Here is a 60,948-nt window from a genome sequence, read left to right as displayed (position 1 = left end):
CTTAATATTCCACCACACTTCCCCACCACTACAATTCCTGTGGCCAGTATCTTGGTTGAGCAGCTTGGCCTCAATAAAATCTCAATAAAGGTTGAGTAGTCCAGGTCGATAGCTAACTATCTTGGAACGCGCAACGAATTTCATCAGAAAGACTAACTAGTACATGGAATTATTCCCCCCCTCATTCGCACCACTACAACTTCTGGGTAGCCAGGATCTACAGCTTGACCGCCAATAAAAACCTAACCAGTGAAGGTCAAGTTTGTCCCGGGGGAAAGTTAAACTGTCATTGGACCTGCAACGTAATTCACTTTGACCGGACCGCAGCTTTGGCCGCAGAACGCATCCACTGTGGCAAATCCTTTAAGGTACTTTTTGTTTTGACCGACGATGGCCGTTGGGGCAGAAAAGTTCTCGAGTGGCAACCACGGGCCGGAAGACGTAGCGTGGGCAGGCCTCCTACTAGGTGGACCAATGATCTGGTGAAGGTCGCGGGAAGAACCTGGATGCGGGCAGCGCAAAACCGGTCGTTATGGAAAGCTTTGGGGGAAGCCTTTGTCCAGCAGTGGACGTCATTTGCCTGGAACGAACGAACGAACTGTTTGTTTAAATTAATATATCTGTCGTGTTACATAACAATTTAAAACTATGAGCAACAGGAGTAACGTACGTAATAAGGCAGAGGAAAATTTTTATATCAAAGTATTTCCAATTCTGTCAATTGATTTACAAAGACAATTCCAGTATCGTATTTCCATGCCAATTGAAACTCGGATTGTTATCGAAGGAATTCTGACGGCATTGAGTACAATGTCAATATTATTTGTTCTGACTGATTCATACTACAAAAGATTTCAGTATCGATATTAATATTTGTTTGCGAAGACATTTTACTTGGAAGACCTTTCAGTTATCGGTCATCATTATCTTGAAGCGTGTAAAAGTGCCCTGAAAAGGACCTACATACTTGGACGAATAAACCACTGGACACGAAACCTACAAGATTTCTAAGGAAACACGATCAACCACTTTTTGCGGGGGGAGAGGTTTGACAATTGTCAAATAATGACATTTAGTGCTGGGAAAATATCGTAAATTTTTATCGATAGTTATGTAAATGAATGAATGAATGAACCTAACGAGATAAATGAATTATGGATTGATTAAATANTTGTGTTTAGAATTGATCTACGTCACCGCTCAAGCGTCAGGGTTGTATGAGCAAAGTAAAATAAATAAAAACTTAATTTTAAGAAGCATTTATTGTATTTACGATTAGAAAACTTTAATCTAGTGGAGTTTGTATAATCGTACCATCTCTAAAGTACCTATTAATAAACTTCAGTGTTGCGATAATTCGAAATTAAACAAACAGTTTTAAAAGGTGTAGTGTCGGAAAATAGACACGGTGAAGTAAAGTTAATGTTTTTATTAGCTAAAATAATTTTTTTGCTATAGTTTTTTGTCATAAGTATTTCAAAATAATTTATTATTTAAAAAGTGTAGTTTTTTTTTATTATTTAAATCACTACAGTTAATTATTACTCCTAAATATTACAATTTTTCATTAAAGAAGAATAACAGTGCTGTTGGAATAATAAACCTTAATTGCGACGATGATCGACCGAGCGTGTATAGAAATACGCGTAAGCAAACAGGCGCGTGGCGGCCCGGACTGATTTGCAACTTGAAGTTGTCGCGCGCTGTAGGTAATTATCTCGGCCGGCATAGGCGAGTGACGGAGGCCTGTCATAACTGGTGGAAAATCCAATTGATTATCACCCACACTTAATTAGGTCAAGAAAAAAATATGGCTTATCTTATAGAGATTCGATCGACAAAAATAACATTGGCTATTTTTTTTTATAAAAACAATAATAACGTTGGCGTTGGTTAGAACCAAAAACATCCATTATGATGAATACTCTACATCTGCAGCAATGTCATAATATAATGATAATATTATTATAGTTAATACAGAGATAAAGTTTGTAAGTGTGATTTATTTTATTGCAGTAAGTAATCTTTGGTTCTACCGAATCGACTTTGATTTTTTTTGTAAAAAGCTACATTATTTCTGAGTGACATAGGCTGTATCTTTCTATGATACTCGTAGACTAAAAGTCACGAGGGCGAAGCCAGGGGCATTAATTAGTACTAAATAAATGATTTCAAGCTATAACTTTACCAGAGGCAAATGGAGGATTTACCCTACACTCTCAACTATGACCAGACGGGTTGGGGAGGCCTGTTGCTCACATATTTCTTCCATAGTCGCTTCATACAACATCTACTTGAAGATTGAGACTGTTCCTACTTGGTTAAGGTTAAGTACTACTGGTGTAATTAAATCACTGGTGTGGTCACTAAATAAATAATTTCAAGCTAATACTTTACCAGAGGTAAATGGAAGATTTACCCTACACTCTGCACCATGGTCAGACGGGTTGGGGAGGCCTGATGTTCGTATATTTCTCCCTTAGTCGCTTCTTACAACATCAAGAGTTGGACTGATCTAACGCCCGTATTCACAAACGATGCTTGCTTAAGTGAAGCAGCAAATCGAACGCACAGCGTTGAATAGAGTTCTGTGATTGGTTCGTGTGTCAGGCACTGTGAGACCTCATAGTAATGTTTGTGAATACGGACGTTATTATACTCTGCCGGAACCACTTGGCAGTGTACAAATGTAATCTTTTCGCTATTACTAAAATTGATGAGTTAGTCTATCTGCCATAAAATCTGGTTATCACTGATAAGGGAATTCCCCACCGTTTAACACAACTTCAAAACTATCAGGGCGATCAATCTCAAGTACCGTATCACGGTTAGAAGTCATTTAAATCGTTTGTGATGTGCATGATTTAAAGTAGGTACATATTAATTAACAATGGCATTACTTCAATTTAATTTGCTTGACAGTATCAGCAGCAGTAGACTGGACCTTGTAAGAAAGTAACACACACGTAAGAGGCACCTTCAAAATGAGAGGTATCCGAGCTAAACTGCAGGGGAGCCGTCTGCGTGGTACGGACACGTTATTATGAGCCTTGGAAGAGGCCTTTGTCCAGCAGTGGACGTCATTTGGCTGAAACGAACTAACGAACTGTTTGTTCACATTTAATATCTGTCGCATTACATAACATTAAATTATGAGCAACAGAACTACAGATCGGCAAGACCTGGAGCGAGATCAAGCGAGAAGCTCAAGACCGAACGAGATGGAGGACTGTTGTGGACGCCCTCTGTCCCATCTAGGGGACATAGGAACATAATTCGAGTAAGTCAACAGAAATAACGTGACATAATAAAGCAGAGGAAAATTTTTATATCAAAGTATTTCCAATTCTGTCAATTGATTTACAAAGACAATTCCAGTATCGTATTTCCATGCCAATTGAAACTCGGATTGTTATCGAAGGAATTCTGACGGCATTGAGTACAATGTCAATATTATTTGTTCTGACTGATTCATAGGTACTACAAAAGATTTCAGTATCGATATTAATAATTGTTTGCGAAGACATTTTACTTGGAAGACCTTTCAGTTATCGGTCATCATATCTTGAAGCGTGTAAAAGTGCCATGAAAAGGACCTACATACCATAGGCCTAACGCTTAACATTCAGTCAGTACCTGAAGTCAGTCGACCGTTTGGTGTAGTGGTTCAGAACGGACTATTATGCCGAGAGGTCCCGGGTTCGATTCCCGGCCGGGCAGAAACTGAAATAATGAAATTGCACCATATTCCCTTATTGTAATAAGGCGTTATACCGTATACCTATATCAAGAAAAATGCGTAGCCTGGTATGCTTGTTCTAATCTATTTGTTTAAAAAATACATAAATATACGAAACAAATAAACCCAATAGGTAATATTTATTTTTACCGATTTCACAATTAAGTTAACATGCCTCAGTTAATTTCTAATTTATAAAAACAAACATGATTATAAGAAAAAAATATTTAATTTACAATTTATTTACTATGTTACGAATACGAATATTTTTTTAGAAACTTTATTGATTAATATAATTATAATTTTAGCAATAAATTATTTTTGATTTTCGTGTTCATACAAAAACATTCGCTCTGTACTGGTCCGAATTAAAAAAAAGTGTTGTGTAGTTCATTTAACGAGGAAGGCTATACCAGGGATGTTATGGATATCCGTAACCGTAACCGAAACTTTCGGATATCCGAAATAAAAAAATATCCGAAACTGTAACCGTAACCGATTCAAAAGTTTCGGATAGTTTCAGATGTAGGCAGTTTAAATTGTTTTTTGTATAGCATTATATGTAAAGGCATAACAGCCTGATTTACCTTTATAATGCCATTTGGTATCAATTTTTATTTTTTTATTACTTTTTATTCGATGTAATGTGTGTCATGAATGAACCGTGTTGGACAACTATTGTAAATTGCATTCTAAAGAACAGATATCCGTGACCGTAACCGAAATAAAAAAATATCCGTAACCGTAACCGAAACCGATATAATATTATTCTTATATCCGTAACCGTATCCATAACCGAAACTACATATCCATAACATCCCTACGGCCAACAGGAGTAGAGCATGAATGAAAAATTATGTTGAAAAACAGGAAAAATCAGCCAAACTGTTTTCACGCGTACGAAGTCGCAGGCAGTCACTACTGGCACTTAACATCTTTTCCACCTTACAGAAAAAATCTAACACCCGTCGTATTCACAAACGATGCTTGCTTAAGTGAAGCAGCAAATCGAACGCACAGTGTTGAATATAGCTCTGTGATTGGTTCGTGTGTGATCCTGTGCGTCCACGCGCACTGTGAGACCTCATAGTAATATTTGTGAATACGGGCGTTAGTGTACTAATAATTATATAATAATCTAGTGGAATATTACCTACTGAAGCTTAATATTTACACATAGCACTTGACATTTAATAATATGTTTATTACATTATCACTTGAAGAATTTTCCTACTTGAATCTAAATCTAAGAAAGTATAATAATTATAATAATTTATTAGGTATAGTCATTCTTTGATGAGCGTGACAAACAACTGCTTTCTAAAAATGTTGTTAATTGGATTTGATTGATTCAAGAATGCATCCATCTTGTAGATATGCTGGTAATGAATCCGAGACCATTGTAAAGATGAAATAAATGTGTAAATAAATGTACATAATTACAGTCAGAACATTTGGGACTAGTAAGTAAAGCGTCGGTCCACTCACAAGGTGGACCGACGACCTCATAAAAGTAGCAGGAAGGCGCTGGATGCAGGAGGCCACCAACCGGCCATTGTGGAAATCATTGTTAGAGGCCTATGTTCAGCAGTGGACGTCCTATGACTGAATCGATGATGATGATGTAGTAAAGTAGTACAGTGGAATTTAGAGAAGAAGGAATTGGACCACCCACCCTCACTCTTTTCCGTGGATGTCGTAGAGTCTTCCTGCGACTTGGCCCACTTTTAGCTTGGTCCACGAGCCAAGTCGAACTGTTTAATGTTTTTTCTATTAGCTTGGTCCACGACCCAAGTAACCGGATTGAATTTTTAAATATTTTTTCTTCCGGCAACTGAACCGTTGACTTTAGAAGCATAGAAAGCAGAAATGCTGTGCCTATTTAGTTAAGTGTTCTGCAGAAAGAGATATATCTAAACATATATAACTCAAAGGTGACTGACTGATTGACTGACTGACTGACTGACATAGTTATATATCAACGCACAGCCCAAACCACTGGACGGATCGGGCTGAAATTTGGCATGCAGGTAAATGTTATGACGTGGGCATCCGCTAAGAAAGGATTTTACGAAACTCCAATCCTAAGGGGGTAAAACGGGATCCACGCGTACGAAGTCGCGGGCGGCTGCTAGTAGTACATATTATCATGTAAAAGCATTTTAAAAGTTCCAATTCGTTTTAATATCGGTGACTGTTGATAATTTATACTAACTTACTACTTGANAATTTCCCTAGTCTCGTAGGTTGCAATCTATTCTGCCACTCGAGCTGAAAATTCGTGTCTGAGTGTAGGATTGGTATGATACCATCATGAAAACTTGGCTAGCCTGGACCAATATTTTTACTTATGGAAGATAAACCTAACACCAACCTGGGGCAGTTGGTCGCCCTCCCGGGACTAGAGTTGGTTTCTGGGTTTGAGAGTCATGTATGATGTCTTTGTGATGAGTCTAGAATAACGGGGCTGTTGGCGGCTAGAGCCAAAAAGTTTTGGATTTGTTCTCTATGGAGGGATTTTGCCGTTATCACCATGCTTAGCAGGCTGGTTGGTAGTTCCAGTATGGTAGTATAATACCTGGAAAGATGCTGCAGCCCACCCTCCAGTATTTTGATTGCTTAGTCGGCTCTTACGACTCACATGGGAAGATCTGATGCTTTTTTAGGGTCACAACATAGGCCTGAATATTGTTTTTAATTATAAACATCTTTACTGGATAATAATACTTAATTGATTACAAATAAATAAGTAATTTGAGACAATCATCCATAACATTCCGAATTCCGCTGTATAAATAAATTTCGGTGCATTGATTCTTAATTCCGGTGGCTCAAATACAATTTCGGTGGCTCTTGATAATTTCAAATTAACATATCTCGAGAAGTATTAATAATATTTTGATCTCTACCATATCATTGAATAATACAATTTATTTACTATTATTTCTGCCACAAAAAAGTTTTGGAAAGTGGAAATTAAAATTCGCCACCGGAATTAGGCAAAAAACGAGTTTGTTGATATTCACCCACTTACTTTTGAAATGTAGCACTGGTCACTTTCTTTCGTTTTTCTGATGCATTTTAGACACCAAACCGTTTAATTAATTAAAATTCGTCGGACGTGTTTACCAATTTTTCACTTTGACAGTTCATGTGACGTTTACGGGTGAGCCGTGCCGGCTCCCTAAAAACTGCCTCACCTTTAGTGCACTGACTATCTATCTAGGTTTTATTAATCTAAGGCACTTGACATATAATAATATGTTTATTACATTATCACTTGAAGATTTTTCCTACTCGAATCTAAATCTAAGAAAGTATAGTAATTAAAATAATGTATACTCATTCTTTGATGAGCGTGACAAACAACTGCTTTCTAAAAATGTTATTAATTGGATTTGATTGATTCAAGAATGCATCCATCTTGTAGAAATGCTGGTAATGAATCCGAGACCATTGTATAGATGAAATAAATGTGTAAATAAATGTACATAATTACAGACAGAATATTTGGGACTAGTAAGTAGTAAGTAAAGTGGACCGACGACCGACCTCATAAAGGTAGCAGGAAGGCGCTGGATGCAGGAGGCCACCAACCGGCCATTGTGGAAATCATTGTTAGAGGCCTATGTTCAGCAGTGGACGTCCTATGGCTGATAGTGGTGCCTATTTAGTTAAGTCTTTTGCAGAAAGAGATACATCTAAATATATATAACTCAAAGGTGACTGACTGACTGACTGACATAGTGATCTATCAACGCACAGCCCGAAACACTGGACGGATCAGGCTGAAATTTGGCATGCAGGTAAATGTTATGACGTGGGCATCCGCTAAGAAAGGATTTTACGAAACTCCAATCCTAAGGGGGTAAAACGGGATCCACGCGTACGAAGTCGCGGGCGGCTGCTAGTAGTACATATTATCATGTAAAAGCATTTTAAAAGTTCCAATTCGTTTTAATATCGGTGACTGTTGATAATTTATACTAACTTACTACTTAATCGGTAACCTATACCAGCTATAAACTATAAATACTTACATTCACCGAGCCAACCGGTTCATTAAAAAACAAATTGATATCATAATACTAAAAATAACTTCTAGTGCTTGACCGCTACGTTTTCACTTACTTATAATAAAAAGTTTGTATCTAACTTGGTAGACTTGAATTAAGTGACTTACTTGACTTGACTTTATGTCCCCTAGATGGGGCAGAGGGCGTCCACAACTTAACAGTCCTCCATCGCGTTCGGTTTTAAGCTTCGCGTTTGGTCTTGCTAAGTCTTGCTGATTTTCTTCGCCTCGTCTGCTCATAGACCATAATCCTAGTGTTTTAAGCCAGATTAATATAATGGAGTTCCTTGAATAAATCAAAAACATTAACCTATGTGTCATGTAAACCAAAATGTAGGTATTTACTAGTTGGAGTCGGTTCAGTTTTTTATGACTAAACTCTGCAATTTACTGAGTTATTTTTATTGAGGTATTTCCCTTTAAGTTACTAACGCCCGTATTCACAAACATTACTATGAGGTCTCACAGTGCGCTTGGACGCACAGGGTGACACATGAACCAATCACAGAACCGCGAAGTTTTGCATCTTCTTTTGAATATCGGCCTAAAATGTGACTATCCAAAAATGATAAACTTTTTCATGCACATCATTGCACTACAACAACAAAAATGTAGGGACTACATTCATGTTAGTTAGTCATAGTGAATGAATGACATTTTATTACCTATTACTACTTAGTTGATAAGAGTTTTATTGATTCTAGTTGGCACCTTTTATTGCTGGTGACTAAATGCCCACTTTGTACATAAGTAACCGATTTATTATTGTACCTAATTAGCCCTTAATTTAAGTATCAATACCTCCCCCTTCTTGCCCTAAAAGTGGTATGGGAAATAAATAACTGCATACTTGATAGGATAATTAATATTTACGAGTACCTAATTTAAAAACAGGTCATTGAAAAATACTTTGAACTCTTTTGAAAATCTGTCATGCCTTTAATGCTTTCCTAAATTTATTGACATTCATTTAATTTTGTTTCAGTTCCTTTTCCAAAATGCCAAAAAAGAAAAACACGAAACAGACAGTTCCTTTTCCAAAATGCGAAAAAAAAGTAAACCACGAAACGGCCAGTTACTATCGACACCACATTATCGCACGGCATCAAAACATTCTTGCACCAATTCGAGACCGAACGGGAAACTCCGTTCATGACACGGCATTATCCAACCGTCTACCAGAGCCGAGGAGGGGGGCGACCCGACCACGCTCGCTCGCGCCGACACCGACCGAGTCGAGTTCAGTTGTCAACCGACAGCGCTACGAGAAAGACGCCTGCACCCGCCGGCGTGTTCTCCAAACTTACACGCGATTAACAGCTGCAGCTTGGATTACAAACTAAACTGAAAGTGTCTAATTGTGTACAAGTGTAGTGATGACATTTAAATGGAAACACCCTCTATATCACCTGGAGTAACCACAGGGATGGAACCGAGGGACCGACTTGTTGAGGAGATTCTCCTACTGGCACTATTCCTGGTGTCCACCGCGGCCAATTCCTTGGCTTTGCTGGTCTTCTGCAGACGGCCTGGCCTGAGGACCATATCCAATAGGTGAGTCGAAACTTTCCATAACTTTCAAAGTAAAAGTTTGCTTTGGTCCAACTACTAAATGGGCCTTTGGAATTCCAATGTTTACATTTTTATGAACGACAAATCGTACAAATTAATTCACTGTGTTTAATTTCATCTGCTTTGGTCTTAAATCATCTTTTCATGCACAGAACATAAAAATGTAAACTTTGACGGATTTTAAGTACAAAAATTTGAACACAGAAATCAATCAAAATCGGCAAAACACTCATTAATCAGTATAAATCTTTGTATAAAAAGTTATTCACACTTAGAACAATGCGAAACAAAACTCCGAGATGGCATACGAACAAACAAAACATAGAAATCCGGTCAGATGTTTAGACCATAATTTTTTGGGGTGCACCTTTCCTAGCTTGGGTTGCAGCCAATACTGGTTGTATTATTAGACGATTAGTGTCGTCCGTCTACCTGAGTTTCTGACATTTATTTTCAATGCTTGCTCTTGCAACAGTTGATTTATGAACTCATACACGTTGCTCAATAATATTGATGGTCACATAAACTTGTATTTAAGACTCAAATCTTGACATTTATCTATTTGCCAATTCCCCAAAATGTACAAGAATATAAGACTAGATCATTCTCCAGATCAAAGGTCACGAAAAGGTTTTTTTGTGCCCATTAAAAAAGCACGGTCATCTCAACGGTACTTCGATATTGGATGTTCCAACCGAACCATTATTAGCAGCAATTTTGCACGCCTCTCAAGGAAAAAGGTCTTGAACTTGCAAAATTCCACACAAAAACGACACTCGGAAATTTTATAACCAATAGATACTGTTCTAATTACCGATAACAACTTTAAAGTATGAGTAGAACGTCCCAATTCCAACTAATTAATCTAATAAAACAACTGCAAGCTTGTAAACATTAATTTATCGCCTAATAATTTGTGAATACAAACAAATAAACATCAATCTAGCATTCTAGCGGATCGTTAGATGGAAAATTACGATTTGCTTTTAATTTGGCCATTTAAAATCATTTGACCACAATCGAAACAATTATTCTTAAAACTGAATTCTTACTTACGGCAATTACAGCTGTAAATTGCTTTGGTCATTTCTTTTAACTCGTTAACGCTTCATGGACAAACGGACAGACGATGTCTTTGATTAGTAACGATCTCCAGTAACCTCAATTCAGAACAGCTATTTCTCAATCCCGCAACATTGTTTGGTGAACTTTAAAACCACGTGGTGTATACGGTAGTTTTACTTCTATCTTTGGACTCTGTAGTTATTTATTTACCTTACAACTTTCCTAGTGGAGCAATCCGTTGATAACAAGCTCCTCTCATGACTATGACTCACCATTCTGACCCTAACGATCGTAATAGAGCCAAAGTGATGACCGTCGGTTCAGAGAATTTATTGGCAGCCTCATAAATTTAAATACAGTTGCATTCACCAGTATTTGAGCACTAATAAAAGTTTTCCATGCACTCAATCTTACAACGATGATTTATGAAATTCATCAGACACTCCGAACACTAAATGAATCATGAATCAATTTGCTCAGCAATAAAAATCTGGTTCATATTCCAAACTTTTTCAAGCAAATTAAATGAGTCTCGCTAAGTTCCTTTCGGTGTTTTGAAATGTGACCGAACTCTTGTGGTTTCAACACCACGTTGTGGAATTTCGCAAAACTTTCATTGAAGGATCACGATCTGCGACTTGTGAATTGGCACAGAAAATATTAGGAGTAAGATGATTTTTACTTATGCAATTTTATTGTTATTAAATATCCGTTGTGACAAATTCAAGGAAATTTAACAGAAAAAGAGAAATATTCTGTACAGATACGTGTCAAATGTAATTGTAACGCATAATTTGTACATTTAATAAAAACATTCCGTGATGTTGCATTAGCACGGATTTCTTCATCAAGCTAAAATCACGTTATTTCGTTTCTTCTGTCTGAAAGAATTCAACGTGCAGGTTTTAAATTATATCTTATCTAGCTAGAACGAGATAGGTATGCCATTCCTTCTTTCACGAGCTATTTCTTAATTTGTATTTCAATTGTAAAGGAAACATGATGTATTCAGCTCGGTAATGTTCGAAATACAACAATTTATTTCTGTATTTGTAACCTTGTGGTTGCGAATTGCATTTGCCGTTGCAACTACAAAATTTTGTGATGAAAACATTCGTCAGCTGTCTTGTGGCGAATAGCTACACTTCACAATGACCAAGTACCTTAATGACCTGTCTGTCGGAGACAAATTGTTGGTAATCAAACGATATGTAGAACTAAAAGACACGCGGAATATTACAGAGTCCTTCAGACATCGGCCGATAACGATTGAGTGGAACAAATCAGTGAAAACGCATCAAAACATTGAAAACGGTTCATTTTACTCGATAATAGGATGTAGTAAAGATAAATGAATACATTGTAGTGTTATTCATGTGTAGTGAATCAAAACGAAGAATTTGAGGTATTTCCAAAGAGTAAACACTTACAAATGAACTTAATAAAGATATTGATAATGATGGTGTTGATCTCATTGTTAAAACACATCATGATTACGTCAGAAATATAGTGGGAAACTTCTTGGTACTACCATGGCATAGTAATCAGCAACTCCATTAAATAATATTTATCAGAACCTTATATTCTGCTATCAGTCAGCATACATTTCCATTATGCATCACGATGACAATAATGATACTGATTTTGAAAGACATTGTATGAATTTCAATATTTTGTTAACATTAATAAATTGCGTCTTTGTTCTAATGCAAGGGATAGAAAAAGACGGGTCGCTCAGATTTAACGAGCATTGACCAACTCTTTATTATGTAATGGTTAAATAGTTGTCAAGCCTATTCCTAATAAGGATTACTATTATCTATACATTATGTCACACTCGACATTGACACCTTATAAGAAAATGATGCATTCATAACAATTTACTAAACAGAAGTTTATACAAAGATTTACCGCGTTATCAAGATTTGTTTATTTGTTAAATATACACAGTGAATCAGAATTTATGAACTTTAAACCAGATAATGTTTGTATATGGAAGAAACCACTGCGGTCAGGTAGTCTCAACAAATTTATTGCCACTTAATGCATTGTAATACAGTATAATCCTACTTGACACCTGATTATAGGTTTATCTAGGAAAACTACTTACTTTGACGTCATTCTTTGGTATTTTTTAGAAAGATGCCTAATTTGGTTCAGATAGTATAAATTATACACGCCAATTTTTAACGACTAGTGTCTCAAGACAAGTTTTTTTACGTTCATTCGATTCGATTCTTAAAATAGCTTTTGCAAAATTATCTAAAATAGACTTGATAGAGCAGTTTTTATAGTTTGAACATACACAAACATAAATAAAGTATTGGTATTACTGATGCTATGAAATAGGAATTTATAATCTCAACGACTGGATACATTACAACAATAGCTAGATTCTAATACCATTGCATGCTCAGCATACATGGGAATAAATGAAGCAAAATATGTCCCTTTGTTCTACTGTATCATAAGTCTTAAAATATCTTTATTAGAATAAAAGTCACGATACTTAGAGTGATTACTGAATAATGCGTTATAAGTTTCGTTCAATTCAATCAAATAACGTCCACTTCTGAAAAAAGACCAAAGATTTCTAAAATATAAGTTTCGGAGTAGAATATTTATACTAGGATCTTAATTGAACCAATTTAGACGACAAACACATTATAAATGTTGATGGTCATCAAATCAATTAACACACTATTAGCGATACAGTAAATAAACATTTCCATCAAAGGGTAAATGCATCTTTAATGTCAGTTAATGATTGGCTAATATGTTGTTTTAGTTTCACGTTAATTAGGGAAGGAACCTAATTCAAAACGGTAGAAATAAAGTTTACGGTTTTATAACAAGGCCCTCCAACCTCCGGCTTCTAGAATTTACTTAAGCTACCGGTAAGGAAATTTATGCAGATTGTAGCAATGTTATTCACTTTACGAACTTCAAGGTATACATTTTGCCGGATTAGATCTGTCTTGATTTTGGATTAATAAATGAGTTTCTAAATGTTATTAGTCATAAGATTTGTCGATGTTGGATCAAGACACAAGCGTGCATGATTTAGAAGGTGCACAGGATGTGTCTTTTAGTATGCAAATTTCAACAGCAGCTGATCAATTTTCAACCTTATAGCTAGCAGTCTGCGTGAGCGTGTTGTCATGCGATAGACTCCATACAAACCACTCACCGAAGCCAAACTTACTTTACAGGTTTTGATTGTAGTTTCCTTGTTTTATAATATTCACAAATATCCTCTATTGAAAATTTGTAACTAAGGAAAATTTGGACTAATATTTTGAAGTCGATGATTGATTAACTCAAATTTCATTGCGTTCAAAATTTATTTTACCAAAAGAACAATAGTTTTGTTTGGTAATATTATCAAAGCAAGAATTAATAATGGATTCTGCTTCGATAGTTTTAATGTAAAACCCTTCAACGTTATCCTTGAATATTTGTAGGACATAACCGTCGTTTCAAAACGTGTTTTGTAAATACAAAATGACTTTGAAATGAATTTGGTTAACCAGCCATACTTAATTGAATTATTATCTCTAGATCTGTTTGCAGCAACTGCAAATTTTGATTTGCTATCATTATAATTAATACAATAAGTATATTGACAATGATTGTTTGATCTCCTGGGCAGAGTAATATCTGAGATGAATCATTCAACAATACCATGTTTAATATTGCAGATAGTAAATAAAATATCAACAGCTATTCTTCGTCGTGAGTTGACTAATCCCACAGACAGCACTGCATTCTTGACTAAAAAAATGAAATATTTCAAGCTGGCGATCAACTCTCCTCCAGTAATCCTTCTAATAGTTCAACCACCTTTCGCAATAATGATAATAATCATGGACCGAAAGCAGCAGTAACAAAACATTGCTCAACAACCTCTGTCGGCGGAACAAAACCAGCAATAGACTACGCACACACCAGAACTGTCGTTGCAACGAGCATGCATACGTGTTGCGAGATCGTTCTTGACCGCTTATAACATCGCATCCGAAAGTAACGTTTACTTGCAAATAATAAGGTCGGTTCTTCATTGCAAGAGTATCCAGCTAAAGTTAGAGTCAAAGATGCTTTATTTTTTAAACCTTAGAATGCTCCTTTGCCGTTGCCAACGTTTGAGAGTATGCATACCAGAATTCTTCAAACGAAAGTGCTTTCTAATACAGCAAATAATAATTCACCTTCACCTTTTATTGATAAAGTATCATTCTTTAACGCAATGGAACTTGACGAAGAAGGAAATAATCAAAAAGTAAATGTAAGTAAAGACGAATCTTCTAATGTAGGTATTCACGGTGCGTTAACCTTGTAAAAGTCAAACAAACACCCAAAACAATTTCCTGTATTTAGTTACCATCGAAACAATAGATTGGAGTCGTTGGTTATAACATTTCATCTCAAGCCCTTATGTCATCATTAATTGGTGTGTCGCAATCATATCTCCGTCGCCTTGTCAGTCTGTTCAAAGAATTAGGTCGCTGCTAACTGAAATATGTGTCTGAATTTATAGAGAGTGGTCAACACATCACTATACCTTTTCGTTGAGAGATCGCATCTATTAAAAGTGCATAAGATGTTTATTTGGATTCATCAGCGTCATCTGTACCTATATCAAGAAAAAAAATACATTGTAGGAGGGTTTTAAAAATCGAGCTGATCGAGAATCAAACTCAAGACTTCTATAGTGACGATATCGTTGCGCCACTGCGCTAAGTATTTATCAGTATCTAGTCGAATAAATTCCACAACACAAGCCAAATTAGCTATTGATAATACGTTCATTGGCACATATCGGAATATAGGTCAATAGATTACACCAATACAAATATTATTATGAAGATACGAGCGTAAACTTTTGAATTCCTTGACAAAGACATTGTGCAGGCCCAGCCAATTGATACCAGTAACTGTGTCAAGAACTATGTATCTTTACACTTTGTACTGTTTTTTATTTACAATCACCGCGTTACTGTGAAGTAATTCTTTATCAATGATTGCTTTTGACTTTATTGTTCTATGAAATACGCGGAATTTCGCACTGATAATGTTTGCATGCGAACCTAAACCTTGCAATCTTGGTAGTTCTATAAATTGATACAACAGTTAAGAATTAAACGGCGAATATAATAACTCATTTCCTTTGACCTATGTTATTTCACGGTCTTCTGACGCAACTCGTAATAGACTTTATGGTCTGATAAGACGAATTTTAAAGCATTTCACAATTTACTTAAAGGCTAAAATGAAATTCCTCATAAAGTTAACTCGACAAAATTACAAATGGCCGCAATAACGTAGACGGCCGTGTATAATTTTAAAAATTCCCATATTGTGTTATAACGATGCTCATTAAAGTTCGCCCGTAAAATATCCATTAGATTTGGAGAATTCTACAATCGTTCGCCCGTATCAATGTCACATGCAAATAAATTTTCAACAGCTAGTAAAATACGTTTTACCTTAAGTGGTTCTTGGGCAACATTAGTAAAAGTATCACTAAAGTGGTAGAAACGTTCCGTTTTACTATCTAAATGCATTGAGAATTCTCAAACGCATTTAGTTGAAATTTAAATTCCTTAAAGAACGTGGCACGTGTAAATAATACCGTGTGAAAAACTTCTGAATGGATTCAAAGACATCATCTTTTATTAGAATCAATCTTCAATAGATTATTAGCGATTGAATTGAAATATTTGCTCTTAATTGCTAATAATCAACGTCAATTTGAAATAGAAATCACACAATTTATTTCTTTGATAAAATACTCGTAAATCTTTAGAATCAGTTGTAAAACAATCTGAAAATATATCAAGAAATGCAATGCAACTTGCAACAAGTCAGTCATTTGGTTTCCAAAGATACATTGTGTGTTAAGTTCAAAAACAATCGATTACATATTAATGAGTAGCAGTATTCGAATTACTTAAACATCTTGGTTCATTGTCTCGATCAGAGGTGCCTGGTATTTATAAATTACTATGGAATGATTAACGACAGTTGGAAAATTACATGTAGGAGGTTTAATAGCAAAAACATTCATCATTATTGTTATTTTATTGACTTCCACAGCAAAGGAATAAATTCTCAAATGATTATCATCATTCTCCCAATTGTTACTTCTAGTAAGCAGATCGTATAGTTCATCAAATAGTCTGTTCTTTTCACCATTGATTTAATAGTGACTACTGCATCATTCTCCTTTGAGATGATCTTCCATCAGTGTTTCTTTATTAGCCATAGGTTTTTATTCTTTCTTGACGCTTATTCATTGAGCTACTTAAATGGATGATCCTCTTGTTTGATCTTTAAATGGTCGTAACTGGAAGTAAATAACATCCTATCAATTGTTAAATCTCTGATTATGTATACTTGTAGCCAACCAGTTATACCGGATATAGGAGACATAGACAAATGACTGATGTCAGCTTTCTTTGGACAAAACAAAATACCACTTTCAAACCGCACGTTACTACTTTTGTAGTCATGAAAGCATGATCTTTATAAATGATTGTATCACGACCATTGTTTACATTGTCGGCTTTAGTCCTGTGCCATTAAATTTCACTTTTCAATGGACGATTTTCGACCACTCGTATGTTATTGCATCTTAAATTATTTTAATGATGAATTTCAGATTCAACTCCCGTCTTGTCACCTTGGACTAAAAAATCCATTCAGAAACTCGCGCTGTTGAAATTCAAAATAGCATTATGTGTTTCAACAGTTTAACTCCGCCTTTGTTTAAATGCATTAATATGCTGCCAGCTTGTCAACAAATCACTGCTTTACAAGTTGATTGAAATTAAAATAATTGATCTAAAACTATTAAGTTATTTATTTGTCACTAGAGAACTGTAATAATGCTTTCATGACTTTGTATTCGATACAGTCCAGTTTCCTTGATTGTAATTGAAAAGGCAATTTAGTTCTTTTCTTTTAAATGTTTCCTTATTGCTCCTGTATTTTCATAGTAACAGACTTTAAAGATATTTTCTTATTTGGTAGAATTTAAATACAGTCAAGAACCATTAATCCGTATTAACTTGTATTATCGCAATACTTACATGTATCTACTATAGCAGTCAGAACCAGAGGCAATAACCGAAACTTCCTTTTAAAGTAGAAAGTAAAAAATTTCGCTCCAAAAATAGGGCAAACAATTCTGTTACAACATTCTAAGAATTCCGAAGATCAGGTCAAATTGTCTAGACTAAAACGTAATCGTAGTCCAAGTTAATGTAGGAAACTTTATCACAATAGATTATTTGCTGTAAAGAGGACAACGGTCCTCATTCCCGCAATAGTTATCATTATTAGGGCAAAGGTCTCTCCCTTCCGTGTTTATTGGCACCTTTCTATAAACCAATGAGGGCTATCTTTTAGCGCTCACCAGTTAGCGCCACTGTAGAGTAAGGTCCTGTCACTGGCTAGTAGCGAAGACAGTGGCACCAACTGGTGAGCGCGAAAGTGGTAGGAGGACTATCGTATTTGCACTCATAAAGATGGCGCCACTGTAGAGTAATGTCCTGTCAATCGCCAGGGGTGCCAACTGTTAAGTATAAAAACGATAGCCCTCATTGGTACAGACAAGACATGCTCCATTTCTCTCGAAAAATCGCTCTTATTACCACCATATAGATTCCACAATGTAGCCTTACAAGCGGTCGTTGTAAACCAACCATTGGTACAGTCAAGACATCAAGCTCCATTTCACTTGCAAAATCTCCCTTATTACATTACAAATACATAACATGCCAAAACTGTACCTTTACAAGCGGTCGTCAGTCCATTATCCTGCCGATAAAGATTTCCCCATCGCCCCAAAAATAGAACACAAAAGAGTTCCGAAATTTTCCTCGTGATTACAGCTCAAACTCTGCTCCCATTTAAATTTGTAATTTGCCTGACACCTAACCCGGACCGACAGACAATGCCTGGTCTTATTCAATCTCCAAACTATTGAAAGTGAAGATTTTATCAGTCGAATTTCGCAGCTTTGTTCTCTTTGGTTATGGTTTTTACGGCAGTCAAAATTGTCAAAACATTTCTACTTATTTATAAAGTCTGATGAACTCACGGGCTTAATGGCGCAGTTACACTATGCGGGATATTGATCGAACAAAAGCACGATCACCATACCGAAGTATGGACGACACACGGCGAAACAAAATTAACTACATGTCTCGATCAATTCCCGCAAAGTGTAACTGCGGCTTATTAAGTAACAACTAAGCACTGTCATCCACAGATAAGAATGTCTTTCATTACCATCTGATTCTGTAATCTTTGTAAGTTGAGAAGACTTTGCAAAAGGTGAATGAAACTTATTGCTCTTCAACCACAGACACTCATGCCAATTTAACTCTCAATATTTAATAACCTTGATCCGTTTTTGTAACTCTCAGTTTGAAAGAGAATTCGAACGCATTGTTCGAATCTTAATTTTGGCCATAGACTAAGGATCATCTAGACTGACAGAATGGCGCGAAAAAAAGACAATTAATATGTAGAGTAAAGTAGGTCTAAACGAGTAAAAAAATATTTACCTGTTGTAAAAGTAGGTAGGTATATTTAGTTTTAATAAATCAGTATGAAGTTACAGTAAATATTTCAGTAGGTTTCTTATTAAAAATTTCAAAGCTTTAACTGACGGAAACATTGCAAACTTACATGATTCTTTTACATAGGTACAACTCTCTAATACAAAGATAAGTCGCCGAAAAAATTGAAAACCTAACCTAACATCTCTTTGTCCCTCAAGGGTATTGATCTACTGTGAAATCTATAGAATTATCTGTCTACCTACAAGTTTAACGTGTGGTTTAAAACTATTTTAGTACAGGATGCATTTGGAAGCGGATACGCGTGATATTTCTAGCGTTCGCTGCAATGGCTGCCTTTAATGACGTTTTGTGTTTATCATTTCTGTTTCATAACTATGGCTTTCGTGTCTTTGTTATAATTATTTAGCTTTTGTTGTAATCTTTTGATCAGTTGATTCTATTTTAGTTTTTTTTTGTATGTACAAAATCACGCTGAATTAAATTTTCCCTTAAAATGTAGGTAATTCTGAATTTTACTGCAAAATGGTTAACACAGACTTTTCCTATAACTTACCCTAGAGTTGGAACGAAGGTCACATACATCGATACAGCTAGCACAAAGTGTATTACACAATCATTACAATGTACCTACAAGCCTGCAATTAAACAACATAAAGTATTTATAATGCAATAACGTTTATTAAAAGTTTCCAAAAATATTCCTTTGAATACATTGGATGGATCAACCTGTATTTACATGTTACATCATAGAAAATAACCAGCTATCATTTATCAAAATCATACGTCTAGCTCGCTAGTTGAGAATCCAAACAAAAAAGAGCTTAAAATCGGACGTCTACAAGCCTGGTTTTTTTAATAATCGCGTGGGCAATGATCTTGGACAGAGTTTAAGACCGATTTGATGAATCACTTTTATTTATAAGAAATAGGTTTAAAAATAGCTTTACAAACAATAAAAAGTAAGGATATTATTATCTAAGTACAAAAACTTTTATAAATAACTTTGGAACATAAAAAGTGAACTAAGTACTGGCCAGATACAAAAATCGCGTGACAAAAAAGACAATAAATTGCTATTAGCACAGATAAAGAAAAATCGCGTTTGACAGTTAGGTTCGCGCGTTAATTTTGCTCGTTCACGGCCAAGGCTAGCCGGTACCACGCGTATTTGGCAATAAATTGATGTCGTTCCACTGTCGTTTTTCACAGTCATGGTAGAGGGACCACAAAGTCAGTCAAAACGTGAACAATATTTTGATACATTCAAACTTAACTCCAATAGTTAATTGTAAGCAAATAACGTTATCCAATAATCCACGTCATTGTATGTGTACTCGTAATATGTTGTGTTATTTATTACCTAATTAATTAAGGTATTTTGCTTCAAAATTTTCCTCTATCGCATAATATTTAACTAGGTACCTATGTATGTATTAGTCTTGTACGTACAAAATTTTTGGTTACCCTCTTCTAAACCACGGCATGATAGCTCTATATTCATTCAGTCACGGATTTCTTTTTTTAATTTAGTTAGGTTTATCATGCGACCGGCCCGTTAGGAGGCCATCGCCAAAAATAAACCGAATAGAATACTGACATGTAAAATTTCAAATTTCGAACATGCGAAAGCCATTTTTATGTTCATTTGCTAACTTTTTTTTAAATTTTTCGTCAACAAAAGGCAAAGGCATAATTTTTGAAAGTCTTTGAATATTCATCGTCATTTTAAATGTTGACATTGAAAATAAGTGACAACAATAATCTAGTTTATTAGCACAGTGCCCTTACTTGTGCAATAAATGAGCATTAAAACTTAAACCAAATGGTTTAGTTAATGCTTCTTATTTTATGTCTTATTACGACTGTTAAATTGCTTAAACATTTGGCTAAGAAGGTCTTCGTGAAACAAAAGACTCAAATGCAATATTTCAAGCCGGAAATACTGCAATAATTTTAATGTACCTACTACTTTAGTTTAATAGTGCGTGAAAAGTTACTATGGCGACCTTACACTCAAATTGCACGCTTGTCTATGGTCAATGACCATGTGGTATATAATAAGTTTAATATACCTAGCATTTCTCAAAGGGCTCTATTCAAACGAAAGACGGCCTTGCTAATAATTGCGATAAGGTGTGACTACACTGGCTCCGTGAGGAATCAAAGTACGTGAACTGTTACTTCTGATATAAATAGTGATTACGTCACCATGAATGGTGATTGCTTAAGTAAAGCTCTTGCCCAGTTAAGTCTTTGTTCATCACAGTTTCAGTTATTAGTTTATTATTACCTAAGCAACGTATTTAATAATATAGAGTTTAAGCTCCTTTTGCTTGTCCTGGAATTAGTACAACATGGCGGATAGATTAAATAATTTTTACGCCAAGGTACGTCATTGGTTACCACACGTGGTGTGTATTCAGCTTTACCCGTATTGATACAGTTTTTAATTTTGACCTTAATGTTCAATGCAATGGGCGAGTGCAGCTACCGTATACACGTTTTGTTTGCATCGATACTGACTGACGTTAATTTAAATAAAGAAATAAAGAACGCGTCGGTTACTTTTTTATGCGATACGATTAAAACCTCTTTTGTTTTTTTTTTTTGTTTTGTGCCAGGAATTTGCGGTGTGTTTTATTTTTTTAAGATACGGCCGCGAAGCTTTAGAGAAGCTGTCGAAAAAGTTAAGCAAACCGAAACACTGAAATACCTAATAAATTCTAAAAGATAAGTCGAGGAGGCCTTTGTCCAGCAGTGGACGTCATTTGGCTGAAACGAACGAAGTCGATATTATCTCTACATTATTGTAGGTATGTGAAACATAATGTACCAAATTATGCATGAAATATTGCATAGTTGTTTATAATATTTTATTGAAAATAGTTTCAAACACTGTTTAGTTTCAACGCCTGAGAATGCGAAGCGCCTAGTTTGAACTATCTCGACTTGAGTGACGTATGATGTAATATACAGATTTTTTCTTCCTTGTCGTAACGAAGTAAAAAATAAGACGCTTCATTTACGTAAGACGAGGTCGTGAGAAGTATTGTACCTAAATGTATTGCCGATTTAGGATCTAGACAGTGCAATTAAATCAATACATTTAAATAATACCTACCTATTTGTTGAAAAACCCGACTATCTATTACTTGAGAAAAAGAAGAATCAATCGAACATTCAGAATAGTTTAAAATTACTTTTGAAGTAATTTTGTTGAACTTTTAAATGGAAAATTACAGAAAGTACGTTTAGCGTAAATAATTAAATCAGTACAAGCTATTGTTCGATATTTTTAACACGTAGAATTTTAAATAAAATACCAAGTAATTGACTTAGGTTACTGTAAAAATGCTACACAGGGTGCTTAGGGACGTACAGACATAAAATATAATAAATATGTAACAAACAAAAAAGATCTCAGCTTAATGTCACGATGCTTGTAACAATACTATAGACATTACTGTAAATATATTACATACAATGGTCACGTTTATGTAAAAAAATACAATAGAAAAAACCTATTCCACCGTTTGTTGATTTTAACTAGTACGTAGGTACGTAGAAATTAGCTGAATAGCTGATGACGTAAAATGATGTAAATTGTTAATATTGACACGAATAATAAACAAACATCTTAAAATTTTCCTTCCTTATTAATGAATCAATCCTTTTATAAATACATTCCTTATTCATTTCATTAACTTGCATGGAAATTAGATCACGACTCTACATAAGGATCTTAAATATTAATTTTATCAATAGTAAATTATTAATACTCTTTATTTTAATAATAAATTATCTACTTACTAACCAAAAAGTCTGCCTCAAAGAGGATTCGAATTCACTAAATTTCCCTTGTCTAACAACGGTTCTATAGATGACCCACGCTGAACTGTCCCACCAAACTCAATGACAGGGGGGCGCTACCATCGTTCCATGGTATGGTATGGTTTCCAATTTGGCAAAAATCGGAACAAGCGATCCGGTATTGACACTGTAATAAATAATCAATTATTTTCTTAAACAATCTTTACAAAACCAACTACATTTTCCTTTGATAATGCAGTCAATTTCATTCATTTAAACAAACGAAGGCCTAATCGAAAATTCGAAATCATATTTTACATTGGCTAAATGCTCGAGGTCTTCGTAACACGCCACCTGGACCTAGGTATTACCTTGGGGCTGCTTTTAGTACTTGCATTGACCTATTTTAGACCTGCACTGCATACAAGCATGATAAGGTTGCATTAGAATCTTTCCTTTGCCACAGTTTTTCGTTTTAAAAACATTGGCTTAATTATCTGTGTAATTATGAACACTGACACTAAAAAAATATTATCAAATAATTAAACTGTGTTATTTTTAAATTATAATTAAGGTAATTAGGTCCATTTCAGAGAAATAGTTATATTTTTTCGCAATCTGGAAATACCCTGACAATTCTGTCTTACTATTATCTTTCAATGATAAAACAATTTTAATACAAATACAAACAACGCACTATTCGCAATCAGTTCGTAAGATTTAAAATATTAAATGGCGTAGAAAAAGTGGAGATAAAATGAATTCATAGAACAGTGAATGTCTAGCACAGTATCCAACTTGGTTTTCCTGGACTAAAAATAGACTTGTCGGTCTGTGGTATACAGATTTTCTTAAGAAAGTAGGCCAGGCTTCTGGAGACAATGTCAAATCCAGCCATATTTTAAATGTCGAGTAGCGATATTTATTTAAAAGAGTTCAGAACAGAATGTTTTTTTTTATGAGTAAAAGAATTTAAATAATTAATTCAAATTCTAACTCGTTTAGAGTTTATAATTAAATTCAAATGTTTTAAATTCTCATGTCAGATAACCTGTCAAAAGATGAAAGAGTACTGGCCGAAATGAAAGCATCTGCGAGAAAAATATTCAATGCTTTTTTAGCGCGCTTCTTTTCTTTTGACAGGTAGATTTTTCAGCCAAAATTAGCTTAAAAATGGCGTATTGGTTATTAAAAATGGCGTCATCAGATTTTTCTAATGAGTTCATAGACATTCAAAAGTAGTTAATATGGCTGTTTATAGTCAAACTATTGTCTCAATTTGTATGTCATTATACGGTCAAAGTAACTTTCCTGTGATAAATTCAATCACAATGTAACATGATAATATTCAGCACAAGAGCGGATCTAGTGCGAGTATAATACCTATACCGAAAAGTATTTCGCCATTCACTTTGCTAAATTAATAAAGAGTAAAACTATACTTTTTTTTTCAGTGTTTCCTTGTTCCCCAAGGCCATTTACTTTTAATTGTGAACGTTCAGCTGAATTGAAACGGGTATCTTTTGCACCTTTGTGCTAAATGATTGTGGACAACACTTATCTAAACAACTATCTTTATTAATTTGCTACTCTGGTATAAATGGTTAAAATGACAGTAATAAAAAAAGTGTAAGAAGATTTTTTAAATGACTTTTTAAATGCACTCTAATAAAAAAAAAGTGTAAGAAGATTTTTTAAATGACTTTTTAAATGCACTCTAATAAATCCTACATAAAAATAACACTACAGAATATGCCTCTGTGTTTAAATAGCTTATACATGCTTTTGTTCATTTTAATATCAGGATAGATTTAATTAAGTAACTACAAATGAAACAATTTGAAAGCTCAAAAGCTCGTTCAAAGGTCCCTTAAGTTTCATCTATGTTTTAAAGCACCAATACCGGAACTGGCCCTACATTCCAATACCTAACAGTACAACTCGTTTTACATAAGCTGATTAAATGCTTTTAGAAGAGTTCAATGACCGATAGCTGAGAAAAAGCTCTTACAAAAGTTTCTTAAGGTGAAACCGCTGATAACGATGGCATTTAGAAAACTTGAGGAAATTCGTAAATAAGCGCTTTAAAAGCTTTATCTGTCAGCTTAATTGTGCCTAAAAGTTCTACTGAAAGCTTTTAAGTAACTTTTGTAAAGCTTTATAAAGAGTTAGGTAGATTTAGTATTCCTCAAACTCTGTTTTTTCATAAATCATTTGAATGATAAGTTTTGTATCCTGAATCGAAATATAAAACAAAAATTAGTTGCTTTTAACTAATTAAATACCTATTTATCATAATAATTGCGCGATTAAAATATGAATCAAATAATTGTTAATATCTGTAACAATTATGAAGTAACAAATTGATTAAAACGAGATTGTCTTTGACCATGGACTATAAAACTATTCTTTAACAATCTTTCATAAGAGAAACAGTCGCGACCTTCAAAAGATGTTAAATGCTCTTCAAAAGAATATTTCTTCGTTTTATTAAACAACGTAGGGTTGCCATTTTGTCTAGTAGAAAAGTCAAATATTTCAAATATGAAACGTAATTAAAAATAAATGAGCCATGAAATGAGCTGAATAAAATGAAAATACACTCAGTTTTTAGGTTCTTAAAGATAAAATTTAATGAAAAGAAAAACTTTTTTTAGGTAAGTATTCTAAATACAACATGATTATCATGACACTTTTTTGGTAGTCAGCCGATATGTGTCAATCTAATCGTAGTTTAAATTACCTTTTGTTTTAGTTAAAGTAGTACTGCCATATCATGTTTGTATGTAGTCTTATCTTTCTACGAAAGAGCATTTTAAGCTTTTTCGATTCTAACGATAATAATATCGTGGCATATTAAGTCTTTAAGAAACCCTCCCTTTTTAAGAAACATTTGGTAAACCGGAATGGTTTTTCGGCTCAAACGGCTCTTTGTAAGAAAATAATTAAAAGGTACATTTCTCTTTCACTTTTCACGATTAGTCACTTCCGTAGAACCGTTATTGGCACGGACAGCCCTGCATACTTCGTATAGTACAAGCAGTAATTAGGTCACTGCTATGTCTCTGATGATATAGCATCGGTATTAACGTTTTCAGGTGAAGGTCTTAGTCGATACGGCAGTAATCGTGAATCTGGTAATGGAAAGCAAATAACTTATGTAAATAAACAGCATTGAAAGTATTAAACGTCGAATGATGGCATTAATGCTACCGAGTATACGAGGGAAGAGTATTATAATCTCAAATACTTTAGTGTATATGAGGTAAGTCACCTCTGTCACTTCTTCTCAGCGCCAGCCGATAAGTTGATCCAAAGTCGTGGAATGACAAGCTATTTGGGATGTGTTTAGTTGCCCTAAAAAGGTCTTACATAATATTAAAGGTTTTGAATTATTTTTCCAAGGACATTAGTGCATTCTAAACTTAGAACTTTACCGAATACTTAGTGATAAAGTTGTGGGACGAAACAATAAACATATTTTTCAACTTTTCAACAACTACATTTAAAGATTAATACAGACTTAACCGACATAACATTGATGAGTAATGTTTAGGTTTGTTTAGTCACCGGGGCTGGCACGCGTCGCGCCTACTATTAGCTAATACTCTAGCCAAATAATTAAATAATAATAATAAATAATATCCTTGGACATTTTTACACTGCGCCTCTAGTCCCAAACTAAGCAAAGCTTGTACTATGGGTACTAGACGACGGGATAAACATACTTATATACTTTTTTTTTTTGTAAATACATACATATTATATATAGAAAACACCCAGACCCGTCACAGAAATTAAAATTCATCATTTCAATTTCTGCCCGGCCGGGAATCGAACCCGGGACCTCTCGGCATAGTAGTCCGTTCTGAACCACTACACCAAACGGCCGACTAAATTGCCTTGATTAATTATATCTAGAGTTCTAGACTAATTTCTACTACTGACTTACGTATTTACAAACTTGACCTTCATTGGTTGGGTTTTTATGGACTCAAGTTGTAGGTTACACAGGAGTTGCAGCGCTGGGAACGAGAGGTGGGAATAGTCCCCTTTATTTACATTTCTACTAAGGTAGATTATGTCATAAAGTTCAGCGTTTGCCGCATTATTTTTATGTAAACATGTTCATTGTATTTTGAATCAACAGTAACAAATAACGAATCACCAATAGTCATCAATAAGGAAAACGATATAAAATAAAACTTCGACACCATAATAGGGATTTTCCCCATCTGATTGGGTAAGCTATACGTGCTATGGTTTTAGATACGTACCCACCAATTTGTAGCACAATGGTTTCGTAAAATCCATGGTATCTATTGTTATTCAATGGACCTATTTAACGCACTTAAACAATTTTAATGTAACAGCTCTATCTACCTCTTTTTTCACATATAATAATAATATCACAGAATAAAGCCTGAAAACTAAAGGTATATCTGTGTATTTCCACGTAAAATATATAAGGATAAAAATCATTAACCAATCAATGTCTGGGGCTCATAAACAGAAATCAAGCATACAGTGATACTAGATAATCTATAGCTACTGTAATACAACATTAATCTAAATTGGCATTATTAGACGCTATTGTGATAAATAAATAAAGACGCCAGATAGTGTCGAACAGTCTCGAAGTAATGGGTGACATTTAACTATGACATCATTTTAAATCGTGGGTTCTGTTACCACGCAAAATTCTTTTAGATCTTTTCCTAGTAAGCTCTGAAAAAGGCCCATAACCTAATAAATAACCAATAATAAAAGTGCTTTATAAAGGGCCTATTAAGCATTTTAATCCGAATTGATACCGACGGGAGTCGAGCCCAGGACTCAAGGCAACACAACAATGAGTACCATGCGCGTGCGCAAACAATGAAAACCATTTGTAATTCTACGGTATCCGCCGACGAAGGTCGCGGCCAATAGTGGAACAATGTGCCTAAAACTTGGAGGATTGCAATACAAGGAAAGAAAGTACAGACGATGCCACGTCAAGCTTTACACGGTACTCTCTGTAGTTGTAATAGGCTTTATTTTGGAACAAAAATGTATAGTCTGATTGGCTGTCGACTGTACCTACATACCTATCTTTTGCTAACTAAAAACATTTGATTGAAAAGATAGAAAGCATGTATTTAACGCGAGCAGAAAACGTAGGGGAGACTGGCCCAAANTCTAAATTATATTGAAAATTTAAACTTTTGGTAGGTTGAATTCAATTTAAAATCAATCACAGAACTAAAACTACGACATATTGAATAGAGTTTGGACGTAATGATTTGTAAGTACGGGTCTTTTCATTCGCTTCAAACTTAGGGTTAACATTATTTTTTGAGTATAAATTCTAGTCACAACTATTATACCTACTAATATCGGAAATTAGGAGTGTGCTTTACTTCATTTACAAAAGGTGAAGGTGTAGAAACATGCAAAGCGTTTTCGAAAGTGAATTGAATTCTTTAAGAAATTGTATAGAGCGAATTAATTTATATGCTACTACCATACCCACAGTCAAGGTTTTATTCTTTGGTACGCATCAAACACCGAGTTAATGTAGCAAAGAATTAATTAATTTCAAAACTTCTATCAACCTCGAGCCATTTTATAAGCCGGCATTGTGGTAGATAAGAATCGAGGTCTTACATCTTTCTGAGTTCACAAAAACCGTGAGAATTCTCTGTGCTAATAATTAAGGTGCGAATACGTTGGTTCGTAGGGGGTTAATTGAAATTACAGATTTCATTTCTTTCTTTCAAGTGTCGACTATGTTTTGCTAGCTGTTCCCGCGACTTTGTACGCGTGAAAATAGTTTGAATAATATTTCCCATTTTTGCAACATTTTTCTTTACTGCTTAATATTTTTTATTGGTTAAATTACATATAATGTTTTGGTTGAATTCTCACACCAAATAAGGTATGATATCAATGTTCTGTAATATTCTTAGACCGAGAGCAAAAAACTTAAAGCCACCATAAGTCACATCAAGGTAACTTAAAGGTTAACTTCCCATTCAAAAGTTCAGCGACCTCTAATGTAGTTATCTTATGTAATAGTTTGTATACGACCTTATAATATACATTACCATAATAATAAATCAAGTCGTAACGTACTTTATAGCTCTTGTTGATAGATTTTTGTTTTTATAGACAAATGTTTCAAATTATTATTCTTACATAAGATAGTTTTTTGTTTTTGAAATTGTTTTTAGAAGAGCATTAACCTTTTGAGGAAGTTCGTCGTCAAATAAAGACCATAATGTATAAAGAAAGTTACAATTGTTACGGCTTCCTTACACTTTGCTGTTGGATCCAAAGTTATATCAAAATAGCTATTGAGATTAATGACTGTTATTTGTATAAAAATATACTATAACTAATTGGGTATTAGAGACATAATATCAAAGCACAATTTCTAATACATAAAATCCTCGTGTTATAGTGTATGTAACAAAAGTCCTCCGAAACGGCTTGACCGATTCTTATGAAATTTTGTGTGTGTATTCAGTAGATCTAAGAGTAAGATGTCAACTATTTTTCATACCCCTAGGTGCAAAACAACGTTTGCCTCGGTCAGCTAGCACAGTCAGCATCAAATTCGTGACACCCAAAGTAGTCAAAAAGTTCGCAACACGTCTTTGTTTTCATTGGAACCAACCAATGAAAACAAAGACGTTGTGTTATCAAAGTGGCCAAAAGCCACTTTGGGTGTCACGAACTGTTTGGCGCTGACTGTACCTTACCTTAAAACACTTCATTAATTTAGCTCGTGAAAGTTCACTAACCTGTCAACTAGCTGTCAAAGTCACATTCCAACTACTTTAGCATTGTCTTTATGTCTTTCTGCATTTCCGAATTACGTCATAAAGGTCGGAAATATTTTTTTGTAACATTTTAAGTTCCGATCGATTTTGTGTGACGTCAATGCAAATTCTTTAATGGCTAAAATTTATTTGGGTAAGTGCAATATAAAGATCTGAATTTATTGGGTTTCAGTGTTTCAGTTTTAAAAAGTTACGAAAATAAGTTTTTAATTTAAGCTTCATTGTATAAGAGCTCATGTAGAGGCATAAGTGCTTTGAAAAGGCTCATACACTAATAAAAAAAATTAATCATTTTGTAGCAATTTTCTAGAAAAAAGTTCTTTTTTACACTAAAGTTATCACCATAAACCAGTCTAGAGAGAGAGTTGAGCTATCGTAAGGATCGGAACAGGTTTGTTAGACCAGACCTTAATATTGGCTAGCTAATTCGATTTAGCCGTTTCTTATAGGTATCACGAACTTAAGTTACATCATTTAGAAAAAAAAAACTTTTGCAAATCCTAGCAAAAGAGGCTGACAATAGTGACTGAGTTTCTTGCGCTGCTTCTTCTCAGCACTGGCCTATTTATTGTCCCGAAGCAGTGATAGGGTTAAAGTAATACAGTGACGTGTAAAAGCGTTTTTTAAAAGCCTATTTGGAGAAAAAAAACTTCTATGACTTTTAAATCCTGAAACTTAACAACGAATAAAAGGTTAATAAAATTTTCCGTCATAAAAAATCTTATCGTTTGCAGACATTTACTATCAAAGATATAAAATTAACAACAACAATAATATTTAAAACTAGTATGAAACATAATACCAGACGAATAGAGGAGACGATTATTTTGTATTTCAAAATTCACAAATTAGATCTCTGAAATCTTCGTAGGTGGTATTAAATGTTACATATTGATTAGTATTTTTTATTCAAAAACTAAATATACCTGTCCCCAAATATAGCATAGTAACCGATTGGCAAAAAAGTTTCTTATTAATCACATCAACTCTATAATATCAAGGCCGTAAAAAATACGAGAGCAAAAAATCTTGTTTTGAATTTTAAAAAGGTTTCTATTATTTTGAAAATCATGTTAATTTGTGCCTGATCATTGTATTTGGCATTATAAACATTTTTTTAACTGATTAGCATAATTTATCATCTTTAAACCAAATCCAGTTTTTGTTTTGATATAGGCTGAATAGTACTTACATACAAGTTTCACGTCAAGTACTTACTAAACAGATAAATAAAGTTTATAATATACTAGCTGACCCGGCGAACTTTGTTCCGCCTTAATGGCAATAAATAAGCAGACTTTTTTTTTAATTTTGAACGGGACAAAAAGTATCCTATGTCCTTCTCCTGGCTCTAAACTACCTCCCTGACAATTTTCAGCTAAATCGGTTCAGCCCTTCTCGAGTTATAAGCGAAGTAACTAACACGACTTTCTTTTATATATATAGATTAATCGTTAACCAAAATTTTCTGTTTATACACTACATTGTATTTTCGATTAGAAATTCAATGCTATATTTTAGGTATCGAATGTTAAAAGTTCTTCTTACTATTTTACTTCATTTCTTCTTTCAAAAAACAAACTGTTAATACGAGCAGTATCTTAAGACATAACTTTCTTGACTATGTTTTCATCTTAGATTAATAAAACCTAGATAGATAGTCAGTGCACGAAAGGTGAGGCAGTTTTTAGGGAGCCGGCAAGGCTTACCTACCCGTAAACGTCACATGAACTGTCAAAGTGAAAAATTGGTAAACACGTCCGACGACTTTTAATTAATTAAGACGGTTTGTGCTGTGAAAGGGTGTCTAAATACATCAGAAAAACGAAAGAAAGTGACCAGTGTTACATTTCATAAGTAAGTACTACGATTCGACGCGTATTTTGCTTGAATTTGGCTTTCAAAAATTAAATACGGGAATACCAGTAACAAGAAAATTTATTTCCCAATCGTTCGCCGTACAAATACACTTCCTTTTTTATGAAATCGAGACTTTTAAGTCGATTTATCTTATTGTTATTAGGTAGGTACTTTGAATTCAATAAATAAGTAAGTTCATGATGCGTTTTGTTTTTGTTAATTATAAAATAATTAAAAACGTATTAAAAAATTCCCTGCTTTCGGGAAAATCGCCTTCACTGTCTACACTCCCCAACAAATTTGACACTAATGACATAAGATTTTTGCCTCACTCTTGACGAAGCGTTTGTATGAAGACTATCCATCTAGGTTTTATTAATCTAAGGTTTTCATGTTCTGTATTCGTGCTCCAGAAGGCACGTTTAGTTGTCGTTAGATCGTACCAATAAATATTCGTAAGTAACTATTTAAAAATTCAATCTGGCAACTTGGACCGTGGGCCAACTTTTAAGTGGGCCAAGTCGACGGAAGACTAGTCCCGAAATTTTCCGCGCAAATAGCTCATAGATTATCCGTCATTTAGCGATGTAAACCGCACCTGTGCGTCAATCAATAGGTACTAATTACACCATCACTCCTGATTCGTGCTTAATTACAATAATAATGGGTCGTTTTGGCCAAATTTAATGGACACGTGCATCGTCATTACAACCGCCATTTTGGGACCATCCTTGGATTGTTTATTGGTTGATTTATGAGTTAATCTCTATTAATATTATACATATAGGTAGGTACGAAAGTAACTGTCTGTCTTTCGCGTCTAAATCACTGAACCGATTTTGATGGAATTCGGTATAGAGATGGTTTAAGTACCGGTTTTTGAAACAGGTCCGCGTACGATATAGTTCTTCGGTGATAGACACACTACACGGCTAATAACATAATCATAAGTTTTTTTTAAATCAGAAATATATTTCTTGTTCTCTTCTTGAATAATTTATCATACCATTTCAGAAACAATTTCCCGTCTTATTAGAAAAATCTTATCCATATTAAATTCAAAAGACCCCGTCATTTACACATGTACATTTTTTCATAGAAAAAAACTGAATTATATGCAAAAATATGTAATGAAATGCTCCCACCGACCCTGAATACTTGTAGGGAATATTTATTTCTTCTATAAAGTTCCACGTTCTTCTTTTTAATATTAAAACAATGGTAATCCTTTAAAAGCAAGGTTAAGTATTGTTTTCCATCGACTGAGCACTTAATGGATAGATAAAAGGGGAATTCTAACGGTGTCCAAAATATACCAGACTAATATGTTTTTAATCTGCTATAAGGATGGCCATCCCTAAAAAGATATTTGAATCGATTACGATAAAATATCGAAATCACAATTGACTTTTTTCATAGAGAAGATGATCATGATAAAAACTTCAAGAAAACTGAAAGAATCCCAAAAATCAATAATTGTTTTGTAATTTACTCTTTCATTACTAAAACTAAATGCAATCAGTGCCTTGTAAAATCGATATTAAATTGTTATTTCTTACTTTGATTCGATCACAAATTGGCATCCCTACTTGTCATTATGTAGGAACTTACTCATAATATCATCTACATTCCTTGTTATATTTCCAAAGTGTTTAAAATATCTCATTGTTTTAACGATATATAACATTAACTGAACAAGCTTTTATTTTTGGACGAACTTCATTTATCAACTTCTTACATAACAGGACCAAAACAAAATTAGATCCTCCAATTTCAGCTAAAGAATCCTTAAAAATATAAACTTTGCCCTAACAAACAAATCAAAATCTAATTGTGGTTTTATATTAACTCCTAACTATTTTTAGAATAAAATTACGTGATCAAAGGAGAAAGTTTAAAAAAANTGAAACAATAACGCGCCGTGTCAAAATTAAAATGGCCGCTATAAAAAATGACAGCTGACAGATGACGTCATTGGCACGCAAAAGGAAGGTGGATTTGAGCAAGTCCTTTTGACTCCCACAAGTACGTAAGGCGGTACGCAGACTAAGATGTTTTAATTAATAAAGACAAGACATTTAACTAATTGATAGGTCATTATAGGATTGGTCTCGAACTGTGTGACTTGTCCCGTTGAATAAAATTATAAATTATTTTTCAACTTATTAACACTTACCCTCTTTGTTAGTTCTGAAAAACTGTCATTTAATAGAAATAATATTATGTATTATGGCTTTTTAGGTGTGATAGTGATTGTGATATCTGATGATATTGATTTAATGATTGTGTTCGATAAATAATAAGTCAGTGTTTGCGTTTCTGTTTGCGTAGGGCCTTATTTTCTTAACTCATTAATTAGTCTGTTAAACCTCATATCCTTTGTCTTTTAATTGATTCGTTATTGTTATTGAAGTCTTTTACTTCCTAGCTAGACGTATCTTTTGTGCCTTGTAACGCCTAGTATACCATCACTTCAATTGAATTTGTATCTTAAATTGAAGATGTAAAGTTTAAAATTGATCATAAATGTTGAAATGGTTTCGTTAGATCATCGACAATAATGTTTTTTAACAATAAACATTACCAGCAATGTCCTTACAAAACTTATCGTGCTATAATTTAAATATACTTAGAATTCTTCAATGCTCTACATATTAATTTTATAATATTAATGATCTGCTATAGCAAACAGTGGATCAATCTTCATTTCTGTGGTAAGCATACTTGCGGTTGTTACTTTGCATTCTGTTACAGCCATCTAAGTATACATAAATTTATTAAGTACCTAGTTTATGTAAATAAGGGTTCTCTTATCTCTATACAGGCTGTTGATTTCAATCCTCACCATAAGCTACTTAATCAACTCTCTAAATATGGCGAGGATTGAAATCAACACACTGTATATTAATAAATGTATCTTTATTAAGCACGTAGCCAATCTTCATTTAAGTATGATAACATTCGTTGATTCGTCATGATAATAACAATAAAAATAATTCACATTGACTTAGGATAGCTGCCATATAGCTCCAAAACTTAAACAAAACTTAGTTTGCAGTAATACGGCTAAACTAACAAGCCACATACAAACAAGGGTTCGAATTAGTCGACCTACATTACAAATTGGTCGGTTACTCCCATCGTAGCGGGTTAGGATCGCAAATATGGAGTCATTATGAGAAATGAGATTGGGAAACCCTACACGACCTATTTCGTAAGGCATTTGTGTAGAAACTTAAACGTAATGAATCATTTTCGCCTTTGGAAACTGTTTATACTTATTTATAACTCTCAGATCATAACTGGTTTCAATATAACACTTTATTTGGTTTCTCAAACTAGTTTTTAAAGTGATAGTCCAATTTTTTGGGTTTCCCCGACCTTGTCTTCTAATTTCGGATTATACTGCCTCTTTATCACTAAAACATACAGAAAACCTAAATTACAGCTTCGTTTTGCAAAATGTAAACATCTGAAAACAGAATGTAAACATGAAAGGTCTTGTTGCTTAATGTGACCTTTAAATCCCTAATAGAACGTAAAACTGGCCAAATATTTGTATTTACAGGTGATTTATCTTTGGCAATACTGATAAAGATTTGTTCATAATGGTTGTGTATTTGTGGGCATCCTTGCGATGTTACAGTCTCGATGAAAAAGTAATGTAAACGGTTTCAAAATTCAACCTTTAACGCGAAGACTATTGATAATAACTGAGTTAAATAAATTACCTGCTGCAGGCATCTTACGATAACATTTATATTTCAAGAACAACTTTCGATAGTGAAGAAACAAGACTATGAATCTTGAAAAAGAAATCTCCGACATTTAAATAAAAAACTGCGATCAATTTATCATTCCGTATCATCTCAATTATTAATCCAAGGCGTTTGGCACGGTACTTTTCCGAAGATTTGTAGTCTTATTAAATTTTAAAAGGTTAGTGATGACACTTTTTATTAATTTCATGATGAAGCTTCCTGGCAACGATGAGAGATAACAGCAATGCTTTATTTTAACGCATTCTAAAGACTGAGTTCATACAGTACTAAATAAGAAAATGGGTCACGTATTTTCTTAGAACTTCGTGTGAATTCAAATTGAGAAACTCTTTTTTCTTCAAAAAGATTTTTTTGTCAATTCATTTGTTTTTCAAACCAGTACTTCACTCTGTGTCCAGTATAGTCACTGCTTATAGAGATTATAAATTCAAAGGCGTGCGAATGTAACAAAAATGCACCAAAACACAACATTGTGGGCAGATCTCATGGTATAATTGGCCTCGACACAGTTTCGAAAACTGCCGGTTTGTTGTTGTACAAAATGGAAGGTTTTTGACCATTATTGCCTCCTTCTTTGTGGGGACTTTGCAAAATTAGGCTTAGAAAACAAATTAGCGACGTAAATGGTTGCTGGGGACGGTTATTGTTATAAAACTTTCAAGAAACATACGGTAACAACAATTTAATGTTAGGAAGTTTGGACAGCAAAACTTTCTTTTTTAACAGTAAAATATTATGGCCACTAAAAACTGTAATTAATTGTATTGTTTCAAACTATGTTTACATGTGAAAACATATTACAATGCCAGCCAAGGAAAGCGCTCCTTGACAATAAAAAAATACATTACATTCATAAATGCACGTCGATTGCAAAAACAATTCCGCCTGCAGATGAAAAAATGCATGTAAATAACGAATATGTGCAGTTTTAACTAACTATTTGATTTTCAAATGGCAATCTATGATGCACCAAGGTCGGGCGCAATGTCACCTTATGCACAAGGGTACTGTATCACTTATACATGTACGTGTAGAACATTCTGGATGATCTATATAAGAGGGATGGCCATGACATACTGTTGCTATGGAGATCATGGAGACCCGGCCAAGAAGTATCGATCGAGAAAAAAATAATTTGGCTTTTAAATGTATTTTTTGTGGCCGGTATTAAAAATAATCGAAAAGCTTAAGCCGTTTCATTGGAATTGGTAATCATCTTGAATTATGCAAAAGATTCTATGAAATTTTGATGAAGCTGTTTCAATCCATTCAATAAATATAATGTGACGTTTAATTCGGCCTGTATTATACCCATTCACCAAAATTAAGATCATTTAGAATTCCTGAAATTCCTATTTTATGTTTACGATAACAATATAAAATCTCAGAGGTAATGTTTATTTATCCAGTTTTTATGTAGGTACAGCCTTCCCTTGGCAGTGATATATAAAGTGTGTAAAAATGTATGTTTACAGTTGGACAATCAAATCGATTATAAAATTTCGTGAATGAAATTATAATGTAAATATCGACCACTCTCACAAATAATTTTGCACAAATTATCTTAATGACGCCAACGGAAGTGTCAAATTTTAATTCACCCCAAGGCCAAGAATGTTGTCAATGCAAATTCGTTGACAAGTTTACGGATTAAGGAAGTTTTAAAGTCGAAATTGGCGATGAGTTGAACACATTTCTATATGGATCTTTTGCTCTAATGGTTCACCCTAGTTCCCCGTTGTCTACTGATTGTCAAGATAGTTTTTCGCGGGAACTTGTTGAAGTGCCAAGTTGAAATTCATGTCATACTAAGTAGGTAATTTGACGCTATAAAAAAACAAGGATATTAAGAAAAATAATAATTTATTAATATTAAAACCAATTGCTCTACCAAAGCTATTAAATATTGATTGTGCTGAATAACAATACAACAGACATTGGTATAATATTATCGCCTCCATCTTACGACTGTACGGTTATTGCTATATTATACGGTTGTTACTAAACTATGAGTTCAAAACAAATACGCACGCAACGGCTAGGTGGGGTTCCGGGGTGTTCACCCCAAAGATTGTTATCTTTCATTCACAACCATTGGCGAATGAATCGGGAACATTCGAACTAGAACGTGTTTGACACTACCAGGGCGGTAAACCACGAGTGTGTTTGTAAACAACTTTCCAAAACACGTCAACCGTCGCTTTCCATCATATACAAAATTAATACCCGTTAAATCGAATCAAACGGACCATTCAACACATGTGTCAACTCACGAAATTACGGTGTTTGCAAGGAGTAACCTTGCGAAACTACGCACTACTTACTACCTAACACACCTGAGGACGAGTCAACAGACTTGCCCCGTAAACACGCGTATCCGATGACTAACGATATGTCTCTGTTGTTGCAGGTTCGTCATTAATCTACTGGCGACGAATTTGCTGACGACCTCCCTGCTCGCGCCCGCTCTGTTCGGCGAGCACTCAGCCAGGGAGGACGTGGCCTCGTGGGTGGAAGCCGGCGACGCGGCCGCTTCGGGCTGCAGTCTGGCCGCTCTGCTCGCCGTCATGCTGATAGCGTTGGACCAGCACCACGCCGTCACCGACCCTCTCCGCTGCCACACGCGCCTCTTACAACGTCGGCCCGCTGCTCTCTGCGCCGCTACCTGGCTCGCCGCCGGCACCGCCGCGGCCGTCCGCGCCGCCATCGCCGTCGTCCGCCACTTCTACCCGCTCGAGCCCGTCGTTCAGGGAGTCGAGCTGGCCTACTACATCGTGTACTTAATCCTCGGAGTCCTGACTCCAGCAGCCATCGTCTGCTTTATGTACGCCCGGATCTACCGCGCGGCCCGCTCCTCCGGCCTTCGCGCCCGAGCGCATGGGGCCAGCGCCCTCCAGCTGCATGAACCTCCGATGAACCTGCCTGAGCTAGTCGAGGAAGCCGAGGGACTCACCCTCAGGATTGATGTGCCCGACGCACCTGATTCTAACGCGCCGGGAGACAACGACCGCAAGTTTGGCCCTTTCCTTCTACCGCCCGAGCGTCCGCTCCGTTGCCCCTCTGTCGCCAGTCTACGGAACACGCGAAAAGATGGAAAATCGAATGAGGACCTCAGGAAGGGCCTGCCAGCTGTTAGCTCGGCGCCGTCGCTGGCCGCTCCTCTTCTAGCCGTGCAGCCGCGCCCGCCAGCTTCAAACAGTGCCTCAAGGATTACATCGATTCGCTGCCGCATTTCAAACGCTTCATTGTTTAGATATAGAGAAGAATCTCGGGCAGCTCGTGTTGGACTATTGACGGGTGCGCTAGTGATGTTGCATATCCCGCACGCGGCTACCGCAGTGGTGTCAGCCGCCGTGCCAGGGCTGGCTGATTGCGTGAGAACGCCCGCACTGGCCTTGTTGCTGTTGGCAGCCGCCGCGTCTCCATTTCTGTTCGCGCTGCGCTCGCGGCGCGTGCAGAGAGAGGCGCGGAGACTGTTGTTGCCGGAGAAGAACGCTTGGGAGCGAGCGTCGGGCGCGGCGTCGGCGGCGGCGGCGGACGGCCAGCGCGCGCGTGCCGCCTTGGAGCTCCTCCGAACCCTGTCTCCTGGGAGCGGGGCGGAGCCGCCGGCGCCGGGAAACGGCTCCGAGGGGGCCGCTTGCAGGGGCTCGTTCAGCTCCGGAGGCAGCACCCAGCTGTCCTCAGCATCGGACGAGTGACCGCCGCCCCCTCCCCGCGTGCCCCCCCACGCCCTGCGGGTGCATTTCGCCCCGCGCCCCACCGCTCTACTCATCTGTGATACTAGGATAAGCAGCTCCGCACTGGGAGCGACCGTTAGACTGATTTAGTATTAAGTTAATTTATTAATGTGTCCATGTACCTTTCTGCTGAGCAGACGATTTTATTACCTGACATAAATGTATGAAAATTAAACTCGTATCGAAGTGTATTATTGTCGTTTGTATTTTCTATTGACCTACTGACATGAATATCTTAGTTATAAAAATCACACACTCAACCAGAAATTGTGAAGGTTAGCAAAATAGAGCAAGTTTTTATTGATTGAGTCACATTACAGCAATACTCATTTTGAAATTAATTAATTTGTGCTAGCAAATGCAATAAATAATAATAACTCAAGGACAAGGAAATTAAAAAAGTAGCAGTTGATTTAAAAGATACACAACAAGGGAAACAGAATTATAGGTACATATTTCTATTGATGCTACTTCACATTCACACAAACACCAAACACGCAAAACCTGTTATTTATGGAAACAGTTTACTCCAAAGTTTTTGACGTCACACAGATCAGTTCAGATAACAATTATACTATAAACAAACTTATTATGTTTCCGATTAAGTATATTAAAAGTAAATACTTACATAAGAGGCTACTACTACTACGTCATGTAAGATTTTGGATCTAACTGTCATTCAGAATACTGCAAGTGGGAGATAAGAGAGGGACACAAAAAAATATTTGAGCAAGGGCTCTCACGAAACGGTAGAAAAATGTAATATTTGATGGAAAAGTGAATACTAGTATCTTAAAAACTTAATGCCTCTCAATAAGCTCACTTTTCCAATGTCAATCGAAGAAAATATTCAGTAGATTAGCAGTGGCACTGAAACTACACTTCAGTGTACATACCATGAGTTTACGTTAGGTGTGCTCGCTAGCGAGTACGTCAAAGATCTCTATGAAGATTTTGTTTCTTGAAAGTAGCCGCTAGGGGCGCTGCACAATATGTCATACAATTAAATGTCATTTTTTTACGCAGTCGCTAGCGAGCACACCTAACGTAAACTCATGGTAAGCACACAGGAGTGGAGAGATACTTGAAACGCAAACTTCACTCTGGACTTTGAAGATGACAATATGGAGATTTGGAAACCGCAGCGAAATGGATTTAAGTTTAATATGGATTGAGAATAAGTATATAGATCAACTATCACAATATCCATAAAATAAGTCTGGCACAAAATTTGTGTCTTATTTAATAAGAGAAACATACCTACTTACAAAATTTAGGAAATAATCTCTGAAACTACTGAAATGATTTTGAAAGTTCTTTCGCCAAGAAAGCTACATTATTCTTGAGTAACCAGGTTATCTTTTTGTGACTGTCCTAAACTCACGCGGGTAGATCCGCGGGCAAGAGCTTGTTTTCTATAAATTCTCTTATTTAGGCAAAAAATAGCTTTTTGAATGTAAAGTGAAGTAGGTACTCGTAGAGAAGTAGGAGTCTACTAAAATCATTATAAAGAAAAGAAAGAAACATCTTTTCCTTCAAGAACGTTTAACTTAGTGGTTACGGTACTAATCTACGCCACCAACAATGCATTGCGGTTGCGGGTTCGAATCCCGCTATAATAAATGGGAAAGTAGCTTCGTCTGTCTGTTACACACTTACACAACTTCTAGTACCTATAATAAAACACAAAATTCTAACCTTTATAGACCAACCAGCTCTCAAATTATCTGTTATAAGAGTTTTATTAGCCTGAAAAATAATAAAAGTTATTAAATTGAGTTATTTTGTCATAAAAGCCTATGAAAGTTTCATTTTGACTTTTTGACAGCTCATAAAAAGTAAGTTTTATTAAAGGTGTTAAACTTGACCTTCATTGGTTGGATTTTATTGTAGGTCAGGCTGGCTGGCATCACAGAAATTGCAGCATAGGGAACTAGTGGTGAAAATCGTCACGTTTTAGTGCTTTATGTTCTCTATCCTATTGTGACATAGTAAATACAACAGATCAAAACCAGTCGCAGTGATACTAGTCATAGTATTCTATCCTTCTAATATTATAAATGCGATTATCTAATAAAGAAGAATAGTCATATAAAAAAATAGTCTGAATTACGGATTTATAAAATAATCGTGGCAATCTCAATATACGAGTACTTCCTAGCAATCAAAGGTTTACACACCACCCTAACAAATATGGCGACACTTCCGGAAACGTTTGTAATGTCAGTGAGCATGACAGAATTTTCGTAATCTGTGATAATGAAGGAACTCGTGGGCAGATTGCATTAATACATTGAGAGGATAATTACGATTGCAAAGAGGCTTTGTTAGGCTCATTCATTATACTTACCTGCTTATCAAGACGGTTCCTGAATACTTAATTCTTGCTTTTCGCACCGTCGTCACCACTACCGGGGGACAGGATGTGTGTGGGACTCCCGGCACCCTGAAAAAGACGCTGCTCAATCCTGAAAAATTGAGCTTGTTCCAACAGCTGCAACTCCTGTAACCTGGATATAACTTCGCCAAAGAAAAGTAAGTAAATGAAAATAAATTATATTAATATCCTTAAACATTTGGATCCAACATAATAAGCAAAACAGCAGCTAGCAGATGTAAGCATCTGTGCACAGTTATGAAAGATCATATTAGACTACGATGGCGTCGATCGAAGAGTATTGTATACTTCGAAAAAAGTAGGTACGAAATAGTTTTTGTATTGTAACATTCTTACCATAGGTACTAAAACATACATTTAATTGTGTACCTATGAAGATATTAGTCAATATTATGAAATAGGTACATTGTGACGAAACATCCCAAATATTTACAAAAAGCTGTCAAGGTCAAGCAATTACAATTTAAAATGTCATGCTTACCGCGAAACATAGTAAATTAGTGATAAAACAAAAAAGTAGTTAGTTCCAGTTTTGATGATAGGTACTACAATTATTTAATTTACATGAGATTAGATCTAATTTTAATCCGACTACGTTAGATGGGGTTTTGTTTTTCTAGAGTTACAGTTAAAAAGAGTTTTGTTTTAACCAAAAAAACTAAGGATAATAAGTATGTTTGAACCGAACAATTGAATTAATTATTTTCTTCATTAAAGTTATCATTTCTTGTTTTTTGTAAGTGTCATAGCTTGCAAATTTTAATATAACTAGGAAATAGGTTTACATCTGTAATCATATCAAATCATGTTATACTATACACTGTACAATCTTCTTACTTGATTAGAAGATGAGGACGCAAACTGTTACTTGCCTGAAAGATGACGATAGTTTTATTCTGCTTGATTACTTTATAATTATGGCCTAGTCCCTTTATTTGAAATAAGTGAAAGATTTATTAATTTAACTCATAATTTATAACAAAGGCACTTGTTTATAGAACGTTTCATCCAGGAAGACGCGCCCACCAAATTATGGAGTTTGATCCGAGCAATCCGAGTGTCATTATTGTAGTGTACGTGTGCATGTGCACTTGTGCAGTCATCGATAATTTAGCGTGTACCGATAGCACTAAAACATTAGCGGAAGAATGGTGGTCTTCTTGGATGACACGATCTATACTCGTTACAACGGAGACTCATTAATCCTATTGATCCATGTAAGACGTACAGACAAAACCACACTGTGTCATCTTAAGACGGGATCATAGGTAGTATTTTGGACAGAAATGTAGAGTCTGATGTGCTGTAATAGCGGTTAATAAAGAGTATACCTTCAGGGCAGGTGACTTTAATTTATCTACTCCTTTGTTTTCTTTTATAGATTTCTAGTAATTTGTGACATTAGTACCTTTAAAATATTTATCATTATACACTTAAGCTCGGTTCTTGAATTGAGATTTTTGGCTGTTCGGTGATCAATATGAGATGATGATACAGTTTGAGCGTATTATCTTCTCCTGTAGGTTGAATTTAATATGAAAAGTTCAAATCAAATCATTTATTTGTAAAAACATAGGTAAATGTGGAATTCAGGTGGTACATATAATGGGTAGAGCTCTATGTTTGGCCTATGAGTGGCATACAAATTATATTAGTCCCATATAAAGATACAAACAAAAATTAATAGTTACATAATAATAATTCAATGTCAATTTTAAGAGTTTAAAATTAATGCTTACAAAACTATCATGTCAAAATTATATTACAAAGTATCAGTTAAATATTCAGTTAATGTATAGTATGATTTTCTTATTAAAAGGGTCAATATTTCTTTGCGAAAAGTGTTCAAGCTGGCGTCTCTTAACTTTTTTGGCAATTTATTATAAACTTTAGGAGCCATACAGTAAAAGCTTTTCCTTTTTAACGCGGTTTGACAAGTTGGTGCGCTTAAAGTGTGCATAAGACGTCTACTGGATAGTAATTTTTTTTTATTCATACTTAATAATGAGCACTCTCACGCCAAAAATCTCGATTCAGAAGCCAGGCCGTATTCCTTTATCCATGTTACTTTCCTAAAAGATGACAAAAGCTTTTATTATGCCTCATTAGTTTCTAAATGTTCCTATAATAGTCAGTCCCTTTTGATCTAAAATTAGTATTTTTAACTCTTACTTTATAACAATGGCACCTACCGATAGTTTGCTGATTCAAGCGGACACCCAGCCCTCCTAGCAACACCATTTGCATGGAGACTAGATGAGCAATAATTGACAATCACGTCCAATCGACCGGTCACGATTACGTTGTGCAATCGCCTCGGTGATAACAGGGAGCTTTAATATTTATTAAACATGGCTTGGCTGTATAAAACCATGTTCATTTATTACTATGAAGTCTCACAGGATGACACACGAACCAATCACAGAACTCTATTCATCGCGGTGCGTTCGATTTGCTGCTTCACTTAAGCAAGCACCGTTTGTGAATACGGGCGACAATCTAGGGCCAGTAATTATTCTCAAAAAATCATAAAACTCATTTAGTTTTTGCAAGTAGGCTTTTAAAAATCGTTTTCACACGCCCAAATAAGCTTCAGCTTTCAGAAAGCTGCAACATCAGCGTACACATATACTGCCATTATATATTTATATGCATACTAGCTTTCCGCCCGCGGCTTCGCCCGCGTGGAATTTTGTCTGTCACAGAAAAACTTTATCGCGCGCGTCCCTGTTTCAAAAACCGGGATAAAAACTATCCTATGTTCTTTCCCGGGACTCAAACTATCTCTATGCCAAATTTCATCAAAATCGGTTGCGAGGTTTAAGCGGGAAAGCGTAACAGACAGACAGACAGACAGACAGACAGACAGACAGACAGACAGAGTTACTTTCGCATTTATAATATTAGTTGGGATTAAAGTGCTTAATTTATTTACATTAAAAATGATTATAAAAGTTTATATACCGTACCTACCCTATATCAAGACTGCTTCTTCAACTGTGTGGCAGTTGGAGCAAAAACTTACTTTTCCTTTTTATCTTATCAAGCCAGCATCATTCAAGTAAAAATACCGCTTAAATGTCAAAGAAGGAATCATATATCAGTGCATGCCAGTGCCAGAGATTTATGTACAGACTGCATATTAGCCTATTCATTTTTAAAGTAAACTCGTCCCTATTACAACTGCATAAAATTCAAACCTATACATAGACATTTTATTTATCTGCGCATACGCTAGATTTAGTGACACGTCGATGCGCTAGAGTTATTTAGTCTAAAACTGCATTCACTGCTTTCGACATATTTTACTGATGATATTTCTGGTATTCCGTGAAAGTAAATAAATATGTATGTTAATAAACTGTTAGCATTTTTAAATATCGACAGCATAAATAAGTACTTATGTAGTGACTAGTCTTTATTGAGCTGGTATGACGTTGCGGGTTCGATTTTCGACAATACAAACTTTTGTGTGCATGAACGAATATGCTTGGTTTGGGTGTAATCTTTGTATTATATTCAAATTAATGATTCATATTAAGGCCCTTTTCATAGTACTGAATTTTAAACGTGTAAATAATGCAGTAGAAACACTGAAACCTTCAGTTTAGTGAAGAAGGTACCTTCTATCTAACTAAGACGAAGAGCTACCAGTAATTTCCTTGTTTTCCAAGAAAACCATTGCCTTATTACAATTTCATTACACAAAACTGCAGCATACCTAGTTTAAAAATATCCATAGACAATCAATTACGCATAGAGCCACTTAATAGCTTGTCTATGGTATAACAGCATAGATTCCAAGTCATCGAACCGCGCTCATGTGCCATCGTCACGCCGCCCCTACGTGTTCATGATTGCAGCACTCCCTGTACCCACTCCGGATTCGATGCCAATTGTTTAAGTATCCCCCGCTTCATCGCAATCAAGAACGTTTTCGCGCTGAAATTACCTTTTTCCTATGGCTCATTCGAATAGTAGGTAATATGTACGACTGTACACATGAAACACATAGACACAAAAACAGACGTCTTACCTCTATAATTTTTATTTAGCTATTACAAAATTTTGCGACTCATAACACCTGGGTATTTTGGTTTACATTATAACTCGTACTAGTGATCGTGTAATCATCACGAATCGTGTTTTATCTCGAAACATTACATCTTTCTGAGCTAAAATTGTATCTATCATAAGCTTATCATTATCTACTCTACACTGTTATAAAAAACTGAAAATTAATGGTTATAATACGTATAATTTTGACGTTGAGAGTAGATAACCACTATAATACTAGTACAATCCCTGATTTTCATGAAAAACTATTTTTGGTAGGTAAGAAGAAATACAGACAATAGCTATACATTTTGATTGCAAATTTGTTCCTATTATGTTTAGCTTGATATGCCGTCGTCACTATCTAATAGCCTAGTATACACCACATACTTCTTGAATTGCTCATACATTTACAGTTATATTGTTTTAAAAAAAACACAAAAATATGATGTAGGTACCTAGATTATTTATACGCCAAAAACATATTTTGTGCTGACTACTAGTTAACTTTCAAATCAAGTAAAAACCGGTTCATAAAGACGACTTACCTACCGTATAAATTTACTTATCACGTATAATTTAACTTATCAATAGCGTCTAATTCAGCGTCATTACCGCGAACATAATCGTCTCATTGACACCTCGAACAATGTGCATTGTTCTGTTTGTTTGTCCTACAACTGGCACGGTTTACATAATACCTCGAAAGTGAGGAGGCACTCTCACCCTCTATTGTTGGAGGGCTATAAAGTTAGTGGAGATGAGAGGTACTAGTTGGATTCAGGTTGACGTATGATGATCGATCCCTATACTATACAAACATACCAATATTATGTGTGCATGAACTTAATACACTGGACTGCAAAGAAAAAGGGTCGCTTAGAAAATCTTGAATGTCTTCAAAAGTTCCTGACCTAGCTTTATGAGTCAAAAAATACTGGAAAAAGTCACTTACGCATTTTCATTTTCCATTTATTTAAAAAAAATTGAATTAATTTAGTCATCAGGTAACATCATAAAGGTCAGGAACTTTTTAAGATATTGAATATTTTATATTTGAATTAATCGTCGTCGTCGTTTCAGCCAAATGACGTCCACTGCTGGACAAAGGCCTCCCCCAAGGTTTTCCACAATGAACGGTCCTGCGCTGCCCGCATCCAGGCTCTTCCCGCGACCTTTACCAGATCGTCGGTCCACCTAGTAGGAGGCCTGCCCACGCTACGTCTTCCAGCCCGTGGTCGCCACTCGAGAACTTTCCTGCCCCAACGGCCATCGTCTCTGCGAGCTATGTGTCCTTGATGTCCCATTAATTAGTAGGTCCACACGACGAATTTAATGCCATGACATTCTCTGCCAGTCAAAGTTTGGTCTAAGCACGAAAAATCTTTTGGCAATACTTGCCGTAGCCTGTATATTGCGTTAAAGCATACTATGACTAGGTATGACACAGTCAAGTCCATGCGGGTGAAACCACGGGAAAACCTAGTTTAGTATTAAATACTGATTTCAAAAACCGATGGGGAAAAGAAGCTCTTTCACATATTGCGAAATAATAACAATTGAGGAAAACAACCCGGTATTAGATATGTATGACAGTGTCACGTGTGTACGGATTACATAATTTTATCTTTTGCCTATCTCACTTTAAATAATAATGTAGGTATATAAACATGACATAAATTCACGCCAGTCGTGCCCCTCAGCTACGTTCGTGATCGGAGTGTGATCTAAGAATATGAGGCCTGACAGGCTACAAACAATAGTTGATAGTACTTAAATAATACTTATTATAAGTACGTCACTCAACATCTTTTACATCAATAGAAAGATTATACAATAAAGTCTTTACAAAAGATACTAAAATAAGCCCACTCTTTCGTTTGAGTGGCACAAAATACATTAATACCTTTAAACCCTTCTTATAATAGAAATTAAAAAAAGGTGCCTGCCACTTAATATAGATGAAATGTCCACCCACACATATTTTAGGACCCCGATATTATAAATAGATTGTTAATCTCAAATTAAACCAATCAGCTTAAAACAATTGCCAATCGCTTTAGTTTTAAATTGATGTTCTAAAATTTGTAACTCAAATTCTATTTTCAACCGACTTCAAAAAGGAGGAGGTTCTCAATTCGACCGGTATGTTTTTTTTTTTTCTATGTTTGTTACGTGATAACTCCGCCAATTATGAACCGATTTGAACAAATCTTTTTTCGGCGTATAGGTAATACCTCAAGGGTGGTCCCATTTAAATTTAATAATAGAAAAAACAACCCCCAAGGGTGGAAAATTGGGGATGAACTTTTTTATACGCAATATCNTTACATAAATTATTGACTTGGCCATCGCACTAAATAATTTAATTTACACGTGTTTTCATGCGATGGCCAAGTCAATATATTTATGTAAAACGTTAAAGATTTCCTGGCCTGGACTTGGTATTACATGGATCTCACAACTTTTTACCGTAGAACAACTGAGTTGCGAGACTTGGTTTTTTTGACAAGTATTGTTTTTGATGGGTTACTCTTACTGGTGTAGGTAATAATCATCATGAATCGTGTATATTTATCTCGGAACATTGTATCTTTCAGTGCATAAATGTTTCTATCATTAGCTTATCATTATCTACACTGATATACTTACCTACAACACTGAAATTGGCGGGTTAATACGGCACGTATAAATCTCGACGTGGACAGTAGATGCCTAAAAGTTGTAATAATTAAGACTATTGTTTCTAAATTATAAAAATCTATATCTACAAAAGCGAAAGGTCACTGACTCACTCACTCATCACGAAATCTCAGAAACTACAAGTGCTAGGAGTCTCAAATTGTGCATGGAGATTTTACGAAACCCCACGCCTAACGCCTAAAACGGGATCAACGCGTATAAAGTCGCGGGCGGCCGCTAGTATCGTATAAGTACCTAAATTATTTATACGCCAAAAACATGTTTTATACTAACTTGTATATAACGGTTTATAAAGACGAAATATCCACCGTATAAAAACGTATAAAACCGTATAATTTTACTTATCAATAGCGTCTAATTCAGCGTCATTACCGCGAACATAATCGTCTCATTGACACCTCGAACAATGTGCATTGTTCTGTTTGTTTGTCCTACAACTGGCACGGTTTACATAATACCTCGAAAGTGTGGAGGCACTCTCACCCTCTATTGTTTAAGGGCTATAAAGTTAGTGGAGATGAGACGTACGAGTTGGATTCAGGTTGACACCTGCTGATCGATCCCTATACACTATACTTATCGGTTTATATTATTCTTCTATGTTTACAGGTAAATAGGTATATGCACCTAGAATCAGTGAACGCCAGATCTACGTTATTTTATAAAAGCTAAAAGTTTGTCAGCGTACCTATGCTCCCAATATACTTAGGTTAGAATGATGGTGCATTACGAAGTTTGGGTCATCGTGGCTTTGGCAGCTACCCTAAGAGTAGGCGCACACCGTTGATTTTTCGTCGGCTGATAGTTTAGTCGGGCAGTTGATCAGTATGGGCATGTATGGGAGTGCGCACACTACGCCGATTCGATTTGGTCAATTCTTCATACAATTTAAAATCTGGCACAACTATCGGCCAACTAAGAATCAACGTGCGCCTATTCTAAAATGCTTGTCTGGCTAGGAGCTGGAACGGTCAAAACTATCTAGTCCAGTTAGTAGATCTATTAAAAAAAGTTTTTAAATAAGTACATAATTAAGTACCGATACATAATTAAGTCTGGTTCAGAAAGTTGGACTTTTCAATATTAGTTAATTTTCTTGTTTAACACATTTACCTCACACATATTATTAAGATTTAATGACCGTATTGTTCCTTGATGTCCCATTAATTAGTACACAGGTCGGACTTTATGTCATGACATTATCCGCCAGTCAGCCTTTTGGGCTAATCAGGAAAACATCGTTAGGCAATACTTGCTTTAGACCATAAATATTGTGAGCAGCACGATCGTTAAAAATACTATGACACAGTGAAGTCCATGCGGGTGAAGCCACAGGGAAAACCTAGTTTAGTACTAAATACTGGCTATTCAAAAACTGATGGGAAAAAGAAGCTCTTTCACATATTGCGAAATTATTATCAATTGAGGAAAACAAGCCGGTATTAGATATGTATGACAGAGTCACGTGTGTACGGATTACATAATTTTATCTTTTGCCTATCTCACTTTAAATAATAATGTAGGTATATAAACATGACATAAATTCACGCCAGTCGTGCCCCTCAGCTACGTTCGTGATCGGAGTGTGATCTAAGAATATGAGGCCTGACAGGCTACAAACAATAGTTGATAGTGGTTAAATAATACTTATTATAAGTACGTCACTCAACATCTTTTACATCAATAGAAAGATTATACAATAAAGTCTTTACAAAAGATACTAAAATAAGCCCACTCTTTCGTTTGAGTGGCACAAAATACATTAATACCTTTAAACCCTTCTTATAATAGAAATTAAAAAAAGGTGTCTGCCACTTAATATAGATGAAATGTCCACCCACACATATTTTAAGACCCCGATATTATAAATAGATTGTTTATCTCAAACTAAACCAATCAGCTTAAAGCAATTTTCCAATCGCTTTAGTTTTAATTTGATGTTCGAAAAGAATATGAAGTACATTTTCTGGTAGACCACCTGCTCTCACTGGTGGGTGTTGTCATACTTGTACAAAACCTAAACCGTAGACTTTGTACTTTTTTAATTGGATCAACATACTGCCGCCCAAAATTTTCGAAAATTTGTTATTCAAATTCTTTTTTTTTTAATTATTTTAAATACCTGTTGCATATTCCAGAAAATTGCACAATAATTTTAAATTGTACTTTCAAATTTCTTGTGAATGAAAAAGTATAAAGATTGGTAAATATTTTCTCATCTGATGATGTTTCCTCATGTCAAGTCATGCAACTACCAATATGCGAGGACTACAAAGCAAAATCCTTTCAAAAAAGTAATAAGCTCAAATCTTCTGAATCCATCAAAATAGTCGTATTATTATACAAATATTAAGCGGCCCACTATGGCTTCGCATGGGTCATCATCATCATCATCTCAGCCATAGGACGTCCACTGCTGAACATAGGCCTTTTTTTTTTTTTTTTACGGTGGTCGGAATGCGTTTGCGCACCGTCTCCCAGTCACGAGGGGTTGCTGGGAGGTGTGTGGGGCTCGTCCTATTTAGCGGACCCTACCCACTAAACCTATCCACCATGTACCGTGCATCGTGTATCAGGGAGGAGTGGGAACCCGTTTGGTCGACTTCCACTCCCCTCTCACGCACGACCTGGCAGTTGCCGGGCCTCAGTCAATAGGGTGGGGCGATATTGGTACACAGATACCACCCCCAGACTAGTGGGACTACATTGTAGATGTCGGGGCCCTGACCCAAAGCCTACGGTCCCGCTGCAAGAGGTTGATGAAGGAGGGTGGCGTATTGCCTCCTCCGTCTACCTCTCCGGCTTCTGCGAATCGGATCAGCGAGGGGATCTTCCTCCCTGATCCGCTCCGCAGCCTCCTTTTGCGACATGACTTCTTCGCAGAAGGTGGCCATTCCCTTCCAGGCAGTCTCGCTTCCCAACATAGCTTTGACTATGCTGGGAAGCGAGAGGTCTACACCCACCGCCGAAACCAAAGCGCGACGCTGCGGAACCCAAGCCGGACAGTCCACGAGGGTGTGGTCCACCGTGTCTTCCACAGCGCCGCACCCGTGACACTCGGGGGTTGGTTCCCTCCTAGCGATATGATGCAGGTACCAACCAAAAGCCCCATGGCCGGTTAGCACCTGCACCAATCGGTAGGTAAGGTGACCGTGTCGTCTTTCCATCCATTCCTGGAGGACCGGGCGGATCGCGGCGATCGTCCGTCCCGCAAGTCTTCCATACTCACTAGCATCCAGGTGCTCGGACCAGCGACGCAGCAGGGTTTCCTGAGCTTGGAGCCTGGCGCGACACATGTCCTCGAGTTCTATCCGCTCTCCAGCGTTCCTCCTCGCAGACCTCATATGGTATATTTCCGCGAGGACGCCTGCATCCAACTCCCATGGGGGGAGGCCGGCCAGCACCAACGCAGCATCGAGGGCAACCGTACGATAGGCACGGATTGCCCTCAACGCTAGGATGCGTTGAGGCTGGCGAAGCGCATGTTTCGCCTCTCTCTGTAGGGGAAACCAGATCGGTGCCCCATACAGTGCCATGCATCTGGTGACCCCAGCGTACAGCTTTCTACAGCTGACGCTGGGGCCACCAACGTTAGGCAAAAGCCGACCCAGAGCTGCTGCAGTTTTTACAATTCGGGGCTGAAGCAGCCTGAAGTGGGCGCAAAATGTCCACCTGCCGTCTAGTGTTAGGCCCAAGTATTTCATTTGGGCGCCGACCTTTATTCTTACACCTTCCACTGTGATGTGAGCACTCGGTGGAGGGCCCTGTCGGGGTCTGTGAAAAATCATTGCCTCAGTTTTAGCCGGGGCCACCTTCAGACCAAGTGACCGGATGTAGTCTACGGTTCTGGTTACAGCCGCCTCCCCTCTGCTGCATACCTCAGCAAGGCTACCTCCTCGAGTCACAATGAGGGTGTCATCTGCGTAGCACAACAGTCGCGTGTTAGGAACACCAGGGCTACGAAGGACGAAATCATAACCAATATTCCACAGAGTTGGGCCAAGTACCGAACCTACCCCAATGCTTTCCATGTTGCCCGGTTGGTAGCGGCCTGCGTCCAGCGCATGAGTAATTTTAGATATTTCAATTTTAAAAAGAGTACCTGGGTATTTCTCATCGCCACGGTTCTCATCGTCACCTTCGTGGCAAATTTTATTTCTAACTTATTTCAACTTTTTGTAAACAAAAATTGTAGCGCTTGATGTGAAGATTGTATTCCCAGTAAATCAGTCAAATAGTGAGTGTCGTTTGGAAGCTTTAACGTTTTGAATTTTTTGATGCCACGAAAGTGATTCTGTACTTCACAGCAATATTTTTTTCAAACTTTACTACTGTAAATGACTCTTAAGTGTTTATAAAACATATATTTAGTCTTATTTTCATAGATAAATAGCAATAACATAATATAGANAAAAACATAGATCGGCAGATATGTTACTTGGAAATATACCTAGACAAAATTATACCGTGCCATTTGAAAAGGATGGAAGGTGAATGCGTTGAGGTACCTAGGCGCGAAATATTAAATTTTCAAATTTTCTTTTTTTGTTTGCAAGTCAGTGTCAGGTTTTATGTTGATCAAAATATGATTCACATATGATTCACACAGTTACAAATTACGAATCTTGTGTAAATAATCATAATCTTATGTATCACTAATATACTTATTATTATTAACTCTGACAGATTTTAACATAAGACCTGAGCTGACACTGACNAATATCTCCGCCGATTATAAATCAATTTGAACGATTATTTTTTTGTTGAATAGGTATTATCAAAAGGGTGGTTTCATGCGAATTTGAAGAAAATAGTTCACCCCCGAGGGTGGAAAATTGGGGATGAACTTTTTTATACGCAATATTTTTAATTTTTAGTTTTTTTTTGTGTTCACGCATTTGAAGTCGGTTTTATTTTTTAAAAAAGTTAATTATTATATGAAGTACATTTTCGCGTAGACCACCTGCTCTCACTGGTGGGTAGCTTAGCGTAGGCTTTGTACTTTTTAAATTAAATTGTATCAACATAATGCCGCCCAAATTTTTGAAAATTTGTTATTCAATTATTTTATTATTTTAAATACCTACCTGTTGCAGGTCCACAAATTCTCGAACAGGCACCACGTTGCTGAAAAATACTATAGGAATTCCATCTCTATGGACCGACCACCTTTTAAAGATAACTGGTAAGTGTTCGTCAGCATAATAAGTATTACAAATATTCCAGAAAATTGCACAATATTTTTAAATTAAACTTTGAATCTTCTTATGAAGGAAAACATATGAAGACTGGTAAATCTTTTCTCATCTCAGAGGATTCCATAGATTTATCATCTCTATTATGATGTCCCTTATGTCGAGCCATGCAACTACCAATACGCGAGGACTACAAAGCAAAATCCTTTCAAAAAAGTAATAAGCTCAAATCTTCTGAATCCATCAAAATAGTCGTATTATTATACAAATATTAAGCGGCCCACTCTGGCTTCGCATGGGTCATCATCATCATCAGAAGTGGACGTCCTATGGCTGAGATAGCCATAGGACGTCCACTTCTGAACATAGGCCTCCCTATGCTTCCATGTTGCCCGGTTGGTAGCGGCCTGCGTCCAGCGTATGGGTAGTTAAAGATATTTCAATTTAAAAATGCTAAGTCATATTAATGGTCTAAATTGAATAAAATATTTTTGATTTTGATACCTACTTATTATGAGTACCTACCTATGATCATCAGAAAAAATTAGGACTCTAATTTTCCAAATCGATGGAGTTTATTTGCTACAAACATACAAAAATATAAATATTTTCTATATTTACTATTAGTTAGAAGTATAGATTTAACACCAATTTGTCGGTCATTGCCTTCATTAAAGTAAACTTACTCGTGGAAAATAAAACTTATTGGGAAAAGGTCTACAACATGAGCTAGTTTATTGAGAAAAATCTAAGGGCGTCTACCTTTTAGGTCTTTGCCACTAGAATAGAAAGTTCTGGAAGGTTATGAAGTTTTGGGTCGAACGTGTTCGAGAAAATTCTGATCGAAGAATTTCTAGATTCTTATTCAAATTCAATCGGCATATTCCTTATTCAAATTTAAATTGAGTGGGGCATTTTTAAAAATAAGTTTGATTTTTTAAATGTGGCAATCCTGGCCTGGAAACATGTCCATTGGCCATGAACGTGCTTTGTATTGTTGTTATCTTATTAAAAATTAAGCCTACTCATAATAATATCCACTACCTACCTACTCGTTTCCACGATACCACTATGTCGCTAATAAAACTTAACCAGTAAAGGTTAAGAAGTCCTACCTCTATAATACAAAAAGTTAAACTCTAGTTTTAAATTACATTTCCGAACTAAAACTCACTTTGCGTTAGAATCGAGAGGTTCTAGAGAGCTAAACTGGCATTTAAATCCTTTTCTAAGCACGATATACAGTGTGTCCGGGCATGTAGTGATCAAACTTTAAGGGCGTAATCTAAAGACAATTTTATCGACGAAAATACTTCAAATTTGGGGCTTGACCTATTTATCGCAAAATCACAAGGATTTAAGTTTTTAATTTTTAGTTTTCACCTCTTCCTTCAAAAACAAGTGAAAGCGTGGCTAGCTTAACATTAAAAAGCAAATATTTTATATCATGCGAAAGCCAATAAAATTATGTATTAGTAGAAGTAGAAAACAGACACAAGTTTCATACATTTTATGGGAGTAAGAATGGATTTAATTAGAAAAATACATGACTTTTTTCACTTCCTTTTCAGTTATTTTCCAACACAAGAAAAACCAGGTCGTTAAAGTATGTTTTATTTGCATTGTATTCTTAGTGTTTGAGCTATTCTACAAAACGAATGTAATTTTATTAGTCTACGTCTATTAGTTTCGACGCAATTGTTGAACAAAGATACCCCTTCCCAGCCGGCTCCATAGCGCTGCTAACATGCGAAAATGCACTGCCTGAAAGAATCACACAACCTATTCCGACGCACTATGGAAGCGGCTGGGAAGGGGTATCTTTGTTTAACAATTACGTCGAAACTAATAGACGTAGACTAATAAATTTACACTCGTTTTGTAGAATAGCTCAAATACTAAAAATACAATGCAAAAAAAACATACTTTAACGACCTGGTTTTTCTTGTATTGGAAAATAACTGAAAAAGAAGTGAAAAAAGTCATGTATTTTTCTAATTAAATCCATTCTTACTTCCATAAAATGTATGAAACTTGTGTCTGTTTTCTACTTCTACTAATACATATTTTTATTGGCTATCGCATGATATAAAATATTTGCTCATTAATGTTAAGCTACCCACGCTTTCGCTTGTTTTTGAAGGAAGAGGTGAAAACTAAAAATGAAAAACTTAAATCCTTGTAATTTTGCGATAAATTGGTCAAGCCCCAAATTTGAAGTACTTTTATCGATAAAATTGTCCCTAGATTTCGCCCTTAAAGTTTGATCACTACAAGCCCGGACACACTGTATTTAAAGTGCTCTCTAGAGAATAAATGTGATACTATAAAATTACCTAGCCGACCTCTAAAATAGGACTTTACTTCATTAGAATGGTGTTAAATTCTTGTTAATTCCGGGTAAGTTGTCTGCAAACTCGATTTCAACCCAAATAGTTAACTGAAAATTCTCAGAAACACTTCTACAGGGTGACATTTAAATCGTTGGGATCCTTATAAACTAAGGCCCAGTTTTTTGATTCGTAGTTAAAATAACCAATAGTCAAATTTGACAGATGTCAAATAACAAGTGGTTAAATAGCAGAGAATAATGTTTTTCGAAAAATGGTTAGTACATTTTTTAACTGTTACTTTACATTTTGTTAATATTTAACCATTAGTAGCAAAATTTAACAATTAGTTATTTTAACTATGAATTAATAAACTGGGCTTAAGACTCTACTCATGAATATTGTCATGTGTATTCCCTGGATATGAGAACAAATCCAATGAGTTTAATTTCAAAAATTAAAACCTTGTACACACGACAACACATCAATCTTAATACTGTGGTTTCGATGTATTAGTATTATTTTTCAACAATATGTTAATGCTGATGTGCTGTTGATGATGGATGCAGGCCGCCACCAATGTATCATGAGTAGAGTCTTATATTAAACTAGCTGTGTCCACGACTTCGTAGGCGTGGATCCCGTTTTACCCCCTTAGGGGTGGAGTTTCGTAAAATCCTTTCTTAGCGGATGCCTACGTCATAAAATCTACCTCCATGCCAAATTTCACCCCGATCCATCCAGTGTTTTGGGCTGTGCGTTGATAGATCACTATGTCAGTCAGTCAGTCAGTCACCATTGAGTTTTATATATTTAGAAGGATGCCAACAATTTCAAAGTCACCCTGTATATATATTTCATTCCTTTAGCTGATCACTAGTTACACGAGAACTATAGCAAACACGTGACTTTCCCATTACTCATCTCGTGAGAAAAGCACACATAATTACTCGACAAATATAGATTTTATATACTCGAAGTTTGAAGGGCAAACAAGGATAAAACATTTTGTTCGATCAACATAATTTTGTTAATTATAAAACTTCAATATTTATTAATCTTACAGCATTATCTACAAGGATTACAGTTATAATTATATGCTACAGTCAAAAGTGGTTTTGATCGATTAAGAGTTTTGACTGTTTTACGTAACGTAGAGCCTACTTCAATATTGCATACGTCACGGTAATAATGCATAGCACATGGTCGGAAAAATTGTACTGAACGAGATTCCAAAGATTTACCACACTTATAAACGTTATACCGTCGATGATAAGTTCCAAAGAATCATTTGACAGTTCATAACGTATGATAAAGTCAGTTAAACCAAGAGTGTCACAGAATAATCGTACGTTATGAACTGTCAAATCATAACGATTGCTTTACACAATTCCACCTCTGGTGAGGGTCGCGGGAAGCACCTGGATGTGGCAGCACGGGACCGGTCATTGTGGAAATTCTTGGGGGAGGTCTTTGTCCAGCAGTGGACGTCATTTGGCTGAAACGAACGAACCATAAATGCTACCATTATTTAAAAAATCTGTTACCTTTCCATAGTAGAGAGACAAAAGAAAGAGCGGTTTATTTGGTCAGCAATTACAGGTCTTGCGTTCGCTTCTCGGGTGGGGTCCAAATAGTAATTATGACTGCAATATTATGTGTGTAATTTTAGTTACTCTGTTGAGACGACACCTAGTGTATTTGTGGTTTATTTTTAGGTATTTAATATTTATTTATTTATTTATTTTCATCAACTTAAATATGATTGGCCAGCGTGGGGAGTGTAGGCCATATCCTCCACTTGCCTCTGGTACATTAGAGAGGGTCTTGCTCCTGCAGTGGAGACTCACTATAACCTGATCATGATGATGATTGACTCATCATCAAAGGAAAATCAAATTCATATAGAGTCGCCCTAAAAATCACCCCTTGAATAATACAGGTTTATGTCAACACATAAATTAATGACGTAAACAAACATCGTCACGACAATAATATGTTTATGGCAAACTGACACGTAAATAATCGAACCATTAGCATTTTCTATAAATATTTCGATGTTGTCGTCAACAGATCCAAATATGGCGTAGTTGAGATCGCACCGCGTTCATAGAACCTTTACAAGATTAAGGTGGATTTAAAATGTAGGTTAAGTAAAAGGCCCAGTCTCTGCATTAATATTTTTGGCTTGAACGCTCTTTCTTATCCGACAATAGGAGGGTTATGTTTTTCGAGAGAATACTCTACGGTACTCTACACAAGGTGGACCGACGACCTGATAAAGGTAGCAGGAAGGCGCTGGATGCAGGCCGCTACCAACTATGCGATGTGAAAGTCATTAGGGGAGGCCCATATTTACAGTGGACGTCCTGTGACTGGAAATGATAGTGATGGTGATGATGATAACTCTGTATAAATATGTTTCTTTGGCACGCTCTGTATTAGTCTCAATTGTTAGTACGAAGTCTAGATCAAAATTATTTATAACTCAATTTATTACGAAAGTTTGAAAATTTGGAGGCAAGTAATTTTCCGTTTACGCAATCGTTTTTAATCTTGATGGAATTAACCATTCGCCTCCCAAATCATCTACACGAGTTACACATATTTACAAGAATAACTATACCACAAAGCTTATTTATAACTCATTATCACACTCAAACTCGTGTACTCAAGACATTGGCACATAATCTGTCCCCAAATCGTGACAAATAAATACTGTTCTACGTATCGGGTGAACAACACCTCCTACATAATGTGGGAAGGAACAGTAGTATCAAAATCATTCACGATAGCATACAGTTTCATAAAAGTATAGTTGATACTATAGGACGTCCACTTCTGAACATAGACCTCCCCTAATTATTTTCATTGGCGTCATGATTGATTTATTTTTATTTTATTTTTTTCTTCATGACAGTAATACTTAGATAGATGCAAGCCATTCGGTGACTGAATTTCAATAGTTATGTATCATGGTCATGCTTATACATACATGTTCCACATTTTGAGAGTCGTTCTGCAGTGTCGCTCGAAAGTTATGCGACTCTACACTCAGAAATTGTGTTACATTCTCAACAACATGTACTTTGCAAACTCTACTATAATCTGGAAATAATTAACTATCCTATTACATATTTTAATGTTTTGATCCACTATTCAACAGATCATTGGTGGACAAAATGCCTTGAAATGAAAATGCAAAAAAATAACCCAATGACGGTATAATTTCAGAAAAATAAAGGATTTGGTTGGCTGTTGATAAAAAGCAAATACTTTTAATTATTTACTCATAATAACATTAATATCACAGTTATCCTCATAAATGCTCTTGCTTAGATTCAAACCCACTGCACCCTCTTCCTTTATGGCGTGCGTATTACTATGTCCGTAGGGGGCGTGTCACGTCGTCATGCAGTCATCGTCATGCTGATAACAACGTAAATACCTGATAACTCGGCTTTATCATTAATTATACATAATTACCGCAAAGGTGAAGGTTTCAGGCCTTCTATAGTCAGTAATATAATGTACTAGCAGCCGCCCGCGACTTCGTACGAGTGGATCCCGTTTTACATCCGAGGTTAAATTTTGCAAAATCTCGTCTTAGTGAGCACTTACCTACGTTCTAAAAGGAACCCGCAGAGACTCCTAGCGCACTTGTAGTTTCTAAGATTTCGTAATGAGTGAGTGAGTCTGTCAGTGATTTTACGCTTTTATTTAAAAAGATGGATTTTTATTTAGTAAAGGCACTTGCCGTCAGTATTTTAATGGGAGAGCGGTATCTAAAGCAAACGTCGTTTTTTTCCATTTTCTAACTAATGCATTTAATGAATTAGGTAGCTGGTCGTGACTGACAAACAAAAGTAAAGAACAACTTCTAATAACCCTATTTCTGGCGCAGTCGGGTAAGCTCTTTATTTTAGCACTTTATAGTTTTTACTTAACTTTAAAAAATAGCAATGACAAAATTAAATGTTGTTAAAAATTTTAAGACGAATTGCATTTTTATCAACAGTCTTAAAAAAGTAATTCAATTTATACTTAATATTCTAAAAAACTCGGACCACCTTTAAATATTTTTTTCTTCGTCTGAACTCTGACCCCATGTCAGTGTCATAGACTATTTTCTCCGAAAGCTATTTTGTCCTTAATTTTGTCATATCATTGAGGACAAAAAAGAAAATTTTATTTGATGGAAAATTGCAGCAATTTAATATGCAATGTATGAAGAAATCATGGGCCAATTCAGCTCTTTTGTCTATTGAATTGAATCCTATTGGATTAATGATGATTATTCTGAGAAAATTCAGAAATTTGATGTGAAATTGGAAGACATGTCTTTGGCTTACCTTAGACTTTAATAAAATAATGCATTTGAGAGGTAATCTAACACTTAAGTAGATGACGGTCATGAGCTATACCTATCACCTGTGCGTAATATAACTCTAAAAAGTTTAGGTAATTTTGTACATTAACTGAAAAAGAGGGTAAATGGAATTCACAGACACATGAAGAATATTTGTTGTATGAGAACAAAATGCGAGAAAGGAAACTTATCAGGTGGACCGACGACATCATGAAGGTAGCAGGAAGGCGCTGGATACAGGCCGTTACCAACCGGTCACTATGGAAATCATTTGGCTAGGCTTATGTTCAGCAGTGGACGTTCTAAAAATATGATGATGATGATGAGAATAAAGAACACCGAATTATTTTTCTTTTAGCGACGCTTTCAATTTTATTTTCATTTAAAATCACAACTTTTTGTTACAATAAAAGCTATTTCCTAGAAAGCTTTCAACGCGTGCAAAGTCGCGGGCACAACTAGTTTTCTGTAGGTAGGTAATAAAGCCACTAAGGTGGTCTTTTTATCAGAAACCATGGAGACGGTAACTTTACACCCAAGATACGGCTGTAATTTGAAATTGATGACTCGGAATAACTACTAGGTATTTGTCATGGAGTTTTTAAGGAGTGACATGCATTCGGGACACTGTAAAACTAAAATAGCTGGCAATTACAATTATTATTTTTATTTATTATTATTATTTATAAGGCTGGGTTGCTTTAGCTTTAACAAACGTCAAATATATCTGTCAAACTCCAAACAAAAACCACCGGTTATTGTTAAAGTAAAAGCGGAAGATGGTGATTTGAGACAATCCTTGTTGAGACTGTCCAGCAATGGCCTTCCATTATTCTAAA

General features: G+C 35.8%; 1 protein-coding gene across 1 annotated transcript; it reads left to right on the top strand.

Annotated features, from left to right (window-relative positions):
* Positions 1 to 9,037: 9,037 nt before the first annotated feature.
* Positions 9,038 to 39,249, top strand: LOC114354966 (tyramine receptor 1). The gene is made up of 2 exons (XM_028307585.1): positions 9,038 to 9,368; positions 37,732 to 39,249. Exons 1-2 carry the CDS (start codon positions 9,202 to 9,204, stop codon positions 39,017 to 39,019), a joined length of 1,455 nt encoding a protein of 484 aa, XP_028163386.1. The 5' UTR covers positions 9,038 to 9,201; the 3' UTR covers positions 39,020 to 39,249.
* Positions 39,250 to 60,948: the final 21,699 nt, after the last annotated feature.

Source organism: Ostrinia furnacalis, unplaced genomic scaffold (assembly GCF_004193835.3).
Source record: "Ostrinia furnacalis isolate ACB-3 unplaced genomic scaffold, ASM419383v2 OfSCF2290, whole genome shotgun sequence".
Classification (NCBI taxonomy): Eukaryota; Metazoa; Arthropoda; class Insecta; order Lepidoptera; family Crambidae; genus Ostrinia; species Ostrinia furnacalis.
This window is presented reverse-complemented; position numbering and strand designations above follow the sequence as displayed.

Excerpts from the sequence above, each read along its gene's own strand:
- LOC114354966 (XM_028307585.1), top strand. The coding sequence starts at position 9,202 with ATGGAAACACCCTCTATATCACCTGGAGTAACCACAGGGATGGAACCG. Across the intron at positions 9,369-37,731 it reads CTGAGGACCATATCCAATAG|GTTCGTCATTAATCTACTGG; the intron begins GTGAGTCGAAAC and ends CTGTTGTTGCAG.